Genomic DNA, 61109 nt, shown 5'->3' on the forward strand with positions numbered 1-61109 from the left:
AATGTGAAATACAGATGTGAAATGATAATGGTGAAATGAAATTAGTAGGTAATGGGAAGCGGCCGGAGTCCGGTGGGTAGCATTATAGAATTCGTGGTTGGTTGAGGTGACATGGAGGCTGGCGGCATGCGCGTAACAGGCTCACTGGTCAGCCCCTTCTTTTACTTTCTTCACTTTGGTCTCCTTGCCAAGTTCCTTGTCTTCTTTCTGCAACTCAGCAATTTGCACTTGAATGTCTTCACATGTCCACTTCTTCTTTGGACAGCCTTTTGTCATATGGCCTTTTTATCCACAATTGAAGCATTTGCCCTCCTTCTTCATCTGGTCTATGTCCATTGGCTTTCTAGACCTGGTATATATCATTCCTGTTCCTGTCTTCTGTGCTCTATAAGCAGAGGCCATTGAGGGTCCCAATGATTTTCCAGCAGTTTGCTCTGACTTATTTGGGGTTGGCAGAGTCAACTTCTTGGTGTAGTCCTGAAGGGTCATCGATTCCACTTTCTGCCTTTATCATTCTTTGTACATCTCAGTGATTTATTCCTTCCATTCATTGTATCTGACTGGTATTAGTGCTTTAATGCCAATTGCCAAAATCATTGTGATGTACAAAGAGAGGACTCCTCTCTTGAGGGCCTCCACCATTTGTCTGTCATTTGCTATATCATCTCAAATTCCAGTGAGTTTTGTGAGGCATTCTAACTCATTGAAATAGTCCATGGTGGCCTTGTCTCTCATCTTGTACTTCTTGATCTTCTGCTTGTATACCTTCTGTACTGCTGGATCGACAAATTTGTTGTTCAGCATTTGTTTGAACACCAGCCATGAAGAGTACTAGTAGTATTCCCGAGTCGATGATCAGAAGTTTGGGGAGATTAGAATCCACCAGGTTTTTATCTTTTCCTCAAGATAAGAGACAGTGAATGCTACCTTGTTCATGTCAGTGCTGAGATACCTGATATAAACCTCAAAATATTGTTCACAATTGACCAGGAATCAGTTGATGTCATCTGAGGCTCCCTTAAAGGGATGGGGTTTCCTTAGTAAGTCAGGTCAGCATTGTAAGACAGCAGTGTTTTCTGATAATGCACTCATTGGGTTAGGCCACTCTGAGAAGAGAGGTTGTCCCCATTCCTGTGGTGATCCAGGAAAAGAGTGAAGGGAGTGGTCATCAGCAACTGGACTTCCTTTTGGGGTGGCATCCCTTCAGATGATCACCCCATCTCATATAATGAATCTGAGATGAACCACCTCAGGGTCATCTCATATTGGCTCCTTCTCTGTCCCACTGGGTCCTGCCTCATCTGGGGGTGGCTGCCCTCCAAGAAGTTGGCTTCCTTTTCCAGTCTAAAGATTGTGGGGTCTTTTGTGCTATAATACCAAAGGATGCAGCTGATATTGATTTCTGGTAAGCCAAGTTGCTGTTCCTCAGATTAATAGATCTGAGGTTTTGGCTTGGCTGTAGATAAATGGTGCCATATAAATGGCCTGTTTTGGTGGGACAGGTGGAGAACTCAGTATTGGTTTTGGCTGGTTCTTAGTTTGATATAGGGGTATCAGCTTGAGGAGATCCTCTGGATGTCATTGGCCATATTCTTCCTAAGCATACATTGTCATGGCATACTATAAAATGTCCTTTTTTTCAGTCTTATCTGCATTTTTATACTTTAGTCCCAAGAGTGTGGCCCTCCAGCAGGTGTCCCTCCACAAAAAGAGTATCCCCCTGTTCATGTAGTCCTTGGTATTCCTTTCCCCTTTCTTGTTCCATTTCTTCTCTCAATGCTTCTTCATCAGTGTCTTTGTCAGCATATTCCATGAATTGTTCAAGCTGGAAGGGGCCCTCACTGTCTTTCTTATCACCCTCATCCCTGCTGTCCCCTTCCTTGAGGAGGGAACTGACAGATGGATCATAGATAAACAGGACAGCTGGCCAGAGCATCACTGGCAAGCTCATTGTTGTTTCTAGTGCTGGGCCCTGTGATACTCAGGTCAGGTCCAGAGGCTGTCTGCTGGATGGGAACATCTCAGAGCCAACTGTATCACATCTCTCTATGTGCTCTTTCTTCCTCCAGTTCTCAGCTATAGAGGCCAAAGTTTCATTGGAACTCAGAGTCAAGGAACTGGTGAGCAACTCTACTCTCCAAGAACCAGCAGAGGGCTTGATCAGAGACATGGACATTGTCAGATACCCAGAGCCCATAGGCTTTGAGAATAGAGTGAGTGTCAGAGGAGATTGTGTCAGTTCTAGCAGGATACTGGAGGGAGGGAGAGCAATTGTCAGCTCTAGTGGCTTGTCCTCTTCAAATGGCTTCTTCTCTGTTGACAACACTGGCTGGTCCTGTCTATGGATCTGTTTCTGAGTCAGGCTCCCTAAAAGGGGACCCTGAAGAGTCGGTACAGAGATCATACCAGCCAGGGGAGGCTGACCCCAGTCTTTCAGCCTTCTCCTGTCATCATCATTGTTGTCCTTGTCTGTCATACTTGGCTTCTTCAAATTCTCATTGGGCCTCTGCTTGGACATATTCTGCAAGCTCCTTCTAGACTCATCAGACCTCTGCCTGTCAGTCCTGGTTCTGCTGCTGCTGTTGTACTACTTCATTGTAGTCAAAGGGGACTTGTAAGTCCCAGTCCAGGAAGACTCATCATATAATCCTGTCCCAAGTGATTCTTCCTCTCATGCTAGCCATCCTTGCCTCTGGCTGACTGCTGACATCAAGGTGGTTGTGGAGGTCCTTTGCTGCAGCAATAGTGAGCTCTATGTTCACAAAATCCTGGTGGATGCTTCTCCCATGGGGGTTGTCAAGCTCTATCCTGCTGATGGATGGGCTTGATTCAAGAGTAATATAGAGGGAATGGTGGGAGGAGTCAGGAGTTGGTTGGGGTTTCAAAGCCATCCAAGCAGCATCAAGAGAGTTCTGAGCATGATTTCCAATCTCTGAGGCATTTGGGGAGGTGGAATGACTGGAGGCATTCAGAGGGACATCACCGGGAATCTCCTCAAGCTCCTGAATGATGTTCATGGTCCAAGGGTTTCAGAATCCTGCAAGAGCAGGGTTGCTGTTTCTGCTGGATTGTCGAGGGGGGTATCAAGGTTCTTCTTCTTTCTGAAGGCTCTCTGAAGGCAGGTTGCTAGGCCTGGCTTCTGGTATGAGTCACTCTTGTGGCTGGAAGGATGCTCAGATGAAGATGAGAATGTCATGAAAAGGCAGGTCTGGGGTTATATTTTGGAGAATGATATGGATTTGTTGAAATGCTTGATAGTGCCTGACTATCCAAGCAGTTACTGATTGTCATCTGTGGCAAAGGGTGATAATAGCTAGAAGCCCTAGTAGTGTTCTGATAATGGAAGCTATCAATTCAAAGAAGTTGTGATTGAGATCAGCAGTAGTAGCTGGAGACATTTGGTTTCTCAGCACAATTGGGCTTGAGAAAGAGAAGTGATAAGCTTCAAGCTAATTGTTAGGCTCAAGCTGCATGTGATCAACTAGCATATGATAAACTAACATGGCTTTGCATTCAAGCCTTCTGTTAGAGTCCACTTTTAATGTACCAGTGTTGACTCCCTGTGCTTCAAGGCTTTGTGTGACTAGCTTGAGGGTAGAATGAGATGGAATAAACTTTAGCTTGAAGCTGGGGATTACCAGCAAGAGCATACTCTTTAAATACTGGACAAGGTCTGCTAATAATACTATCTACTTATTGTATCTTCCTCTGTTTCTGTTAAGCCCAAGTCCCACATGACTATCAACACATGATAAACAGTTCAGAACCTTGCACTTTGGGTTAGACTGACTGAGTTCACAAAGCTAATAGCAGAAGTGGTTCAAGGTGCAAGTAGCTTGAGCTCAAGAGTAGATGGTGAAGAATAAACTTTAGTTTGAGACTGGGTATTACAAGCAAGAATTGAGCTACTTAAATACCATTCTCTTATCTGGCTATAAATAGAGGGTTCACAAAAGATATTGTCTGTCATAGAGCTGTTACCCCTGCTGTTGCCAGGCTCTCCACAAAAGCTGTTGTCTTGCTGTTGTGCTGTTATTGCTGCACTGCAATTTAGAGACAAAAGGAGCATTGTCTCTCCCTTCATAGTGCACAGCAGCACAATAGGAGAATGACTGACTGGGGTGCTGAGCTAAGCATTCCCATGGTCCTAAGCACTGGCCTAAGTGCCTTGACTAAGCAAAGATAGGGGTCATTTCTGAGAAAAAAAGAAAAGAAAATAGGAAAAATCATAACAGTTTCTGTGTTCATTGTCCTGGAGCATCATTACCATACATAAAAGGCTGGTTGTGTGTTATCAAGCAATGCTGTTGCATTGAAGGACAATGATAGACTTGGCTAGTTGTGATGACTAAGCCTTATCTCACCATCCTAAGTGCTTGTTCTGGTGCCCTGACTAAGCATAAATAGGGATCAAGTTGGGAAGAAAAAAGAAAAAAGAATGAAAAATCATAACACCTATTCTTAATTCTTGCTAAAGTTGGTAACTCCATCTTCCCAACATCTGATGCAACTATAATGTATTCAACAAATCTCTTTTGACACTCTATATCATGTCCACCTTCTCTAATCAAGAACAGCTTCTGCTATCAGAATCCATCCTAGTTGAAGATGAAGAACATTATGAAGTTGACCAAATTCTCCATCACAAGCTCTGTAAGATCTGTGCACATGGTAGGAGCTTTTGAATGATGGTTGATTATCTTATCATTTGGAAAGAATATGGACCAGAGTCCAACCAGTGGGTCAACAAGTGACACATAAATGCTGCCAACACCATCTGCAACTATGAGCTCTCTTTAGAATGATCCATCAGGATGATGATCTTAAGAGAAGAGTAATATTATGATTTTTCACTTTTATCTTATCATATCTTATCAAAGCATCTATCTAATCATAGATGCTTATAGATGAGCATGAGATAATTATGCAACTACAATAGATAGCCTGCACCATTGTCCTGCAGATAGCAATAGATGTCTCAATGGCAGACAATACCTCATTGTATTGACCCTATTGTGCTGCACTATGAGTTTATGGGCATCAAATTTCAGTTTTTCTGGCTTTAGATCCACCAGAGCATTAAGAGAGCTGAGCAGTGAGCATCATCCTGCCTTTAAAATGAGGAACCATTCTCTCACAATGGCTCAAGCAATAGAGCACTGATATAACCTGCCTGGAGATCCATTGTGTCATCAACAACCTGCAAGACAGTGACAGATGGCTTTTCACTGTCTGCCTTCTTTTGTGTCTGATGAGCAACCTTAGTACTTAGGAGTAGATGCATATCAGCTGAGGTGTGCATACAAGGGATACCTCATCTGATTAGGAATGGATCAGACATGGATAGTCTTATAAAACTATTTGATAGGGTATCAGATATAAAAGGTGTAGCTGATTTGCTTGCAGATAGTGGACCTGCTGAGTGGATTAGTGGTGCCTCACTGGTCCAGCCAGAAAGGAGGTTGTCTGGGCACTCATAGAAGCCACAGATGATAAGAGAGCAGACTCTGGAGATCTCAGTATTTAAAGGATAACCTTGTAGATAGAATGGAGACTAACTTTTATGGTACAAAGCTAAGAAATAAAATTCTGCTAGTCTCCTATAAGCTGAAGCCATAAGCATACCTAAAAGCCTTTGAGTCTGGTATTGCACAAGTGGACAGCCCAGAGCCATCTTCAGATCTCTCTCTTATCTCTTTACATCCTGCTCATGTTCTGCCCACTCACCCTCAAAGTAGATGCTAGAGCTTGTTCTACCAATGAGCTGCTGCTTCTGGTGGATTCTGCTGAGTTCACTCCAAGCAGCTGGATTTCCTTTTTGCAATTATAAAAAGAACTTGCAAGAGCAGATGCATCCTTCTTACATCAGAGAGTTTGCTAGCCTTACACTGACAACCAGAGGTGACAAGGACTATAGTGCAGAAATGTACAATTAATATGACTATATTTATCTCAGATGAAACCATATATAAGTAGTGTAGCTCTCACTGTAAATACTCAGCTTCAAGCTAAAGTTTATTCTATACTATCTTCTCTTGAGCCTAACCTGTTTCCAGCCTTAAAATACCTCACCTATATAGCACATAAGTGGACTCTAGCATGACTGTATGAGTATGATACAGCATCAGTTTATCATATATTTAGGTCACATATCACTTAGGTCTAACAATATACTAACCACAATCAAGGAAAAGATGACAATGGAGAGATAGTAGTCCTAAAGCCAGAACACTTTTGAATGATGATCATGCTGATGAAAGAGAAAGTGCACAAATATATTAAAAGTGCCACCAGGAGGATGGAATTATGGGATCAGAAGATAGCCTCATTGTGCTGCACTATAGTTTTATAAGCACAATTTTGGTTTTCCTAGCTCTAGATCCATTACAGCATCAAGAGAGCTGAGCAGTAAGCATTCCATTTTGAAACAGAAACTGTTTCTCCACTTCTGCTCAAGCAATGAAATACCTATGCAAACCATCTAGAGATCTTCTGTGTGATCAATAACCTATAAGCAGTGACAGATAGCTGTCTGCTATCTATCTCCTGTCTCTTTATGTCTAGCACACAACATTTGGTGATACATCTGCATTCAGAGGCAGATGCTTATTAGCCAGAGCATGTACATGAATGGATACTTCATCTGACCAGGGGTGGGTTGACCATTGGCCATAGATAGTCTTATAAAGCTATTTGAAAAGGCATCAGATATGGAAAGTATAGCTGATTCAATCACAGAAAGTGGACTGGTGGTACCACACTGGTATAGGTTGGATGAGGCCAAAAAGAGATGGTCTAGATACTCATAGGAGCTACAGCAGATAAGAGAACAGGCCTCTGGGGTCTCAGTATTTAAGAGACAACCTTGTAGATAGAAAGAGGACTGATTTTTATAGTATAAAGCTAAGGAATAAGATTCTGCTAGTCTCCAACAAGCAGAAGCCACAAGCGTATCTAAAAGCCTTTGAGCCTGGTATCACACAAGCAGACAGTCTGAAGCAATTCTTGAATCTCTCACTTAATTTCTCTGCATCCCACTCATGTCCTGCTCATCCACTCTTGAAAGCAGATGCCAGAGCTTATTCTATCAATGAGGTCTTGTTCTAGATAGATTCTATTGGATCCACTCTGAATAAGCTGAGTTTTCCCCTTATGATTATAAAAGAACTTGCAAGAGCAGACACATCTTTCTTGCATCAGAGAGTTTGCCAGCCTTACACCATCAGTCAATCACAGTAGAGTGATGACAAAGAAAGGTGATCTCATCTACTATGACAGAAGAATCTATATCCCTAAAGATCATACACTTTGCAGAGAAATTATCATCTGCTCACATGATCACATCACAGCCAACTATCCAGGAATTGCAAAGACTATAAAACTAGTTCTGTGAGGATACTAGTGGTCAAAAATAACAGGAGATATAGAAAAGTATGTTAAGACCTGTGAAACCTGCCAATAAACTGAGTTAAGTATATGAGTGAAGATAGCATCCCTATATCTGAACAAGACTCTCACAGAATCATGAATGCACATCTTGGTAGATATAATAACTGGCTTATCAGAGTGTCATGTCTTTGACATTATTCTGGTCATCATAGACCATTTCTTAAAAGCAATCATTCCAGTCACCTACTCTACAGAGCTCTCATCAGAAGAGCAGGCCAAAATTTTATGTGATGAGGTATATACCAAATATGATATATCTCAGGTTATTATCTCAAACTGGAGACCACAATTTGTCTTCAGATTTATGACAGACTTGTATTATCTCCTTTAGATCAAAATCAATGCTCTGACTGCCTATCATCCCCAGACTGATGGACAGATAGAATGCATCAACCAGAAGATTGAAAAATACTTATGAATGTTCATCAGTCACTGACAGGATGACTGGACAGAATGGCCCACATGTATAGCCTTCCAACATAACAATCATGTCTATTTGGCAATGGGTAAAACCCCATTCTTTGTCAACTATGAGTAACACCTGAAAATCATGACCACCAATAGATGGTCAGCACAAACTCTTGCCTTCATCTTCTTTGCTGACAAGATGTCTCAAATCCACAAAGAAACCAATCTCACTCTTGAGCAAGCAGCTGCCATGATAAAACTACAATATAATAAGTGCAGAACCATGGTGAGACTGTACAATGTCAGCAATAAGATTTGGTTTGACACCATAAATCTTCACCTCCCTCAACCAAAATAGAAGCTCACAGATAAACAGACAGGCCCATTTGCGATCACAGCAAAAGTGGGCCTTTCCACCTATAAACTCACTCTCCCAACTGGCTGAAAAATCCATCTAATGTTCAATGAAATTCTCCTCTCTCCATACATGCCTTCCACCTTCCTAAATCAGGAACAGCTGCCTCTTTCTGAGCCTGATCTTGTCAACAGCAAAGAGTCCTATAAAATTAAAGCCATCTTTAACTCTCACTTCTGCAAAGTATATGACTGATATGAGAGAGATCTCTCTATAACAACTGATTACCTTGTCAAGTGGAAAGGGTATGGCTCTGAATCCAATCAATGAATTAATAAGAAATGAATGATCAGATGAGATCATTGCAGCCTACCACAACTATCAGACAGATCATTCAATCTAAACTATAGCCATCAGAATGATAGTCTTGACAAAAGAGAAATGCTATAATTTTCTTGCTTATCTTATCTTATTATAGACATCTATCTCAATCTATCTTATCAAAGTGCCTATCATATCTATCAGATTGTGGGCCAGTAACCATGACTGTGTCAGGCAATCTATACTATTGTACTCCAACTCACAACTGGTGCCTCACCAACAGACAATACCTATTGTTTCATGCACATTCTACATGCTCTTTAGTCTCAAATCTGTTACAATTTTCTACATATTTCCTTTTTTCTCTTCTAAAAAAGCCCATATTGATGCCTAGGCATCTGCACATGACACTCATGGGATAAAGCTTAGTCAGCACAACAGACCAAGCATATCAGTTCCAATGACAATGACTGACAGCACATAATACCTTTTATGTATGGTAATGACACTCAAGGACAAAGAGCACAATGGATAGAGAGACCCACAATAAGGGTGTAGTATTATTAGCAGACCATGTACAGTATATAAAAAGTTTGCTCTAGCTGCTTAAACCTCAGCTTCGAGCTAAAGTTTATAACTACCATTCTACCTTGAGTCTATGTCTGACATTGAGTCACACTGAGCAAAATACACATTCAGTGGACTCAGCTGATCTCTTGAAGTGTAAAGAGATGGCTGTTTATCACATGGATCAGCTCACATGATGCTTGGGCCTAACAATTAGCTTGAAGCTTCGACTTCCCTTTCTCAAGACCAATTGTGCTGAGAAACCGAATGCCCTCTACCATCTCTACTGATCCAAATTTCGACCATGAGTTCTTTGAACTCCTCTCATCCATCATTGGAACATTGATTGGATTATTGGTGATCATTCAGCTGTGCCAGGGATGCCATTCAATCACTGCCTGGGCCCTCAGACATTACAATGAGTTTCTATGTATTCAAGAAATCCTATGCAACATAATCCCTGACCTCCCACTCCATGACATCCCTAAATCCTGACAAACAACCTACCAGCCCCCAGAGGCTGGGCCTAGCAGCATGCATCCAAGGAATGGTATCAAAGAAGAGGGAGAACAGCTCTACCCTCAATCTGGAAACCAGGATGCTAGCATCCCAAGACAACAAGAGATCCTTGTACCAGGACCCCCTCTCAACCATGAAGATGAAGATCTTCCAGAAGATTTCTTCTGCCAGTCCCCCTCCCCCTCTTCTGCCTCCCAAACCCATGGGATTGCCAACCATGCTAGAGACTCTCTCGATGCCCCTTGGATGGCTCAGCAAACCAACAACTGAACTCCTCAAAGCCAGCCTACTAGCCCCCATCTCTCCACTAGAGCCAGCTTGAGGGTGGAGAGGCCCCCTTCAAATGATGAAGAGCAGCAACAACGAGTATGGAAAGAAACTGTTTATCAGTATTTCTCCACCTGAGACTTCACCATCTCTTTTAACTATAATGATGCTGTTTGGCAGGAGGAGCGCAGGCAGCAGAATGAGCTGCAGCCAGTATGTAATAAGCCAGAAAGGCAGCCCACAGAGGAGCAGCAGAGACAGGAGGCCACTCAGTATGATGAGCAACATAGGGACCAGCAGTGAGCAGTAGAGAGGGGCTGACTGAACAGAGCCAACATCAAGAACTGGTATGGGTTATAGCCTGAGGTCACCAGCATTCTTGCACCCATACAAGCTGACCTCTCGCTTTCTGCCCCCATCTTCAGAGAATCCAGCACTCTGAGTAGCAGAGTCCCAGAACACTGGGCAGACAGCATATGGACCAGATGATATAAAAGCCCTCTGACTCCTCAATACCCCCCTTCCTCCTGAACCCCTAGTATCAACACTACCTTCAAGAGTGACAAGTCCGTTCTTGAGCACTATGGACTATGAGTCCCTGGAACTGCTCACATTCTCACCCACACCCTCTGAGGTTTCCTCAGAAGCTGAGTCATTGAGCAACTTATTAATGACGACTACTGAAACAATGTCTGCCTCTATTGTGAGCAAGTGGAGATGGCAAGAGCAACAGGAGGAAACCGATATGATCCCAGTATCAGAAGTCGACCTGCTCCCACCTATGAAAACACTCCAAGCCTCCCAGTCACTGGCCCGAGTACCCAGCCAAGGGAGTGAAGCAACAATACACTAAGGGGCCACAGAGAGTATTTACGACTGGCCCATCGATTCTCTCCTTGAGGAGGATGACAAGAATGAGAAAGAAGAAATGGAGAGCAATGAGCCTCTTAGAGGACCACCATATGACTCACAAGATGAGACAGATCATGAAGAAGTGGAGAGGTTGACTCGAGAAGAAAGAGCAAGAGAGTACCAGGAGTACTACCTATGTGGAATAAACTTCTTATGGCATGATGCTGCTTAGGCAGTGTTGCATATGAGACAATTATACTTGCATTCTAATACTAATAAATGAACAGAAATCCTAAAGTAGGCAGCAACAGACTATACCACTCAGCAGTATAATCAAAAGCACCTGGAATATCCAGTCAGCTGACCACCAGCCTACCAGACCACACCCCTGATAAAGCTGATGTCACAATCTCCTCCTGTCACACTGAAATGCACTGAGTACCAGGCTCCATCAGCACAAAGCAGCCTTTCAATCACTGACTACTATGCTCAGACCATGGCAATCCAGCTAAACAAATCCTGATCTCAGCTGACCATGGCATTCTGAAATCCATGGACTGGCATGGGAAGCCAACTCCTAGAGAGGCAACTGCCCTCTGATCAGGCAGAAACTAGCAGAACAGGAAAAGAACCCATATGAGACGACCCTGAGGCCACTCGGCTTGGATTTACAGTCTGAGACAGAGTCATTATTCAGATTGAAGACCAAAAAGAGAGTCCAGTAGCCAACAATCACTCTCTTCACTTATTCTCTGGACCACTGGCAGAGTGGTGACAGCTGCCATTTTCAGGATAGCTCAATCCAATGAGTGCATTACCAGAAAACACCAATGTCCTCCAGTGCTGCCCTGATCTCCTCTGAAAACCCCACCCTTTTAAAGGAGCATCCAACAATATCGACAGATTCTTAGTAGACTGTGAACAGTACTTCGAAGTCTATATCAAATACCTGAGGACTGACATGAACAAAGTCACCTTTGCCATCTCCTATCTGGAAGAGAAGGCCAAGACATGGTAGATCCTCATCTCCCCAAACTTCCAATCAACCATGAGGGAACACTATCGGTATCCCTCCTGGCCAGTGTTTAAACGAATGCTAAATAACAAGTTCATTGATCTGGCAGTACAAGAAGTATATAAGCAGAAGATCAAGGAGTTTAAAATGGGAGACAAGGTGGCTACAGACTACTTTAATGAGCTAGAAAGGCTCGCCAAGTTGGCAGAGATACAAGATGATGTAGCTAATGATGGCCAAATGGTCAAAGCCCTCAAGCGAGGTGTCTCTCCTTCATACCTCACAATGATATCCATGATGGGCATCCAAATCCTGATGCCAGTCGGATATGATGAGTGGAAGGAATGCATCATCAAGATGTACAAGGAATGACAAAGGCAGAAAGCAGAATCGTTGACACTACAAGAAAGCCCAAAGAAGTCAACCCTGCCAACCCCAAACAAGTTAGGGCAAACTGCTGGAAAATCATCAGGATCCTTGATGGCTCCAACCTATGGAAGTCAGAAAACAGGAACTGGAACCACATACACCAGGGCAGGAAAGCCCATAGACATAGACCAGATGAAGAAAGAGGGAAAATGCTTTAACTGTGGGCAGAAAGATCATATGGCCAAGGACTGCCCAAAGAAAAAGCAAACCCACAAAGATATATGGGCCCAGATCACTGAGTTACACAAGGAGGAAGAAGAATTGGGGAAAGAAACCAAAGCCGAGGAGTTAAAAGATGAGGCCAGTCAGTGAGTGATTCTACTGGACTGGCCAAACAATCAAAAGGTGTGCCTCTCATAGCTGCTAGTTGGACTCATGGTACCTTTGTAGTTACCTCTATGTCACCATTACCTATGCATTTGAATATACCCTGATCAACTACTACACATACCTTTGAATCACAAGAAGAAACTCAAATGCCTATAGGCTGAACAGGGGCAGAGGGTCCCCTTGTCTGGCTCAAACTGTTTGACACCAAATGGACCTGGAGGGCCATCAAAGATGCCAGAAGCAAGGAAGCAGCAAAAGCCATACTAAAGAATTGGGTCCACCAGGCCTGGGTGAGAGAAGTGGAAGATGAGATGATAGAAGAAATAGGAAAAGCAGAGCAAAGCCGAGCCCTTGAATGGCTTGACAAGCTACATGGACCATGAAAATACATTTGACAATCCAAAACCCCAGGTGAGACTTGGCAACCAAAGCCCAAATTGAAATGTTAACCTCTTGATCCACATACTTGGTAACCACCTTAATCAACAGTGGTTGCACCAGAAGCTCAATAAACTGAGCCTTCGTCAAGAAAAACAAGTTACCAACTAGAGCCACCATGGCTTCTATCCTGGTCTATAATACTGATAGGACAAAGAACCAAGCAGGTTTGATCACTGAGTTTATCGAAATCTGACTCACCATTGGAGATCATTCTGAATGAATTGACCTAGTGGTAACGGACCTCAGAACCAAAGAAGTGTTTCTTGGTCATAATTGGCTCATACAACATAACCCACTCATTAACTGGAAGACCAGACAAATTACCTTCACCCAGTGTCAGTGCCAGAAAATTCCGTTTGAACTACCCAATGAGGATCCAGAAGATCGATGGGACAAAGAAATGGAGGATGGAGAAACAATCCTTGCAGTAGACCTGCAAAAGGAAATCCATATTTGGGCCATCCATCATGCTAATAACCTAGCAGCAAAGGCCAATGAAGGAAAGGAGGAAAGAACATTTGAAGAGATAGTACCAGAATGGGCACAAGACTACCAGGACCTCTTTGAAAAGGAAAGTTTCAATGAACTCCCTGTCCCAAAACCCTGAGATCATGTGATCAAATTGATCCCAAATGCTAGCACCAATCTGGATTGCAAAACCTACCCTCTCAGCAATCATGAGCAATAGGAACTTGACAAGTTCCTTGATGAGAACCTGTCCAGTGGATGCATCCAACCATCAAAATCTCCCATGGCATCACCATTCTTCTTTGTAAAGAAGAAGGATGGCAAACTCTGACTGGTCCAAGACTACCAGAAACTAAATGAGATGACAATCAAGAACTGGTATCCCCTTCCCCTGATCTCAGAATTAATGGACAAACTCCAGGGTGCTAGGTATTATACTAAACTTGATGTCTGCTGGAGGTATAATAATGTCTGGATTAAAGAAGGAGATGAGTGAAAGGTGGTGTTCAGGACAAACCAAGGACTATTTGGGCCTACTGTCATGTTCTTTGGTCTCACCAACTCTCCCACGACCTTTCAATGGATGATGAACAACATATTCCAGGACCTCATTGCCACCAGGAAAGTCACCATCTACCTTGATGACATTCTAATCATGTCACAGACCAAGGAGGAGTATAGAAGGATAGTACAATAAGTACTAGCCCTCATGAGGAAGCATTGACTATTCCTCAAAGCTGAGAAGTGTGAGTTTGAAGTACTCAAAACAGAATACCTCAGGGTAATCATCAGCAAAGAGAGCATTAAAATGGACCCCATCAAAGTAGTGGGAGTAACAGAGTGGCTGGAGCCAACAAAGAAGAAGGAATTGCAGTCCTTCTTCAGATTCACAAACTTCTACTGGCGATTCATCTGAGATTACAGTAAAATCATCTGACCCATGATTCAGCTCACTGGCAATACCCCCTGGACTTGGAAGGGTCCTCAACAGTCTGCATTTAAAGACCTAAAGCGATGACTAGCAGAGGATGTTGTACTCACCATCCTGTTACAGGAAGGAAGGTTTCAGATTGAGGCAGACTCCAGCGAAGGGGCAATTGGTGTGGTACTTTCCCAGGAGCAAGAAGGCAAATGGTGACCAGTCACATTCCTCTCAAAAGCACTCACAGTCACAGAGAGGAACTATGAAATCTATGACAAGGAGTTACTCACAATAATGCTTGCATTAGAAGAGTGGCAGCATTATCTGATAGGGGCAACTGAAATTTTCAAAATCTGGATGGACCATCAAAACCTCAGGTACTTCTGACAACCACAGAAACTGAACCATCAGCAAGCCTGATAGGTCACCAAACTCAGCCAATATCAGTATATGCTTCATCATAAGGCAGGCATGGCAAACAAAAAAGCTGATCTCCTCAGTCGATGGGCAGACCATGACCAGAGAGGGACCAACAATGAAGGAGTCACTCTATTATAGCCTGAACATTTCAGAGCCATGGTAATGCCAACAGAAGAGGAGATCCATGAACAGATAAAGAGTGCAACCTGTGACAGTCACAAATGAGACAAAAGGATTGCTCCTTCCCTCAACCATAAAAGGGGGATGATGAAAGAAGGAGGAATGATCTGCTATGATAGAAGGATCTATATTTCCTGATACCAGAATCTGTGAGAGGAGATCATTGCCACCCATCACAATTATGCAATGGCCAGACACCCTGGCATTGCAAAAACTAAAGAATTGGTCTTACAGGAGTATTGGTGGCCAAAAATGGGCAATGACATTACTGCCTATGTCAAGGCCTGTGAAGTCTGCCAATGAGGCAAGGCTTCCACTCAGGCCTGAGCTGCCCTGCTATATCCAAACAAAGTCCCCTCATCCCTCTGGACCCACATTTCAGTGGACATGATCACCAGGTTGCTGGACTGCAAGGGCTATGATGCCATCATCATCATTGTAGACCAATTCTCAAAAGCAATTATCCCAATCACCTGTTCAATAGAGTTGACATCCGAAGGGTGGGCCAAGATTTTACGAGACAAAGTCTACACCAAATATGGGATGCCCCAAGTCATTATCTCAGATAGAGGCCCACAATTCATATCCAAATTTCTGGATGACTTGTATCGACTACTAAACATTAAGCGAAATGCATCAACCACCTACCACTCTCAAACTGATGGCCAAACAGAGTGAGCAAACCAAGAAGTGGAGAAATACCTCTGACTATTCATCAACTACAGACAAGATGACTGGGTTGAATGGCTTGCCCTTGCAGCATTCCAACATAACAATTGAATACACTCTGCAACCAGTAAAACACCCTTTTTCATCAACTATGGTAGACACCCACATGTCACCCATACTGTGCACTGATGAACAGTGATGCCTGCATCAATGGATTTTGCTGCCACAATAGCAAAAATCCATGATGAGACCAAGAAAGCCCTGGACAAAGTGTCTACTGCCATAAAGGCACAATATGATAGACACCACTGCCTCTCACATGAGTACCAAGCCAATGATAAGGTCTGGCTAGATATGACAAACCTTCATCTTTCTTGCCTAAAACAGAAACTCTTGGACAAATGCACCAGCCTCTTCTTGGTCATCTCCAAAGTAGGGGCCAGTGCTTATAAAATCTGATTACCTCCTATCTGGAAAATTCATGACACTTTCAATAAATCACTGTTGACCCCATACATTGCACCTGCCTTTCCAAATCAACAACAACCACCACCTCCACTGCCTGATCTCATTGATGATAAAGAACACTACAAAATTGAGCAGGTATTAAACCACAAACTTCATAAAGTCAAGACAAAAGGAGGGGGAATGACAACAACAGTTGACTACCTGGTCAGCTGGAAAGGATACAGGCCAGAATCCAACCAGTGGATCAATGAAAAGTATATGAATGCCAACACCACCATACATGACTATAAACTATCCCTAAATTAAGCTATCAAGACAATGGTCTTAACAGGAGGGTAATGTTATGATTTTCTACATATTTTCTTCTTCCTCTTCTAAAAAAGCCCATATTTGTGTCTAGGTGTCTGCACATGACACTCACAGGACAAAGCTTAGTCAGTGCAACAGACCAAGCATATCAGTTCCAATGACAATGACTGACAGCACACAATACCTTTTATGTATGGTAACGACACTCAAGGACAAAGAGCACAATGGATAGAGAGACCCACAATAAGGGCATAGTATTATTAGCAGACCATGTACAGTATATAAGAAGTTCACTCTAGCTGCTTAAACCTCAGCTTTGAGCTAAAGTTTATAACTACTATTCTACCTTGAGTCTATGTCTGACCTTGAGTCACACCAAGCAAAATACACATTCAGTGGACTCAGCTGATCCCTTGAAGTGTGAAGGAATAGCTGTTTATCACATGGATCAGCTCACATGATGCTTGGACCTAACAAAATCCACAAATGATCATAATAAGTAGGACTATATTTATTATACCTGAAAACATATATAAGTAGCATAGCTCTTGCTGTAGTAGCTCCAGCTTCAAGCTAAAGTTTATTCATACTACTCTCCTCTCTTAAGTCTAGTTGCAAATACCTTGATTCACTGAAACCAAGCATAGAAGTGGACTCTAGCATGACTGTATAAATACAATACAGCACTAGTTTATCATGAGTTTGATCCATGTAATGAGTGGATCTAGTATCACCACAGTGAAAATTTATGTGTTTTATAATACCAATGGAATTCCTTAAGCATTTTTCTGCTCTATATGGGAAAATAGCCCTTTTTAAAAAGGCTCAAATCCATTTGTATACCTATTGCTGCCATAACTCTAATAGTGTTGAGTGGAGACACTTGTTTTCCAATGTCCCATCTCTACAAAAAATATCCCTTGATAGACTAATGTTTTCTGAACTAATATTGACTGAAAACCATGTCACTCATTTTGTGGGATATGTCAATCACTCAGATGCTCTAAGAACTATCTTTAAGTTTTCTGCTCTTGTCAAGTGCTACTTGCAATATTATGGTTTGGATAATGGCTCTCTACAATCATCTATCTAGCATGATCACATCAAATATTTGGCTGTAGATACCATGTGTGTGTTGGCTGTTCTCACATTTCCCTCACTGAAACACCTAAAAAATTGATGAGTAAGTTGAACAAAATGAGTATGTCTATGCCAAAGCAATATTGGCTTGAATGGACAGATCTTTATTTCATCTGTGCAGTCTATCTATGACCTGCAGTTCATTCAGAACACAGCTCATATAATCCTATTATACTAACATTGTAGTATTAATACACATTTATAGAAATGAAGATCACCTTGACTCAGCATGATCTTTCTCTTCTTCATATAAACTATCAAATGGCAAGCTATTCTCTCTCTTCTGCTCTACCATGTATCACTATCTACTATATCACAGCCAAGGTTTTTCTTGCAAAACCTGCATCTTCAAATCCTACAAATACACTTTCAAGTCTCAAATAGACCTCAAAGAGCACTATCACAGCTCACTGAACCATCCAAACTGTTTAATATGTGGTTGAGGATTCCAAGACCAGGCTCTATGTGATACTGTCAGTTTCATCATCTCTGACTCAGAGTATTCAACTTATATCTCTCTCTTAGCACCATGATAATGCCTACTCTCATATTATATACTCTATCTGCAAGATCACACTGTATGAACATAAGCTTCCCCAGCACCTCAAGGACTCCCTTCACTATCCAATCTGTGATTTCTGTTCTGACATTCTGGGTTTTGAGAATGATGTAGCATTCACTTTAATATACTATTTACTTTATTTAATTCATGTTGTTTATCCTTTGCATAACATTGCAAAGCTATGCACACTGAATTCTATTGTGTCAAGTGCTGCTGCATATTTGACAATATCAAAGAGTATTACTTGAATTTGGTTGTACACCTAACATATGAGTGGTGTGAGGAGTCTGTGGGTTTTGCTGAGAAAAAGAAATACACTGAGGTAAAGTTTTTTTCTACTTGTTCTCACAGATGCTGATTGACAATTCCAGTGGTACTCACAAAACTATGGTGCAGCACAGTGAGTTGGGCATGAGTTGCAGTCAGTCTTGCTATTATTATTGCATTATTGCATAGTCCTATTGTGTGACCATCATGCCATTACTGGCTGAGTGCTGTGAGATGATAAGTCAGACACAGCATAGTGTTATCATACATGTATCATCCATGGTTTCATATGGCTCTGATGATGTTTCTCTATAGCTGAAGCCAAATGAGTCAGGATTTCATTAGGCTTTTCTAAGCATCAGCAGATTATAATTAGAGATTAAAATTATAACAAATTATAGATAAAAATTATAGCTTGTCAAGATAGAAAATAGGTCTAACAATGACATTTATTAGATTGGCAACAGCTATTTGCTCAGAGTTCTGTCAATACTATTCTTTGATGCAATTTTTGAATCAGATCTTTTGAATATTTCTATAAACTCAAGCACCTATAGAAAGAACTATTTTATCTTCAAATTATTTCTCTATTTTCTATCTTTTGTCATCTCTTCAACTTTTAAAATAATAGACAGCATTGTTGAATAATATATAAAGCTATGAATTCTGAGTATACAGAGCCTAAAAGCTCATCAGCAGATGAAAGATATGCATCTATTGAATAGAGATAAATATCTTAGCTGAAAAGCAAAGTAGACTTGGTGAGATAAGAGCCTTAGAAAGATAATTGCAAGTCTCAATAACTCTGCTTCTATAGCAAATTTACAAGTCATGAATATTATCTCTAGAATAATCATTACATTATGTAGTATTTATGATTATTGACTGCAATAAGAAATTTTCTTATATCAGATTAGTATAATCTACAATCAGTGTCTCTGCTAGTATTTACAAATAATATATGAGAGCTACTGGCATAAAGTCAGAATCAAAAATATTATATTTGATGCAAGTCTGTTAGATACATATGCAAAATAGTAGTGGAATCTGTAAATTCTGAGTGTATAGAGTCTAAAGACTTATCAACAGATGCTGAGACACTGTTGTTATAATGCATATCTTTTGAATGGAAATTGACTACTTAAATATAGACTATATTCAGGCTCTTCATTAAGCTTGCTGAAGCTTTTTTGTTGCATCTAAATATTGATATCTTATGAGCAAAATCTCTTCTAAGGTTTGCAAACAGTGTGCTGTTCTATGGGTGTTTCCAATAGTCTCAAACATCTGCATTGCTTGCTTAAGCTTGTTTATTGCATCTGAATATTGATATATCATGAGTAAAATCTTTTCTAATCTGTGCAAACACTGTGCTACTCCAAGAGTGTCTCCAATAGTCTCAAACATCTGCATTGCTTGCTCAAGCTTTTTTGTTGCATCTGAATATTGACATGTTATATGCAAAATATCTCCTAAGTGTTGCAAACACTGTGCTACTCCATGAGTGTCTCCAATTTTTTTGAATATTTGTATTGCATTATTATTTTTGCTTTTTGCCATTTTCCATTGATGATATCCCATCAATCTACAACACCATAATAGTAAAGCTGATGCATATAAACATTTCAGATTTAATGGCTCTATTACTCTCATTAGTTTGAGTAATAAAATATCTGAATCTGAAATTAAATACTGAAAGCAGCAAAAATCATATATAATTGTCAATTCTCTTTCAGCAATAGCATTATCCAGTATATTCTTTAACAGCCATTCAATATTTTTCAAATGTGAGACACCAAATTCTGTATTTTCTCTTGAAATAAATGTATTCAGTTGTCTATTTCTAATTTCATTTAGATAAAAAGTGCAGAACTGCTCCTTTATACATATATCTGACTGTTGAAAATAGATTTTGAGATATTCCTGAATTGGTGGCAATAATCTCAACCCTTTTTTATCATCTTCATATATAATTCTGGATTGCAATAAATTTGACACTATTAAAGTAATTTGACTAAGATCTGGTACCATTTTACTCAATAGACTAGTCTATGTAGGAATGCCATTTGGAAAATTACAGATCACACTTAATAACCTCAAAGCATCTGGCTTTGAAGAAATCAATGATGATTCAAGAGTTATCTTGATTGAAATATCAACACTTGTTAATCAATGAGGCTGAGTTCTGGGTTTTGCTAATAATAATGTCTTTTCTTTCTTCCAGCTTTCAACAAGTACTTTTGGAGAAATAGTTTTAGCTTGATGTGCTATTAACATAATAGCCAATGGCCATCCTGCTAGTTGTCCTACTAATTCACTGACTTTTTCCATATCAACATTATACCCTGAAATAGCATTGAATACATTCAATGAGACAGATTCAGCTAATGGTAACAGACCATTATGTGGAAGTTCTAGCCAATTTATATCTGTAGGAGGAACTTGTCCTCTCATAGTAATTATCAGCATAATCTGTGGCACAGAATCCAACTGTTCCAAAAGTCTCTGAACATCATATTGATCTTTACTATTCTCCCAAAGTGTTTCAAAATTATCCAAAACCAAAATTGTTGGCTTGAATATAGTATGCAGTTGTGTTACTGCATCATCAGTCAATTGCAACTTCATCAACTTTGACATAGTCTGCAGCAATGCCTCAACAGTAGGCTCAGCACTACAGACAATATCACAAGGAATGAAGTATCTATAAGCTCCATATTTAGCTTCCACAGCTACATCATTCAGCAACTTCAATGCTAAAGATGTTTTGCCCATACCTCCAAATCCCATAATGATAATAGAATCAGGAGAATCAGCAAGAAGATTGGTTATCCCTTCTTGCACTAACTCATTTCTACCCTCAAATATCAATGGAGAAGGTGGAGGAATAGCAGACACCATAATACTACTAATCAGTTGACTATTATGAGACCTATTATATCCTAAAAATATACAGAGACATACCTGATAGGCTGAACCATTTTAGGACTCAACTATGACAGTATTAGTATACATTGATATAACTGTGATAAGAATATTCACCAGATGATTATGAATAGCAGTAATCTGTTTGGTAGCTGAAAACACAGCACTCCCCTTCAGAAATATCAGTATCCTTCTCAATCGTTGCAGGATAAAAACATACAACAAGCTTATCTCGAGCTTCCTTAACATACTCTTTATGCTGGTTAATACGATCTAGAATCGCCTTGCTCTGAAATCGTTTCTTGATCTTCGCCTGGATCCCTCTCTTTCCATAGATCTTGTTCAGATCATCCTTTAAATCTTTCAGGTGACTGGTCATGGCAGAAATTAATCTCCATACTCATACCAAGATCAAACGAAATGACAAACCTGATGAATTCATCACCCATTTGCTGTAGACGTCCCAGCGGGTGCGTGGAGGCTGTTGGGTTGTCGGTCAAAGATTGACCATCCTGAAGGAGCTTGATCTCCTCAGACACATAGCTAAGTGTTTCATCGAGATACTTGATAGTATCCTTTAGATCATCATGTGCTTTCTTATTATTCTGAATAATGTGCGCCTTTTAGTATCCAATATTGGCAAAGGGCAATAGATTCACACCTGAGCCAGCTCCAGGATCGGGAGGGCAATATTCGCAATTGCTTTTGCAATCCCTGTGCGATCCAGTTCACCTGCACCCGCAAGCACCTTGAAAGTTAGACTGGCATTTGAAATCCAGTCGGTATCATCAGGAGCGAGGTTTGGAGGCGCGAGGATTGCAGGTCGAACAGGTGTCGCTGCACTTGGAGACTGAGAGACGGCCTGGGATGGAGCTTGCATTCTTGTGTTGGTGCTGTACGGTCGATGATGAGTGTACGAGTAGAAGAAACACACGTTGGAGTGATATGAATCTGATGGAGCCGTGCGAGTTTCCCCACGCTCATAGCTTTCTACCACCACCATCATTTATCTGGCACTGTATGAAGCCGCTGTAGCCGCCGGGTTCTATCTTGTTCTCCGACGTTTTGAAGAGATAAGGTCATCGATCCAGCCAAGGATTTGCCGTGGAGCTAAGAGAAGATTCCTGCCTTGTTGTAAAGAGACATACGGTGCGTATCTTGCCGTTTTGACTTCCATGTCTCGATCTAAGATGTCAGGCCCACAAGGACAGCGACGAACGTCAGTAAGAAAAACAGAGCTTTCAACCCATCGTCATCCTGGCCCCACGATCACTCATAGCAGTTCCCTGATTCACAAACATCCCCCGAATAGAGGACAGCTTCTAGCTTCTGAGGGCCATCGTTACTGATTTGCTCAGGTAACCATCGAATACATACTCGAACGGTATAGAACCCCTTCGCTCTAACGCGCCCTTTCCTACCAACATTGATTCTATCTATCGTCGGAAAGGTAAGCACAGCGCTTCATGGCCTTCGCGACATCCCCCAAGGCGCTACAAAGCTCCCCATGCAACCTACGTGCTTCGCTTTGCCCATCATGATCCACTCGTCCACCATAGCTCTGTGCCTTGTACTTGCATTCCGTGCCTCGATCCACCGCTGAACCAACAGAGGTCGTCTACTGTGATCCAATTATGATGTCCAAAGAAAGCATATCTTACCAGATTTGATCGATGACCGACAGACCTCCTTTGGCAACATCGCCGTTAACAGCTTCATCCGACTCTTTGGTACATGGACTTGCCCGTCATGTTTACGGTTCCATGTCCCTCTAGCCCCAACGCAGATCCAAATGCTGATCTCCGCTATCTCTATCTACCAGAGAATCACCGTTCGCTAATCATCGTTTCTTCGGTGTGAGAACCGCTTGCGGGGATGACAGTGAGTGTCGTTCAGGCGGGAGAGACGTGAATCATTGACCTGTCAGCAATGCTTGTACTATATTCATGACCGTGGATTAGCACCGGTACATGCTGGCGTAGTTCCACTAACGACATGAGGCTAAACTCTGGTCTTTGGGTCGTTGGCCTTGATGCTTGAGGACGGGCTCGCTGACGGCATTCCGGTCTGGCGTCGGTTCGGCGTGCTCGAATGCCACCATTGATGTCGTTGACTATGCGTTTGCTGGTTGTTGTATCCCTAGCTGGGAGAAATGATCATGAGGAAGACATAAAACAGATGTATTCTTACCTCGTACAAGCCGACGTAAAGCGAGATGAAGGAGGACTTTATGCATTCTCACGCCACGCTTCTTCTTCAACAACGTTCATGATACCGATGCCGTCCTCAGCACCAGACACGATTGCAAGGATCCATGAGTTGGATAACGACAACCTGACTGGTGTCAGCAGATGGCTGGTTTCTTTGAGTAAGTGCAGTCCAGTTTGTGTATATTCATGTTGCATCCATACATGGCTGACCCTCAGTGAGGAATGTTTACTTGGAAGAAGTTACTCCCTTTTACTATGACAAGCGATATGCAGGAGGGCGACTATTAGCTTCGAATCTTAGTGCGTCGTGGTTGTCAGCATCCTCACCTCTTTCCCATGAATAGCAATAGAATCGCTGTTCCATCCAGCAGCGCAACAACTGGACGACAGCGGGATTTCCAGCAGGTCAAGCTCAATGCGATTATCAACGTCTTTCCCGCTATAGAGGCACCTTTCTTTACCTGTCATTACACATCCAGCAGCTGGTCATCTGTTTTGATCGAGTATGCTGGCCTCTTTTCAGATATACAGTTAATTTTCGCCGCGTCAAGACCTGCCCACCACGTTGACGAAAATCTACATCCGTCACCATAAACGCGTATCTCAGTCCCCACCAACTCCGCATCAAGTCTTGCTCCTCGCTACACCAGCATCCGAGTCCATGGAGCTAGGAGGATGTCCACCATCTATCAAGTAAGGGATACACGGTGGAGCCAAGAGACGAAGAAGATGCTCTTTTTCTGCCATGAAGAGAGATACGGTGCGTATCTTGCCATTCTGACTTCTGTGTCTGGATCTGACGTGTCGTTCCATCAGGCTCAGAAGGGTAGCAACAAACGTTAAAGCATTGAACCATTGCTACCTTGGACCTCCGGCCATTATGTCCTCGAAATCCGAAATCAAGAATGCCTGAAGATTTTGTGGTGTTGTCCATGGCTGTGGGTGTTCGTATACCTGCTCAAGTAGCCATTCAGATATGTGCTCGATTGGAACAGATCTCCATTCCACCACACCATTCGAGCCCATGGAGCTACCCGAATCTCTGAGACGACTGTTCAGTGTATCCGACATGTCGCTGTCCGTGCTCGCTTCCACTTAGAATCCGTGGCCTGCATGCACACGTTCGGCTTGATGAAGACCAGGAAGGGTCGGATATGGTATCGTCAGTCTTTCCGCCTTCCCCGTGTTGGTGTCCGGCATTATCACTAGCGATACCGTTTTCCGTGGCGGTTGCGGCTCCAGCGGATTTCTTTGACGGCTGTACGGCCAAGGCGACGAGGGCCTGAACTGAGAAAGAAATGTACACATGTCGGTGCAAGGCGTTGCAACAGAAATCGCTGTACTCAGTCCCGATATCGCTCTCTTCATCCTGTGAGCATCCAAGCGCGTTTTGATCCGCTCGTCGTGGTGTATTCTGCCTCTAATCGCTGAAGTAGGTTTGAGGTTTGGAGGAAAGGCCATCGATGTCGATGAGACCTCGGTTTTCTCACACACGGCGTCAAAGACGATGGTATGCGAGTTGTGGGTCCGCCGCTGCTATGAGTATCACATATTCAGAGAGGCGAGAGGCGAACACACGCCTACATTGGTGCGTGCGTCCTTCAACTTCATCTCCGGTCCTTCGCAACCAACTTTGTCACCCTGGGCCCAGGGCAAGACCAACAAGAGGAAAAGCTTTTGCCCTCTTCATGACCTCTGCGTTCCCTCAACACGCCTCGATCTCCCAATTGATATTTGATACACATACGCACCTTCTATCTGCGTTTGCTTTGTTTCGCTCAGAGTGTCCTGATGGGCAACAAGACAGATTTCGCTTTGGCAAAGGGGTAATCGATGTGTAGCGCGATCCGGAAGTGTTCATGCGAGGAACATGGAAGAAACTAGCAGATGAGAAATGAAGTGTCGATTCGTCATCGGCGAGTACCCTTGCTCTTTCCAACTATGCTTCTCATCAGCATCCTCCAGGCGCTCAGCCGTTTGTTCTTTGACTTTGAAACCGCCTCTCGTCGAGGTAACTTCCATCCAGACATGAAGCAAAGTGGTTCACCCCTGCTGTGGAGTCCGAGATTCTCAATGCGTTGTCTCATCCATCCTGTGTTGGCCTTGGTGAGATCGGGCTGGACTACCACTACGCGCTTTCGCCGTCAGACGTCCAGCAACGGGTGTTCGCCCGTCAGCTACGGATACCTGTGGATCGCGGTATTCCTATTACAGTCCACACACGAAAAGCAGAAGAAGATAGAGAATCAGGAAGGAAATGGTGCCCAAGGACCGCCGAGTACGTCTTTTTCTCTATCTGGGTGCTGACAGTGCTTATGGTCTTAGCGAACGTGTAGGCGTGCTAGAGCCGAAGCAGTTGAGGTTGCCGTTTTCCCATTCGCCGATGATACCCTGGACTGCAACATTTGCAGCGGACGTTATGGGTGACGGGTGGGATACGGAGCGGGTATTGGATCTTGCGGGGGAGAGTGCTCGGAGGGTATATGGGGTGGAAGGTAAGGGATTATCATCAAGCATATATCTATGCCAGGAACTAATCTAAACGGGACTAGATCTGATGTGGAGGACGGGAAGAAAAATATCATTGGACGCGATATAATATATTTAGTCTTGAAGCTCATCCAAAGGCACGGCACACCAGTACACCGCATCGTCACCCAGGTAGAACCTCCTCTGCGGCTGGCTATAGGCTAGGGTGATTGCATGAAGCAGGAGAAAGGATGTGGAGAGCAAAGATTCGATGTTAGAAAAAGTGGTACTCGGGCCCGAACCTGTAGAATCTGATGACGAGGAGCTCTCAGAGAGATGGTCGCCATTGCGTGATGGGGGACTAACTGTCACATACAGAGAAAAATGTTTAGTTTCGCCATCGCAAAACCAAAAAAAATGACGATATTATAATATTACTGTTTCGCACATATACATGGGAATTGACGTACTTGTGGACTTGAGCCTTAAACTTGCATCATTGTCGCATGCCTAGAGTAAATGCTGACGCTAATATCATCAACGATACGAAGGTAAAAGGTCGGTGTTAGACGATCGAGGAAAGATGGCATGGGAACCCACGACGTCGTTTCCAAATCTGATTCCGCGGCAGTACTTTGCTTGCCACCAGGATATCATACAGAGATTCTTTACTGATGAACCACACTGAAGCATTACCCTCCCCTTGAGTTTGACCCAGAAATATTCAACGAGCTCCTCCACCGCCTCGGCGTCAACAACAGCCTCAAATTCATCGACGTCTTCTCCCGGGACATAGACCCTGACATTCCCCGGCTAGCATTAGCGCTCATTTTTGTATGCCCATACGGCCTGCCGCCACGACCAGGCGAAGAAGTATTGGAACGCATAGCAAAAGGTCCCTTTGATTCAAGGGTGTTTTGGGTGCCGCAGTCAATTCGCCATGCCTGTGGGCTGTACGCGCTATTGCATTCTGTCTGTAACGGTGACGCGAGGAAGCACGTATGTCGTATGCTGCATTCCCTCCACGTCACTCGTCCGCGCATGTAGATCCTGCCAGACACACCTCTCTCGCACCTACTCGAAAAGACATCCACCTTGACTTCAAGTCCTGAGCTGGCTCGCGTCTTGGAGGATGACAGTGACATTGAAGAGGCGCATTGCTCGATTGGAAGACGAGGGACCACGCCGATACCAGATGTTTCTGTGAATGCCGGAGGTCAGTACCTCGCTTTCGTCCCTGTGCACGAGGCATGAACATATTTTTCGTTTCATTCCTTCCTCCGAGTCATGACCGTGGTCCTTAGGAGCAAAGAACGGGAAAACGCATCGTCTACGACAAAGTGCTCACACCAGACCAGGACTCGCTCAGCGAGCCAGTCCTCGACCTTATCCGTGGGTACATCAAGGACCTAAGCGCCGATGGGAACCTCGAGTTCAGTTTGATGGCTTTGGTAGAGGACAATTCTATGCCAGAGTGTATTGGCACTGATGTACATTAAAGTACTATTACGTTTCGAATCAAGTGCGAACCCACTGACAAAATCGATATCATAAACGCTTGGGTCCTGCACATGCTGAAGGAAAAGTTGCCACCGTTGCCGCAGCAATTCTGCAACAGTAAATATATGAGAACGAAGGACATACGATTCTATGCAGTCATGCGTATTCAGTATTGTCATGGATGAAACGTGTGTGCATCACTAGGATAGTTGTACGAGCTTACCTGTAGTGCGTTCGCATGGCTTTGATGTGCGGCACGATTTTCCATCATACGGTCTTCTTCCGTCACCTCTACTTTCTCTCCGAGTGCGCGTAACTTCATCTGCAGCTTCGCCCTCAACCATGATAAGAGGATACAAGTGTGCCGACGACACAGTACATGAGCCGCAAAACTCGGAGAAACATCGCAATTGCACTACGGACCCTCTTCCTTCCTCAGCCTCTTCTTCAAATCAACCTCGGGCATACGACCCTCATCTCTCGTAACAACAGGACTTGTATTCGGCATCGCTAGCGTCTCCCCACCCATCTCATCCACAAAAGACCACGTTATATTGATCCTCCCCAAAGTCTGATCAGCGAGCGTGCTGAACACGCTCGGGGAAAAGTCAAGGCTCCACCGAATCTGGCAACCCGCACAGCGGTCTACGATGGTGATCTCTTGCGTGGTGGTTTCTTGTTGCGTGTTTGGGTCCGTGTCTACCAATGGTCAGCAGTTGCCGGGGAAATGATGTGAGTTAAGTAGGAGAAATGGGCTACTGACAGTGAGCTACGAGCTTCTTCCCGCAGATAGGGTTTCTGCTTACAAGTCAGAAACCCATGAGCATTGTGCGATACGCAAGGAACACACACATATTCGGGTTCTTAGTCATCGAACCACTGCCATCGGCATCGTACTGAGTGGATCAAGCAAATCTCTGGTGTAAAACAGGTACATACGGCCAATAGTCGAAGAGCAAGTACGATACTGCCGCTATGGGGTCCCCCTCTGTGTTGTTCTGTCCACAGGCGCCCGAACCTGGACTATACCATGTGCCTAAAAAGACATCTGGTTCATTCCGGCCAGCGAACGAGGGTGAGACTTATTCATTTACCATCTCCGATATGCATACCATCCAGCGACTCGACGGGAACAGGGGTGGTCGGGTCTGTACCGACGGCAGTACTCGTCGAAGTCCCGGTACCGTACCTTTCACTCATAGTGGTATACGTGCTGGTTAGTTCTCCAGCAGAACTTGTCAAAGCCCCAGAATCGTACGTCCCACTCGTGGTGGTGGTGGCGGTGGTATACGGCTGGCTGCTGCTGGGATCAGTACCAGTGGTAGTCATGGCATAGGCGGTAGTCATGGCATAGGCGGTAGTTTGAGTCGGACTCTGTGTAGTTTGGGACCCCGGGTCTTCTCCCAGGGGAAAGGCGCTGACTGCCACAGCGGAGAAGAGAAAAAGAGTAGCGGAAAACATCATCAAGACGTTAGGAGAAAAGGCCTGAAGGAGGGAAGAGCAGTTGAATGGTACCGCCTGCGGACCTGGGGATGAGGCTAGCTAGGGTCTGTTCAAGTCTGGGAAGCAGGTCTTATACCAAGACACTCTGATGGTTGACTTTGGTTCGGCCATGGGTTTCCCTCGAGACGCCGTGCGTAGGAAAGTGCACAGCCCAAAGGCAAAGGCGAAATCTTTGGTGTACTTGACCGCCTGAGCGTAACGGCATTCGGACCGAAGAAAAATGATATATAGTGCAAGCTGTATCTGGATGATGGTCGTAAGAAACCGGTGAAGGATAAAAAGCCCAAGAACGATGACACTCACTCTACTCCATTACCTTGATGCGAAAACCAAGGACCGTCGAAAAGCCCTGCTTTCGAAACGCATGTTCACCATAGAAAGAGATCTTACCGCTGCAAAATGCCGTTTCCGCAGAATTGCGGTCGAGGGACGAGAACATGCCAAGCTAGGGTGCGAATCGTCACAAGCGCTGGTACATGAGATGCTGGCGAGAGTCAGGTATGCATAACGAACCCAATCTCGGCCTTGTGCTTAGCAATGTTAATTTCCTGATACAAAGTCGAAAGGCAATTGTTACAGTCGCGAAGTGGGTCTCCAGGAGATCATTGATTTCGAGTCTCCCTCCGATAGGTCTCCAACGGCTTGGGTTGTTCCGTCTTGGGAATCGAGTAGACGATAATGAGGAAAGGGTTTCTGGCGCGTCCTTGCGTCCGGTGTAATGATGAAATGTACGTTGCTATTAAAAATGACCTTTCAGCAACCACAGTTCGACATCATTGATCCGCCTCTGCTTACAACATAGCTCTGAACAACGGGTACAACTCCAGAGTCCCGAAAGCAATGCGACTCCGAGTCGGATTTGACGGTCCAAATGATTGGTACCTGCGACACTGAAATCAAAATCGTCGATCTCAGACCAGGGTACCGGTTAATCTAGGTTCCGGACGAAGAATGCACAGAGGGAACGAAATCTGGCCGGCGTATCAAACTTAAGAGTAGTTTCAAACACCTCCGATTACGGAAATCAAGACTCTGCACCGGTCAAGCATGCGAACACGTCCATATGGAAGGAAGCACATCATACGGATGACGGGTATTCCGACATCGTTGTTCGAGCACGAATGGGTTACGCCCAGGGTCCGCTACTCTGAGGTCGGACACTTGGCACTTGGCACTCCAAATGTTCTCAGAGCCAATAAGCTCTAGGCGCTCGATCAATCATCATACGAGCGCGAATGGGTTGCGCCCAGGGTCCGCTACGCCGAGGGTATATCTTCCTTGAGTCTTCGCACGGGCACAATTACCTATCCGAATGACCATGCACGTCCCCCCGGAACTAACCGACCTCATCATCGACCACCTCGCACACGACCCCCCCACGCTCGCCTCCTGCTCTCTCGTCTCCAAAGCTTTCTTGCCCCGCTCACACACACACCTCTTCAGCAAGGTAACCATCGGGCACCCCTCCCGCCCCAACTCGGGGAAACAGTTCCTCCCGCTCCTCCCGTGTGCCGGTCCATTGGTCAGGTCCGTCAGGATCGAGGCAGAGTGTGGGTTCCATGATAAGGATGATGATGATGAGAGGGTGATGAACGATCTCATTGATGAGCTCTTATGGAAGACGGCACATGATAAACAGTGGGTCGCACATGACCCTGCCCTGCCCGCTATCCTCGCGTCGCTGCCGAACCTAACATCCCTAGACATACGCGCCCTCCGGTGGAGGAACCCCTCGCGCGTATGCCAGTTCGTACCGTCGTTCGAGCACACACTGGCTGCCATAGCACCCCAGATAACATCCCTCCGTCTGGATTATGTGCAATTTGACAGCCTCCCGGGGCTCTTGGGTATTTTGGCGACATTCCGGGGGTTGAGGAAGTTGGCGTTGGGTGTGATTATGGCACCGCCATGTCCGGTGGTGCTTCCGGGGAAGATGATGGTCCCGCTGGAGATCGAGGAGCTGGAGGTGAAGATGGAAGGAAGCGCAAGAGTCATTGAGCTGCTGATGGCGAGTCCGTGGGTTATGTCGTTTGGGAAGTTGAAGAGGCTGAGGGTGAAGAGGTGCTACAGGGTACAGATGGAGCTGGTCAGGGCATTGGTAGATCTTTCGAGAGACTCGCTGGAGGATTTGGAGATTGAAGATTGCGTATTGCCGGTGGATCATGGTAAGCTCTTGATATCCTTTGTTCCGAGGTCGTTTTAACCGGTATCAAAGTCCATCGATGCCAGCCGTTGGATGTGCACCATTTAAAGACATTGTCGGTAACGCTGTCATCGGATTCTTTCCCCAAGGTGATGCGGTGGTGGGTCGGAGCACTTGGAAGGGAGGAAACGTCGAAGATCCAGCATATAAAGCTGATAGCGCAGCATCGTAGTGCTGTTAACGTGTTCTCGGACACAGAATCGTGGCGCACACTGGGTAAAGTACTAGAACATGCGCGAATGGGCGCATTAACGCGCGTAGACATCGTGGTGGAAGCACGGTCGAAGAAAGATGCGAAGGAGATTGGGAACACGGTTCGGGAATCGTGCACTTCTCTGGTGGCCAGAGGTATTATTCATGTCCATGAGGGACACATATTGATGTAGCGGGGATCAAGTCGTTCAGTGTGGCAATAGAAAGATGGCTCTTGCCAGCGCAAGCGGCAGTGGTGTCTCCAACTTATGAAACGTGCACGAATCAGACGCTATTTACACCCCGAGATATGATTACGCACCGAGGAGCTTGGCAACAACGAGAGACCAAACGAATTCAAGAATTGTCGCACAGTTCTAACATCCTAGTCGTAGATGGGGCTCAGGCGAACTGTAACCCATTTCCGCCACACAGAACACACAACGCATCCTTCCACAATTTCTCTCATTTCCAAATTGACATTCACTTTCCATGCTAGCCAGGGATAGTAACAGAAACACTCCTCCTCCTCGCCATACCCATCATGATGGAGCAGGGACACGGACACGGACACGGACACGGAGCTGGATTGATTGTCGGACATCTCCATCTTCGTCAAGCCAAAACAACACCGACGTGCACATGTAGGAGAAGCGGCAGTGGTGATTGACCGAGGAAGAGATTTAAAAGACATACATATTCGTGTGAGCAACGTAAAGCGAGATGTCGAGTCCGGAAGAATGGCCCGAGATCACGTCACGCTTTTTCCTCTTCAACGACCTTCATTTGGATAGGCGACGATGGCGTCAATAGTTTCTTCGAGTACTGTATGTGCAGTCTCCTGTTTGTGATTCATGATTCATATAGACACGGTCGACTAGTTTTCACTCTTAACTACATCAGAGCGGCCATCTTTCAGCGAGGAGCTTCTACTCGAAAGAAGCCGCAGTTCTTCATTCCAACTCGCCTGATCTTGAGAGAATATATCTGATGTCCCAAGAGAATATTGCTATGTTATTGTGGATATATGAATGTTCGATGCTACGCTAGGCTACAGATGTGTGTGTGTATGTACGCCGGAATCAAAAAGAAAATGATAGACAGATGACAACGAATAGACAACAAAGATTACGTGACAACCAGGTACAGTAGAAATGGGTATCGTAAAAAATGAAGGGGGAATGTCAAGACATCGCAACGACACCTTTGAATACCGCAGACCAACTACGCTTCGGCGTCGGTCTCAAAGTAGGTGCTGCCAAGCGGGGTGGCATCCAAGGGGAAGAACTGAACATCACGGTATCTGACATTAGCCGTCGATGTTTGGAAGAAGCAGATGAAGAAGACGGTGACGACGACGGAGATGGCCTTTCGTGAGTCTGCTGCGAGCTGGAGCTTGAACTCGAGCACTCTCTCGATGGGTATGCGGCCTCGGGTATCAACGAGCTTTTCTCACAACGATTCCTTCGCGAGATGCTCTTCCCAATGATACTCTCTTCAGAATCATTCTTCGATGTCAAGTCCAAACACGTCTTCGGACTCGGGATGGGGGAATCACCGGGCAAACGACGCGGCAGAGGGAGAGGAAACAGCTGGTCTTCATCATCCTCCACCTCGATAGGAACAGGCTCGGGAGTAATCTCCTGCGACCGTCTCTGCTTCAACGTGTCCACCTCGTCGACGGTTACGTTAACGCGGAACAAAGCTTCTTCGACATCGGCAAGGTTGAATGGGGCGGTGATACCGTCAAGACTGGTGCTTCGCCGTCTCCGTGCACCGGTGGAGAATTTCGTCTCCCAGTTGTCGCCCTCACGAAGGGATTTCTCGGTTATGGGGTAGCAGTTGGGACAGCAGGCGCGCAGAGGTACGGTGATGATGTGTTTCGCCGGTGGGATGGGTAGGGAAGGGGACCGCACGAGGGTTCGCGAGTGGGGTACAGGGAAGGGGGAAGGCGAAGGCTGGGATTGGCTGGCCGCCGTCGAACGGTCCACGAGACATGGGGTAAGAGGTTCCGCTGTGTGTAATCGTCCGCGGCTTTGACGTGGCTTGAAGCTAAAATTGAGTGAGATTGAGTCAACGCTTGAGTAGGGAAGCGTACCTAGGGACGGAGACCTTGAAAATGACGTGCTCCTTCTCCTCTGGTGGGTCACTGTCAACAATGATCTCTGTAACCCTCTCCTTCTCGTCTTGGGGACTAGGGCTTGGTGATTTCCGTTTCCAAAGAGGTATAGCGTACGACTTCATCGACACAATAGGCCTCTTGGAGCGACATTCTGGTATGAGAATGCATTCGTTGTCGAAGCGTACGACGCGCCCAGGTATAGGGGCAGCCAAGAGGTTGGAAGAGCAGGATGCTACGGCGGCCATCGCTGGGAGAGAGGATATGCACGAGATATAAGAGAGAATCACTGTACGGTCATGGAAGTAAGAAGGAAAGGAAGGACAAAGCCCAAGAAAATCAAGCGTGCCTGCCCAAATCTGGCGCGACACCACTTTTACCGTTTTGGGACTCTAGCCCGTTTGGGTCGCTTCCCGACCGCTTCCCTGCATTGACGGTCGGCGTATCTCCCTCCTGTGGCAACCACAACGACCGAGATTTCCGTTTTGGATTTTAATTTTCCCAATGAATTTTCTTCCTTCCTCCCATCTATGAATCGTACGTTAATGAACTTTTGGGCTGTACAGCAACGAGGCCCGGATCAAGAAGCCTACAAGAATAGGCGGCACCGAAGCACCGAAAAAAGGGATTGGTGGCGCGACTTAGCATTTCTGATATCACCACCCAGGTAGCCGAATCCAGGGATCTATCCACGTCTGATGGACACGGATATGTCCCTACGTCGCGACGAGAAAAGTACGGAACGGTTTCAAGTTTGCCCATTTATGTGGGTCTCCGTCTGAATCGACTACATAATGTGTACGTTGCATTTACATACAGCACTTGCCTGCCATCCCTAACAATCTTCCTCCAGCAGCACGCTGGCGAGTTCAATTCCCTCCAGTTTCTAAGGATAACCGGCCGACATATATTGAACCGATAACCCGTCAGGTACCGACTAGTACTGCGCAACATTCTGAATAGCGAAGGACTGATTCAAAATCTAGCCCGTTCCATCTCAATTCAACCAGTCTTATCCGCCTGAGAGATTGTCAGATGATCAATCTCCTACGCCCAGCGTTCTCTCACCCCTCTATCGTCAAGAGGCTAACGCAGATTGATTCGCCTGCTTCCAGATATACATAGAATCCACACGGTAACCATTCATTGTCTTTCACGAAAATCCCGTCCCTGAACTGAGTATATTACTTATACAGGTCCCAACAAGGCCCCATCGTAATCGTCCAATGCGGTGCCAAGGATTCATCAAAGTCTCTCAGTCGTTATTTTTTTTTTCTCCAGCAAACCTAGATCTGCTGCTTTCGTCACCATTGTTCCCGAAGACTCTTCTCCTGCTCCTTTCCCAAAGGCCGGACATGGTAACGACCTTGCTCACGGGACTTCCCATCCTATGATCTCAACACTTCGCGGTGCTGCATAATAATACCGAGATCATTAATTAACTCGTCGAAATATCGTCACTATCAGATGATTCCGTTTGATGGCGAATTCCATCTCCCGTGTTCAATCATCCCCTAGACACAGAAATGACGAGTAGTCACCACAAACTCGTGCAACATCCATACACTTGCTATCGATCGAGGACAAGCGATCGGCACCTTACAAGCTCGTGCGGCCGTAGGAAAGTAACGACTCGGAGCCAGACGTGGTACGCGAGCTTCGTTCTGATTTCCATGCTTGGCATAGAATATACCCTTGAGGGACGACATACAACTGCAGGTGCTTCAAGCCACCGTCGCCTGACTTCAATCCCGCTCGATTTCTTCCGCAGCAGCTCAATCATTCCTGAGGCACCTCATCGGAAGCATATGTCCTGGTGTTTTGGCGTACAGACCAACAGACTACATATACCATCCTCATCCCACCAAAAAGGTATACCGCCGTCTGTCTATGAGAGACTAGCCAAAGGAACATCCCCACAGCCCCCATTCAGACACTGAACATATGCGAGCAGTTCTGGGGCCCTGATGTGAAAGTGTTCAGACCAGAGAGGTGACTGCGCACCGAGAGCGAAGGAGATCCAGGGCCATCGACACCTCTTGACGTTCGTAGATGGACCTAAGACATATCTGGGAAAGATATTTGCTTTCAGGGCAAGCAAAAAAATTCTTGAGGGAGCACACTTTTTTTGTCTGATAAAGATCTGGTTCTTTAGACCACGCTCTTCGTCATATTGACAAGCATACGGGAATTGTTTTGTCTAGACCGAAAGTCATTGGTGAAGCGAGCCCGAAGGTTCTGTTCAGGGTGAGGCGAGTAGTATGATGTGGCCCTCGATGGATCCCCAATGATGACAACTCTAGCGCGTCTGTGTACTGATACATGATACAGCCTAGATATTCACTCAGCGATGTGGGAAGTAATCATGCATCTTGCACGCTTATTTCGTTGTAGTTTTGGTACATTGTGCACGTCCTGATATTAGAAATGTGCTCCAATAAACGACCTACAGTTGCGTGTAGGGGCCACAGAACTGCTTCGACATAAACAATACTGGTTTAGTTCGCCACTTGTTCCAATCTGGTAAACCTGTCACGTTCGATCTCCCCGAATCACATCTTCATCAGAAGATCGAACACTGCCATGTCAACGAACCTCCTATGCATACCTAGGTACCGTCATAGACAGCATCTCTATTGCAATCTGATGGATTCTCGAAAACGCGACAGCGGGAATATGTACCTAGCAAGAACATGCCAATCTTTAGGCAGACACCACATGTTTCCGAGTTGCGAGGCAGACCTTTGGAAAAGCATCTCCTCCAGCCAACCCACCAACCTATGGACTAGATCAAGGACCAAGCGAAAAAATTTCCCCCTCCCTCTCACCTCTGGCTGAATTCAACATGGCGTAGCTTGTACTTCAGTACATCGTGGTCGAAGGCGGATACCCTTAGGGCCAAGCTGTCGAGTAAACTGCAGTGGCCTTTGGGGCAGTCCACGGTGATCGATTGCTGACACGCCCAATAGGCATAGTTGGCGAGGCATTTCGGTGACCATGCAGTAAACACTACGAACGAGTCGTAGGTGATGTCAATGTAATCTAGGGCTTGCAACAGTGCTGAAGGATGCCCGTAAAGCACACACGTTTAGAGACGCCAATTCTGAGGCCGAAGCACACATGAACAACCGCGGTTCCTTTCAATTCCAACGACGAGTGTTGATGGACGAATTAGTGGGTCTAGACTATGAGTTCGGTAAGAAATGGGATCTCGGTGGTGAAAGGAATGGAGATGCCTGCCTCCCTACAAAGTCTATGGCCATTAGTGGTTTAATATATGTCCTGCCGTTTTTGATTGAACTGTAATCGGGATACCGCGATCAATGACTACCCGTAGCTGATGGGCGAACACTGTTGCTGGACGTCTGGCAGCAAGAACGTGTGTAGTGGTAATCCAACCCGATCTTACCAAGGCCAACACACGACGGATGTGACAGCACAGTGAGAATCTCCGACTCCACAATAAGGGTAAACGATTTTGCTTCATGTCTGGATGAAAATTACCGCGAAGAGAGCCAAGGTGGAAGTCGCAGGACGTACGGGTGAACGCCTGGAGGTGGCCGATGAGAAACAGGACGGGAAAGGGCAATGGTACGTACCGTTAACGAATCGATACTTGATGCCCTCCCATTTCCCATCTGCCAGCTCCTTCCATGTCCCTCGCATGAACACCTCCGGCTCGCGCCACACGTCTACTATCGTCTCCATCCCCTTACCCACATACGCACCTTTGACAAAGTCAAACACCGTCTCATACTGCCCATCAGGGTACTTTGACCGGTACAAAGCAAACATAGAGAGAGGATGCGTATGCGTGTCGATTATCGTGGAATGCGAGGTCACGGCCGCTATCCAAAGACGGATTCATGGGTTTCTGGTTTCGCAGAAGCCATTAGCGATAGAAAGCATAGTCGAATGCAAGCGATTCTGTCCGGATATGTTCTTATCCCGGCGATTATCCTTGACTGCATAGAATCGTACGTCCTTCTTTCTTGTTTTCCCCGCTCTGCATTCTCATATACTTACTGTTGCAGAATTTCCGTGGCAACGGTGGCAACTTTGCCTTCAGCATGTGCAGGACCCAAGCGTTTATGATATCGACTTTATCAGTGGGCTCGCAATTGATCTGAAACATAATAGTACTATAACATACATCAGTACCAATACGCTCTGGCATAGAATTGTCCTCTACCAAAGCCATCAAAATGAACTCGAGGTTCCCATCGGCGCTTAGATCCTTGATGTACCCACGGATAAGGTCGAGGACTGGCTCGCTGAGCGAGTCCTGGTCTGGTGTGAGCACTTTATTGTAGACGATGCGTTTTCCCGTTCTTTGCTCCTAAGGACCACGGTCATGACTCGGAGGAAGGAATGAAACGAAAAATATGTTCGTACCTCGTGCACAGGGACGAAAGCGAGGTACTGACCTCCGGCATTCACAGAAACATCTGGAATCGGCGTGGTCTCTCGTCTCCCAATCGAGCAGTGCGCCTCTTCAATGTCACTGTCATCCTCCAAGACGCGAGCAAGCTCAGGACTTGAAGTCAGGGTGGATGTCTTTTTGAGTAGGCGCGATGGAGATGTGTTTGGCGGGATCTACGTGCACGGATGAGTAATGGAAAAAAATCGTCTAATGCCGACCTTTTACATTGATAGTATTAGCGTTAGCATTTGCTCTAGACATACAACAATGATGCAAGTTTAAAGTGAAGCCCAGAAGTATTTCAATTCCTATGCGATCACTACTCGTCCTTCTGCCCTTCCTTTTCCTCCGAACTCTCCGTTCAATGTGCCTGTCAATGTCCATAGATCGAATCATTGCAGTCTGTCCACCTATCACTAGAATTAATACATTTCAGTTGGTCAGGTGGTCTGTGGATCTGTTTCGATCAACCTTAGGCGGCAACTGGCGGCCTTGTTGTAACGAGAGGCAGACCTTTGGATGAGCTTCGAGTCTAAATGTATTATATCGCGCCCAATGACATTTTTTTCTTCCCGTCCTCCACGTCGGACCTTGTCTTGTTCGGATTAGTTCCTGGCATAGATGTATGCTTGATGATAATCCCTTACCTTACATTCCATATACCATCCTAGCGCCCTCCCTCGACACATTTAACACCCGCTCCTTATCCCACCCCCACCCCTCACCCATAACGTCTGCCGCAAACTCTGCCGTCCAGGGTATCATCAGCGAGTGGGAGAACGGCAACCTCGACTGCTTGGGCTCCAGTGCGCCGTACACGTTGGCCGGGACCATAAACGGCGCGCCAGTCTCTAGCAGGATCCGCTTGTTATCGGTGGCCGCCATCTGCTTGAGAAGCTCGGCAGTGTTGGAGTTTGATGCGTAGCAGACGACACCTGTCATGCCGATGTGGAGGTTCGGAAAGTGGTCGAGGAGGCGGAGGCGGAGGCCGAAAGTGGCGGTGAAGTAGTGAATATGGACCTGGATGCAGATGTTCGTATGAATGGATACAGGGAAGGTAGACGTATTCGGTGGTCCTTGGGCACGATCTCCTTCATGATCCTCTTTGTATCTTCTTCTGCTTCTCGTGTATGCACTTTAATAGGGATATCGCGATCTTACGGCCATCGGTAGCTGATGGGCAGACACACGTTGCTGGACGTCTCGCGGCAAGAGTGGCGAGAGAAGCAGTCTTCACAGCAGTCTTGATTTCTTCGATTGCTGGCCGTATCATATCCAGGGGAGGCGACGAGAGCTTATCAAGTTTCATGAAGAAGCGGTTCCACATCCTCGTCTGTTGGTCTCGTCAGAGAATATAAAAGTATATCTTGAAGGGACTAACACGTATCGTTGAGAACTTCCAGCTCATCGGCAGTGTTTCTCAGAAGTCCCTTCTTCAAGAACAGTGACCTCTTCTGAAACGACGATGACTTTGGCTGATTGAGGATTTCAACAATCGCGCTCTTATGCTCAGCAGGTAAGCGACCCAAGACCGCGTCGACCACTAAAATCACGATTAGAGATAAGCAAGGGTGCAGGTCTCAGGAAAACACACAGCTCAGATAAGAAACATGAATCTCATACATCTGGGCAAGATCAGGGAAAGTGTCAAGGAAATTATCTGCAACAGCAAGGATTTCAGCTCCTGCAGCCACCGGTCCTGATGTCAGAACAAGCGTAATGATGTCGAATGCAGCGGCTTTATGAGGTCTTGGATGACCAGCTACAGCTCTACAAGAAAACATGAGTATTAATGTTGATGCCTACAACGACAGGCATACTGAAGGCGATACACATCGGCATTATGGAAGCGTTTGATCCTTGTGATACCTCCGCGAGCCACAAGCCTTGCAAACGTAACAAGAAGACTAGATGGTAACTTCACAATATCTCCGCATCGGTTAATAAAGACTGCGTGGTCTTTATTATCCCCCGTCGATGTAATCGACATCAACAACTGAGGTTCCATATCAACCGCCCCGCGTAGCCTAAATACTGCAGTGAGATAATTTTGAACCATCCCGTTCAGCGAGGCATGTTCTGGTAGATCAGCTTTATGATCGTATAGAAAGCTTCGGACCGGTCGAGGAGGTTGCTTAAACAAGGAAGCTAGGACGGCTTGGTGATACGGAGAGTCTGGCTTTGCTGCCGGATCAAATGCAATCAATGAGAGGAATGGCAGCAGAAGAACTGCAGACACTTACTTATCATCTTCAGTGCACCCTTGAAGTATTCGTCTTCAAGTCTCGAAGGCAATAACGGACTTTGGGATAATTTCCATGCCGTAGGCCGATCGTCCGGCTCGCGCTGTAACAGCCAGGTTATAACTATAGGTACGTTCAGTGCCATACTAATAGTTGGACATGTTATGACATACGTTCACGCTAAGGTAACCTCAAAGAATACCACGAATCCGGAAAGATGACTCAGGCGGCCCCGAAAGAGATGGATGCATCGGCGTTTTGGGCTCTGAATGTTTGTTAGCAAAGAAAACGGAGTGTGCAGTACCACTTACCGGACATAGATATTGAAAGACTGGTGCGTTCGATGCAACGATGATTCAGCAAGATCAGCTGAAAGGGTCAAACGATTGATGTGACTCTTCTTAGGAGAACAAACGTGTTCATCACATGGCGCTGAAATGTCGGTAGTACGGCTGCTGTGAGAAAAGATAAGTACAGAACACCCCAGAGTAAAAGGGTATTCTAACAGGACCAAAAGGCAGTATGGACGTCAGAAAATCGCTCGGTCACATCAAGGCCATGTAGTGATGATCCAGCCCGATCTCATCAAGGTCAAAGCACGCACTCAGGATTTCGGCCCCACAGCTAGGGTGACCGGTTTTGCTTCGTGCCTGGATGGAAATTACCTCGACCAGAGGAAGTTTCAAAGTCAAAGAACAAACAGGTGAACGCCTGGAGAATGCTGATGAGAAACGTAGTTGTAAAAGAGCAAGGGAATTCACCGATGACGGATCGATACTTCATTACTTCATTTCCCATCAGGCCTTCACGTCGTGAGAAAGTCGAGAACTTTCCTTCTTGTTGGTCTTGCCCCGGGCCCAGGGTGACAGAGCTGGTTGCGGAGGACCGGAGATGAAGTTGAAGGACGCAGGTGCCAAAGTGGCTGTGTGTTTGCCTCTCACCTCTCTGAATATGTGATACTCATAGCGGCGACGGACCCACAACTCGCATACCCTCCTCTTTGATGCTGCATGTGAGAAAACCGAGGTCTCATCTCCATCGACGGCGTTTCCTCCAAACCTTAAAAATACTATGGCGATTAGAGGCAGAATACTCCACTACGAGAGGATTAAAACGCACTGGGAGGGTCACAGGGTGAAGAGAGCGATGCCGCAGCCAAGTAAAGTGATCTCCGACGCAACGTCTTGCACCAGCATACCGACACTTCTGTCTGTTCGAGCCCTCGTGCACTTCGCCGCACAGCCGTCGAAGAAATCTGCTAAAGCCTCATGAGTCTCCATCTATCCAGATGCTCATATTCTGACTCACCAGTGAGTCGACACCGAAAGTATGACATATTCGTCTCTGCTGCCTCCCTTGTTTATGGGTCGTAAGCGGAGTGCTATCGATGTTATTGGGAGGCAGGGAGAAGCCTCGATTCCAAGTGACCACGTTCGAGAAATCCACCGAGAGTGGCTTGTGAGGGAATCCCGAGAGACACCACCCAGCCGCCGCCGACGATCTATTCGGATTCATCGCTGAGCACAAACTTGCATTTGCAAACACGGTTCTTCTTTTCCTCAAGTACAGACCGTCAGGAAGACTACAACTTTCCTTGTACCTGGTCTTCGACTTCGGCGTCCCCTTTTGACGTCCTCTGGGAGCTTAAGAAGTGCAGAAGGTTGATAGGAGGGAGAAAACTGAGGATATGATCTTCTGGAAGGCTGCCAGAAGACGGCAGGTATTTGGAAATGACGTGTACGAGTAAGTTCAAGAGCTCGAATTTCTGGAAAGGCGCGGAAGAGCATATGCAAGAAAGAAGCGACTCGCTTCCCCGCCGTGCCCGCCGTGGAGAGCGATATGGTGGACGTCGCTAGAGATACTGCCAAGACACCAACACGGAGTAGGGTGGAGGTACTGACCAGGTCTTTATGAAGCCTAACGTGTGCATGCAGGCCTGGAAGGGCCCACGGGGTCTAGGTGTAGGCGATGCGTCAGACACACTGGACTGTCACCTCAGAGATCCGTGTAGCACCGTGGGCTCGGATGGTGGTGCAACGAGGGGCAAACAAGTACAGAGTCGGAGTTGGTGGAGACTGAGATACGCGTTTATGGTGACGGATGCAGATTTTCGTCAACATGGTGGGCAGGTCTTGATGCGGTGAAAAGTAACTGTATATCTGAAAAGAGGCTGGCAGACTGGACCAAAACGGATGACCAGCTGCTGAATGTGTAACGACAGGTAAAGAAAGGTGCCTCTATAGCGAGAGAGACATTGATAATCGCATTGAGCTTGACCTGCTGGAAATCCCGCTGTCGTCCAGTTGTAGCGCTGCTGGATGGAACAGCGATTCTATTGCTATTCATGAGAAAGAGGTGAGGATGCTGACAACCACGACGCACTAAGATTCGAAGCTAATAGTCGCCCTCCTGCATATCGCTCGTCATAGTAAAAGGGAGTAACTTCTTCCAAGTAAACATTCCTCGCTGAGGGTCAGCCATGTATGGGTGCAACATGAATATACACAAACTGGACTGCACTTACTCAAAGAAACCAGCCATCTGCTGACGCCAGTCAGGTTGTCGTTATCCAACTGGTCAATCCTTGCAATCGTGTCTGGTGCTGAGGGGGGCATCGGTATCATGAAGGTTGTTGAAGAAGAAGCGTGGCGTGAGAATGCACAAAGTCCTCCTTCATCTCGCTTTACGTCCGCTTGTACGAGGTAAGAATACATCTGTTTTATGCCTTCCTCATGATCATTTCTCCCAGCTAGGGATACAACAACCAGCAAACGCATAGTCAACGACATCAATGGTGGCACTCGAGCACGCCGAACCGACGCCAGACCGGAATGCCGTCAGCGAGCCCGTCCTCGAGCATCAAGGCCAACGACCCAAAGACCAGAGTTTAGCCTCATGTCGTTAGTGGAACTACGCCAGCATGTACCGGTGCTAATCCACGGTCATGAATATAGTACGAGCATTGCTGACAGGTCAATGACCCACGTCTCTCCCGCCTGAACGACACTCACTGTCATCCCCGCAAGCGGTTCTCACACCGAAGAAACGATGATTAGCGAACAGTGATTCTCTGGTAGATAGAGATAGCGGAGATCAGCATTTGCATCTGCGTTGGGGCTAGAGGGACATAGAACCGTAAACACGACGGGCAAGTCCATGTACCAAACAGTCGGATGAAGCTGTTAACGGCGATGTTGCCAAAGGAGGTCTGTCGGTCATCGATCAAATCTGGTAAGATATGCTTTCCTTGGACATCATAATTGGATCACAGTAGACGACCTCTGTTGATTCAGCGGTGGATCGAGGCACGGAATGCAAGTACAAGGCACAGAGCTATGGTGGACGAGTGGATCATGATGGGCAAAGCGAAGCACGTAGGTTGCATGGGGAGCTTTGTAGCGCCTTGGGGGATGTCGCGAAGGCCATGAAGCGCTGTGCTTACCTTTCCGACGATAGATAGAATCAATGTTGGTAGGAAAGGGCGCGTTAGAGCGAAGGGGTTCTATACCGTTCGAGTATGTATTCGATGGTTACCTGAGCAAATCAGTAACGATGGCCCTCAGAAGCTAGAAGCTGTCCTCTATTCGGGGGATGTTTGTGAATCAGGGAACTGCTATGAGTGATCGTGGGGCCAGGATGACGATGGGTTGAAAGCTCTGTTTTTCTTACTGACGTTCGTCGCTGTCCTTGTGGGCCTGACATCTTAGATCGAGACATGGAAGTCAAAACGGCAAGATACGCACCGTATGTCTCTTTACAACAAGGCAGGAATCTTCTCTTAGCTCCACGGCAAATCCTTGGCTGGATCGATGACCTTATCTCTTCACAACATCGGAGAGGCGAGAAAAGTGTGAAAAGTGTTGGTTGTGATCCCGGTAAGCTGAAGCTCCTCACTCGAGGGCATGAGGCTGGCACTGGCACTGCTTACAGATACGTGATACGCAGACGTGTTCGAGGGCTGAGGAAGGATGGCAAGAGACCGCGATACGTCGTTACTAGGGCTCACATTTGTGAACACGGGTATCATAGGAATATACCTATTCAGACAGTCTTCAGTGTGAAATCGACTAGGTAAAAGTAGGAAGCTTACATGAATTCAAGCATCACGGCACGGAAATCGCGACAAACATCTCAGTTGTACGATATGTCGCTGTCGCCCAAAAGAGCACATTGGCTGAAGGAAAGCCGCACGTTGTCTCTCGATTTACATGCCAATCCGTCTTTTCCATTCAGATAACGTCTGCCCACTGTACTCTGAGGCCGACAATGGGCGAACGCGCTCGTCATGATGGTCTGTGATGCAGGAAACCAGGAGGAGTAGCAGCGGATCATGCGACTGGGTGCGGCTGATAGGCAGAGTGGGAATGGGCTCATACATTCGTGGGTAGATCGTGGGGCGATCGGCAAGAGGAAAAGTGCTGCCATCTGTCGTTGTTACCGCCGAAGAAAGCCAGGTAGACTACTCCGCGGCCATTAGAGAAACATACATGTATTACCTGTTGCAAGGGGTGATAGGCAAAGCTATGAACGCCTCAGCAACAGCACCTTGAGGGTTCGTACAATGGAAACGAAATTGCCGCTGTCACAGTATGAGAACGCAAAGCAAGGAAAGCAAGAAAGAAGGATGCACGATACATATTCGTTCTTCACAACGAACGATCACCGATGATACAGCACGTATCCACAAATAATGGGTCGTGTCCTGCTACCCTCTTCATCGCCTCTGCTTCCAGCAAACTCCTCCAAAGGACCGGTCCACGATTTGGGCAATACAAGCGGCATCTTTGTCGGAAAAAGAACAAGATGGCACCCGGCGGCTACAGCGGCTTCATACAGTGTCAGATAAATGATGGTGGTGGTAGAAAGCTATGAGCGTGGAGAAACTCGCACGCCTCCATCAGATTCATATCAAGGTGCTTGCAGGTGCAGGTGAACTGGATCGCACAGGGATTGCAAAAGCAATTGCGAATATTGCCCTCCCGATCCTGGAGCTGGCTCAGGTGCGAATCTATCGTCCTTTGCCAATATTGCATACTAAAAGGCGCACATTGTTCAGAATAATAAGAAAGCACATGATGATCTAAAGGATACTATCAAGTATCTCGATGAAACACTTAGCTATGTGTCTGAGGAGATCAAGCTCCTTCAGGATGGTCAATCTTTGACTGACAACCAAACAGCCTCCACGCACCCGCTGGGACGTCTACAGCAAATGGGTGATGAATTCATCAGGTTTGTCATTTCGTTTGATCTTGGTATGAGTATGGAGATTAATTTCTGCCATGACCAGTCACCTCAAAGATTTAAAGGATGATCTGAACAAGATCTATGGAAAGAGAGGGATCCAGGCGAAGATCAAGAAACGATTTCAGAGCAAGGCGATTCTAGATCGTATTAACCAGCATAAAGAGTATGTTAAGGAAGCTCGAGATAAGCTTGTTGTATGCTTTTATCCTGCAACGATTGAGAAGGATACTGATATTTCTGAAGGGGAGTGCTGTATTTTCAGCTACCAAACAGATTACTGCTATTCATAATCATCTGGTGAATATTCTTATCACAGCTACATCAATGTATACTAATACTATCATAGTTGAGTCCTAAAATGGTTCAGCCTATCAGGTATGTCTCTGTATATTTTTAAGATATAATAGGTCTCATAATAGTCAACTGATTAGTAGTATTATGGTGTCTGCTATTCCTCCACCTCCTCCATTGATATTTGAGGGTAGAAATGAGTTAGTGCAAGAAGGGATAACCAATCTTCTTGCTGATTCTCCTGATTCTATTATCATTATGGGATTTGGAGGTATGGGCAAAACATCTTTAGCATTGAAGTTGCTGAATGATGTAGCTGTGCAAGCTAAATATGGAGCTCATAGATACTTCATTCCTTGTGATATTGTCTGCAGTACTGAGCCTACTGTTGAGGCATTGCTGCAGACTATGTCAAAGTTGATGAAGTTGCAATTAACCGATGATGCAGTAAAACAACTGCATACTATATCAAAGCCAACAATTTTGGTTTTGGATAATTTTGAAACACTTTGGGAGAATAGTAAAGATCAATATGATGTTCAGAGACTTTTGGAACAGTTGGATTCTGTGCCACAGATTATGCTGATAATTACTATGAGAGGACAAGTTCCTCCTACAGATATAAATTGGCTAGAACTTCCACATAATAGTCTGTTACCATTAGCTGAATCTGTCTCATTGAATGTATTCAATGCTATTTCAGGGCATAATGTTGATATGGAAAAAGTCAGTGAATTAGTAGGACAACTAGCAGGATGGCCATTGGCTATTATGTTAATGGCACATCAAGCTAAAACTATTTCTCCAAAAGTACTTGTTGACAGCTGGAAGAAAGAAAAGACATTATTATTAGCAAAACCCAGAACTCAGCCTCATCAATTAACAAGTGTTGATATTTCAATCAAGATAACTCTTGAATCATCATTGATTTCTTCAAAGCCAGATACTTTGAGGTTATTAAGTGTGATCTGTAATTTTCCAAGTGGCATTCCTACATAGACTAGTCTATTGAGTAAAATAGTACCAGATCTTGGTCAAATTACTTTAATTGTGTCAAATTTATTGCAATCTGGAATTATATATGAAGATGATAAAGAAGGATTGAGATTATTGCCATCAATTCAGGAATATCTCAAAATCTATTTTCAACAGTCAGATATATGTATAAAGAAGTAGTTCTGCACTTTTTATCTAAATGAAATTACAAATAGACAACTGAAGACACTGATTTCAAGAGAAAATACAGAATTTGGTGTCTCACATTTGAAAAATATTGAATGGCTGTTAAATAATATGCTGGATAATGCTATTGCTGAAAGAGAATTGACAATTATATATGATTTTTGCTACTTTCAGTATTTAATTTCAGATTCAGATATTTTATTACTAAAACTAGTGGAAGTAATAGAGCCATTGAATCTGAAATATTTATATGCATCAGCTTTACTGTTATAGTCTTATAGATTGATACAACATAATCAATGGATAATGGCAAAAAGCAAAAATAATGATGCAATAGAAATATTCAAAAAAATTGGAGACACTCATAGAGTAGCACAGTGTTTGCAAAGCTCAGGAGATATTTTGTGCATGACATATCAATATTCAGATGCAACAAAAAAGCTTGAGCAAGCAATGCAGGTGTTTGAGACTGTTAGAGACACTCTTGGAGTAGCACAGTGTTTGCAATGCTTAGAAGATATTTTGCAAATATCACATTAATATTCAGATGCAATAAAAAATCTTAAACATGATTAATGAAGGTTCTAAATATAGTTTATATTTAAGTAGTCAATTTCTATTAAAAAGATATACATTATAATAACACTGTATCAGCATTTGTTGATGAGTCTTTAGACTCTATACACTAATTTACAATTCTAATACTATTTTGCATATCTATCTATCTAATAGACTTACATGAAATGTAATATTTTTGATTCTACTGCTATTCCATTCTGACTTTACACCAGTAGCTCTTATATATTATTTCTAAATACTTGTCAAGACAACAATCAAATAATTACAAATGCAATACACTGCCACAGCCAGAGTCTGACACCAACTGAAGGTAAAGTAGAAGAATGAGAATGAGAAGTTTAGGAGTTTGATCAGTATATTGACCTTAGCTCAAGACTAGAGTATATCACTATAAACTACTGACTTAAATACTGTATAGAAAAATCTTTGCAATCTCAACCAAGTCATTGTCTCAGTGCCTCAAAACAAGCCTTGAGTGGACATGATTTAGAGGCTAAAATCATGATATTACCTTCTCTTTAAGGCAATCATCCTCAATTGCTGAGAAGAGCCCTGAAAACAAGATGACAGCTTCATCTTTCCTATTGATCTCTACTGAGATGTCATGCATCCAATTCAGAGAGAAATTATTGGACTATAAGTGTACCTGCCTTGATTTCATTGATGTCTTTCCATATGTAAAGCTTCTTAACTTTGAATGAGTGTTGTTTGAGTTCAAAAGGAAGCTTTTGAGTTCTGATGTAGTCTGACTTGTTGAACATTAGTGATCCAAGCCTGATATTGTTCACTGCAGTAAGTGGGTTCTATACTGCATAGTACTTTGCAATGAGCCTTTTTGCATGTGGAAGATTCTTTTCAGCATATCAGTGGTTTTCCTCATTACTATATCTCTTAAAATAAATGAGAAACCACTGTTTTCAATAATGAATTTTATCATCAAAGATTGCATCAATCTCATATTCATCTTATCATCTATAACTGTCAGTTTGAATGGTGATAGTGCTTTCTGGTTAGAGAACTCTCCTGTTTGAAATAGTTTAAAAAGAGTTTTATTGAAGACAAGATGGATTTTTCACATCTTTGGGATAGCTAATTCATATACTCTATTGCCTACTTTCTTTATGACCTTGAAGAGGCCTCCAAACTTGTCATCCAACTTCTTTATCTTCCTGTCTGTCTCCACATTCTTCATGTTCAGCATAACTATATTGCTTGGCTAGTAGTCTCTTGCCAGTGTCTTTCTCTTATCATATTGTCTCTTATAGGATATAAGACTGGTATACTCTGGTTATGCACCAGTTATATTAATACACAGTATTTACATATATTTGTCCTTATTATATAAGGTAATATAACTCCAGAGACAGTGTCTGTAACAGATAAGGCAAATTCAATTTTTATTATTGTTATTTCTATTTAATTGGGATTATCAAAAGTGTGCTCTATCTTAGGCAATTACATCTCTGTTGACTCTGTGGAAGCCTTTTTAAAGTGCTGATATAAATATATATATAAACAATTAATGATTGAAGTTGTTTATTTTTTATCCTTATTTAAGATGACAACCAGATGGAAACTATTTTACAGATGCTCAATATAGTATCAGTCTTATTTTCTAAGCTATAATAGAGAAGTAGTGGCTAAAAGAATATTATATACAAAAAACAAGTATTATAAGCATAATTATAATACTTTGTAACATTAATTAATAGAGACATGCAATACACATACAGTACAGATCCCTAATAAAAGACTGGATGGTTTTAGACAAATGCAAAAAAAAAATTTCAGCTTAAAGAGCTGATACAGATGCTGACTTTACCAATATTTATAGCTTAATAGTGAATTTCAAATATAATAACAAAGTAGCTCATCAAGCTCAATGATGAATTTCAAATATGATGACAAAGCAGCTCATCTATATATCTATCTCACCCAAGCAGAAAAATAAACAATTGAGCTGCTATGCTCAAACAGATTAAGAATATGATATGATTCAACCTTTGAAACATGATCACTCATAGGGACAATGACTTCTCTGTCTCTTATGATGAGTGGAAGAGGTGAATCCTGTAGATAGACTACAATTATTGAGTCAACACCACAGGACATGATGAAATCAAGGCCACTACACAGGCAGAAATAAAAACTGTCACTGGTGGGTTGACTCTGAAAGGATTAACTACAGATGACAAGAAGACAGAAACTGGTACTATATATGGTGGTCAGAGGCAGCCAATAGACATTGACATACTCTTAAAGAAAGTAAAGTGCTTCAACTGCAGAGAAAAAAGGCATATAGCTTGTGCCTGCATAAAATCATATAAGCCTCAGTCTCACCAATCTGTCTCAAATGCCATGTTGAGCAGAAGCCAGCCTTCTGCTTCACACAACATTTGCAAAATGAAGTTCTCTGATGATGAATGGAAGCAATTAAGCCAGATATACTAGAAGAAGATGGCCAACCACAAAGCACAGGAGGAATTAGACAGAGCCATAGCAGAAAAAAGGAAGAAAGAAGAGAAGGCTACATCCTAAGAGGATTTTGGGAAGTAGTCTCTTGACATATATGCAGGTGGGCTTCAGACATTTTCTTGAACCAGACAGACAATACTAATCTAATGCTGACATGCTCTGAATATGTCTATGCATGTAATTTTGCAAAATACAGTATTATATGCTGAGTACAAAAGTATTATTAAGCATGTGAAGGAAAATAGAGCTAGAGTTCAATAAAAGAAAGGCTAGCTACGATAGGCTTGAGTGATGATTGGTGGAATATATGACTTGGCTTCATGATGATACTAAAGAGTCACATTGCATAAGAAGTCTCAGTACTTGACACTGAATGCACTGACAATAGCACAGAGCTTATGCACCAAGAATAGAAATCACACAGAACTACAGATATGACTGTTAGACCCAAAGTACACATGATCTGAACATGTGATAAACTAGCACTGTATCAAGTTCATACAGTCACACTAGAGTTTACTTGGTATGTTTATACAGGCAAGTGCTCCAAGGCCAAAGATAAGTTAAGCTTAAGAGAAGATAGTATAAAATAAGCTTTAGCTTGAAGCTGAGTATCTACAGTGAGAGCTATATTACTTATATATTGTTTCAGCTATAGATAAATATAGTCCTACTAATTGTATGTTTCTGCAGTATAGTCCTTGTCACCTCTGGTCATTGGAGATAAAACAATGCAGTATTGTCTGTTGTCAAGATGCCTGTCACTGTCTGTAGAACAATGGCATGGATTACTTATTATGGTTGCATAATCATCCCATGCTCATCTATAAGTGCCTGTGATTAGATAGATATCTGATAAGATAAGATAAAGCAAGAAAATCATAATATTACCCCTCTTTTAAGACCATCATTCTGATGGATCATTCTAGAGAGTGTTTATAGTTCCAGATAATATCATCAGCATTTATGTAGCATTCATTTACTCACTGGTTGGATTCTGGCCCATATTCCTTCCAGCTGATAAGGTATTTGACAGTTATTTGGAAGCCTCCCTCTCAGGCATGCACTTTGCATAGATGATAACAGAGAATTTGGTCAACTTTATAGTGCTCCTTCTCCTTAATAAGGATGGATTCTGATAGTGGAGGTTGCATCTGATTAGAGAAGATTGGTGTGATATAAGAGGTTAAAAGTGATTCATTGAAGACAGGGTAGACATATCAGACATTGGATAATCAGAGATAGTAGACAGAGTTGTCAATCTTAGCAAGGATTGGAAATAGTCTGATGATGTGCTTGGTAATGGCTAAATGACTAAGAGAGGTGAGTGAAAAATGAACTCTCAAACACCAACACTTAACCACTCAATACACAGTCACCAAATACAGTTGAGGTCAGTTGTTTCAAGTATGATAGAAGCACTCTTGCAGTCTTAAGTAAAATCAAAGAAACAGTCAATAAAGACAGTTATTCAACTCTATCTTGCTTTCAAAGATGCAATACTCATGAGAGTAGTTTATAGCAATATTTAAATATAATTAGGACTTAGAACCAATGCACAATTGTGCTCCAAATCAACTTAGAATATTCTGAAACCCAATAAACTCTAAAACCCAAATACTAAGTCTATCAAGCACTTAGGCTTGACTAGCTGCACTTCTTGGCTGGCTAGCAGTTCTCAAAACCAAAGAACTTGTATTCTGATGCTGAAACCCTTATAGTTTGGAACCCAAATCAATCCAAAACCCAAAATACAGTTAATATTCTAATCCAATCCTCTCTAAGTGACCAAGCAACTTAAATAAATCACTAAGTCAAAGCAGAACTCAAAATCCATTGTTCCAGGGACTAACTACAGTGAGCTAGTAAGCCTGAATGTGGAGTGGGTCGCTTGCTTACTATTTCCCCTCCTTTTCTTCTTTTATATATCAATAACAGATATAGAATCTATAAATAAAGTGTCAAAATAATATTTCTCCTGTTTAAAGTGGAATCATGTTATTATTCCAGAATGGTGGCACTCCTGGACTCTCCTAGGCTTTCCCAGACCTGCCTGGCCACCACACAGCTTTATTTTAAGCCTACAGTGCCTGTGAGTATCTAACTCCTTTCTGTCTACTCAAAGTTTTAATCCTCTGAGTTACTCTTAGTAGCTCAATTGATCAGGCCCAGTCAGGCCTGGTCAACTGGTCCTATCCACTCTATCCCTCTCAATTCTAAGTCCCTTAGGTCACCTGATACCTAAAAAATTTGAACTTAGGCATTTCAGTCAAAACTCACAGTGCTAGCCACAGATCATTAGGTCTCTCTTCTTACTGCTTCTGGATGATGCTGTCTTCACTCAATACTCCACAACTGACTATGGTATTATACCCCTAGCTGTCTTAGAATATACTTGTCTTAGTAGCATGTAGAATTAGCCCCATTTGAGGTATCATTTCTAAGTCCAACTTGGACTTAGTATTTTCCAAGATGTGGTGCAGAACTTTTTCTAAGTTCAAACCTGACTTAGGATTTTTATCCTTATGCCATGTTATTTTACAAAGTCTCTTTTGGACTTAGTATTGGTGACTAGCATGACTATCAGCTTGGAGCCTCAGCCATAGTCCTCTACTGGCTAATGATCCTCAGTTACTAGCATATTCTAGTGTGCTATGCAGAATTTACAAATTATAGGGCTGGACATGTAGCCTGCATATCAATGGGAAGTTCAATCAATTGTGCTTTTATCACCAAGCACAACCTTCCTACTCAAGCCACAGTGGCCCCAATCCTGGTCTACAATGCAGACAGAACAAAGAACCAAGCCAGTTCAATTACCAAATTTGTTGAGCTTAGGCTCACAATTAGTGATCATTCTGAAAGGATAGACCTGGCTGTAACTGATCTAGGGACCAAGGAAGTCTTTCTTGGCCATGATTGGCTGATTTGCCATAACCTGCTGATCAATTGGAAAACTGGATGAATAACCTTTGCAAGATGTTGATATCAGAAAATTCCATTTGAACTATCTGACAAAGATCTGAAAGATCAGTGGGATGAGGAGATGGAGGATGGGGAAACTATCCTTGCCATGGACCTACAAAAGGCCATGCATGTTCATACCATACATCATGCAAATGACCTGGCTGCAAAAGCCAATGCAGAGAAGGAAGAGAAGATGTTTAAAGAAATGGTATCCAAATGAGCATGAGATTATCATGATCTATTTGAGAAGGAAAGCTTCAATGAACTACTGGCATTGAAGCTATGGGACCATGCAATTGAACTAATCCCTAATACCAATGCCAATCTGGATTGCAAAATGGTCTGCTTGGCAACAATGAACAATAAGAATGTGACAAGTTTCTAGATGAAAACTTGTCTACTAGACAAATTCAGCCATCAAAGTCTCTGATGGCCTCTCCTTTCTTCTTTGTTAAGAAGAACGATGATAAACTCTGATCAGTACAAGATTACCAAAAGCTCAATGAGATGATGATCAAGAATCATTATCTGCTTCTGCTAATCTCTGAACTTATGGACAAACTTTGTGGTGCCTGATACTATACCAAATTGGATGTCTATTGGGGTTACAACAATATGTGGATCAAAGAAGGTGATGAGTGGAAGGCTGCCTTCCATACCAATCAAAGGCTGTTTGAGCCAACAGTTATGTTCTTTGGCCTTATAAACTCCTCAGCCACCTTTCAATGGATGATGAATGACATCTTCAAGGACCTCATCACCACTGGGAAGGTCACCATTTATCTGGATGATATTCTTATCATGTCTAAAACTTGAGAGGAACATTGAAGACTAGTCCGACAGATACTAGCTCTCATAAGGAAACACAAGTTATTCCTCAAGGCAGAGAAATGCAAATTCAAGGTACTTGAGACTGAATACTTCAGAGTCATCATCAGCAAAGGGAGCATCAGAATGGACCTTGTCAAAGTAGCAGGAGTAACTGAATGGCCAGAACCAACCAAGAAGAAGAAACTACAATCATTCCTTGGATTCACAAACTTCTACCAGTGATTTATATGGGACTACAGCAAAATAGTCCATCCCATGACACAGTTAACTGGCAATATGCTGTAGACCTGAGGGTTGGCTCAGCAGTCAGCATTCAATGACCTCAAATGCTGATTAGCTGAAGGCATAATTCTCACTATTTCAACATAAGACAGGAGATTCTGTGTTGAAGCAGACTCAAGTGAAGGCACCATCAGTGCTGTCCTCTCTCAAGAACAGGACAGTTGGTGGTGCTCAGTTGCATTCCTATCTAAAGCATTAACCATCACAGAACACAACTACAAGATATACAACAAGAAACTACTTGCCATAATGCTCACTCTAGAAGAATAGTGACATTATTTAATAGGGGTGATTGAAGTTTTTGAGATCTGGACAGATCATCAAAATCTGTGATACTTCTGACAACTGCAAAAACTCAACTGCTGACAAGCTAGGTGGGTGACCAAGCTTAGCCAATATCAGTATATGTTGCACCATAAAGCTGGTGCAGCAAACAAGAAGGCTAACCTACTCAGCCAGCATGCTGATCACAACCAAGAGGGGAGCAATAATAAAGAAGTTACATTATTAAAGTCTGAACACTTTAGGATAATGATAATGCCAACAGAAGAAGAAATTCATGAGTGCATCAAGAGTGCAACTTGGGACAACAAGAAATGGGACCAGCATGTGGCTCCATCTCTGAATCATGAATAAGGAATGACAAAGGAAGGAGAGCTCATCTGCTATGACAGATAGATCTACATTCCCAGAGACAAAACCCTTCATGGTGAAATCATTGCCATGTGTCATAACCATGCAACTGCCAGACACCCAGGCATTGCCAAGACTAAGAAACTCATTCTATGGGAATACTGGTGGCCCAAGATGGGCAACAACATCATGCAATATGTCAAAGCCTGTGAAACCTGCCAGTGAGGCAAGGCTTCAACACAGCCATGAGTGGCACCACTCCACCCAAATAAAGTTCTATCATCACCATGGACCCACATCTCAGTGGACATGATTACTGGACTGCTAGACTGTAACAGCTATGATGCAATCTCTATCATAGTTGATCACTTCTCCAAAGTGATTATTCCAGTTGTGTGCTCTACTGAATTGACATCAGAAGGATGGGCAAAGATTTTATAAGATGAAGTCTACACAAAATATGGCATGCCACAAGTCATTATCTCAGACAGAGGACCACAATTCATATCCAAATTCTTGGATGACTTGTACTGTTTTCTCCATATCAAATCCAATGCATCAATAGTATATCATCCACAAACAGATAGACAGATGGAAAGAGCAAATCAAGAGATGGAGAAATATCTCTGTCTCTTTATTAACTATCAACAGGATGATTGGATTGAATAGTTAGCACTCACTGCTTTCCAACATAACAATAGAATCCACTCAGCCACTGGAAAAACCCTCTTCTTCATCAACTTTGGGTGACATCCCCATGTTGCCCAAACCAAATCTCTTTGCACTATGACACCCACCTCCACAGACTTCACCACTACCATGGTGAAAATTCATGATGAAACCAAAGCAGCACTTGAAAAGGCTGCAACTGCAATGAAGAGGCAGTACAACAAGCATCATCATGCAGTGCATGAATATTCAGTCAATGATAAAGTATGGCTGGATATGACAAATCTTTATCTCTCTCACCCTAAACAGAAATTATCTGATAAGTGCACCAAACCTTTCCCTATCCTTGCAAAAATCAGTGCTTTATCATACAAATTGCATCTCTCCACCACCTGGAAGGTCCATAACATGTTCAATGAAGCATTATTGACACCTTATATCACACCAGCTTTCTCTAATCAAGAATGACCACCACCTCCACTGCTGGACCTCATCAACAATGAGGAATATTATGAAGTCAATCAAGTCTTTGATTATAAACTTCACAAAATCAAAGCCCACAGCAGAGAAATGATCACTACCATTGACTATTTAGTCAGTTGAAAGGGTTATAGACCAGAATTGAATCAATGGGTGAATAAAAAGTATATGAATGCCAAAGATGCAATTTACAACTATGAGCAGGCATTGATCTGAGACCCTGACAGTCAATGCCTCTATGACATATATCCCTAAATTTAGCCATCAGGACAATGGTCTTAAGAAGAGGGTAATGTTATGATTTTTCTTCACTTTTATCTTTTATTCAAGGGATTGACCCCTATTTTGCTTAGTCAGGGTGTCTAGACTAGTGGTTAGGACCATGGAATGGGCTTAGTCATCACAACAATGCCTAGTCAGTCATTGTCCTTTGACATGATGGTAACTGCTTAATGATGGACAATAACCTTTTGTAGGTAGCTTGACAATACTGGACAAAACACTCTATAGTGCCAGAATGCACAATTAGGTAGTCATAACTATAGAATAGATGACAACTGGTATATAAGTAGCATAGCTCTCACTGTAGTATCTCCAGCTTTGAGCTAAAGTTTTATCTTCACTATCTTATCTTGAGCAACTTGCAACATCTTGACTACACAGAACCAAATAACATATTCAGTGAACTCTGACATTATTGCCTGAAGTGTGAGACAGTGTCAGTTTATTATGTGTTTAGGTCATGTGGAATTTGGGCTTAACAGACTTGGCTATAAGGAAACCTCACAGTAACCATCTAGAACCATGGATGATGATGCTATGATAATATATTGGCTATACCTTATTTATCAAGCCAGTAGAGGACTATGGCTGAGGCTCCAAGCTGATAGTCATGCTAGTCACCAATACTAAGTCCAAAAGAGACTTTGTAAAATAACATGGCATAAGGATAAAAATCCTAAGTCAGGTTTGAACTTAGAAAAAGTTCTGCACCACATCTTGGAAAATACTAAGTCCAAGTTGGACTTAGAAATGATACCTCAAATGGGGCTAATTCTACATGCTACTAAGACAAGTATATTCTAAGACAGCTAGGGGTATAATACCATAGTCAGTTGTGGAGTATTGAGTGAAGACAGCATCATCCAGAAGCAGTAAGAAGAGAGACCTAATGATCTGTGGCTAGCACTGTGAGTTTTGACTGAAATGCCTAAGTTCAAATTTTTTAGGTATCAGGTGACCTAAGGGACTTAGAATTGAGAGGGATAGAGTGGATAGGACCAGTTGACCAGGCCTGACTGGGCCTGATCAATTGAGCTACTAAGAGTAACTCAGAGGATTAAAACTTTGAGTAGACAGAAAGGAGTTAGATACTCACAGGCACTGTAGGCTTAAAATAAAGCTGTGTGGTGGCCAGGCAGGTCTGGGAAAGCCTAGGAGAGTCCAGGAGTGCCACCATTCTGGAATAATAACATGATTCCACTTTAAACAGGAGAAATATTATTTTGACACTTTATTTATAGATTCTATATCTGTTATTGATATATAAAAGAAGAAAAGGAGGGGAAATAGTAAGCAAGCGACCCACTCCACATTCAGGCTTACTAGCTCACTGTAGTTAGTCCCTGGAACAATGGATTTTGAGTTCTGCTTTGACTTAGTGATTTATTTAAGTTGCTTGGTCACTTAGAGAGGATTGGATTAGAATATTAACTGTATTTTGGGTTTTGGATTGATTTGGGTTCCAAACTATAAGGGTTTCAGCATCAGAATACAAGTTCTTTGGTTTTGAGAACTGCTAGCCAGCCAAGAAGTGCAGCTAGTCAAGCCTAAGTGCTTGATAGACTTAGTATTTGGGTTTTAGAGTTTATTGGGTTTCAGAATATTCTAAGTTGATTTGGAGCACAATTGTGCATTGGTTCTAAGTCCTAATTATATTTAAATATTGCTATAAACTACTCTCATGAGTATTGCATCTTTGAAAGCAAGATAGAGTTGAATAACTGTCTTTATTGACTGTTTCTTTGATTTTACTTAAGACTGCAAGAGTGCTTCTATCATACTTGAAACAACTGACCTCAACTGTATTTGGTGACTGTGTATTGAGTGGTTAAGTGTTGGTGTTTGAGAGTTCATTCCTCATTCACCTCTCTTAGTCACTTAGCTGTCACCAAGCACATCAATGCAGAAAGATGCCAAGCCTTAGAGTGGCTCAGTGAATTACAGAGACCATGAAAGTTCATTTGCTGGTCTAAAACACCTGGATGGGACCTCCTCATAAAAGCCCAAGTTGAGACACTGACAACCCATTCAACCCATACAGTGACTGCTCTAATCGACAGTGGTTGTACAGGAAGTTTGATCAACCAAACTTTTGTCAAACAAAATAAACTTCTCACTAGAACTATGGCAGCTCCAATTTCTGTCTATAATGCTGACAGAATCAAAAACCAAGCTAGCTCAATTACTGAGTTTGTCAAACTCAGACTCACAATCAGTGACTATTCTGAGAGGATCAACCTTGTGGTAACCGATCTAGAGGCCAAAGAAGTCTTCCTCAGTCATGACTGGCTGATCAGGCACAATCCACTGATCAACTGGAAGACTGAGGGAATAACCTTCACCTGATGCAAATACCACAAACTCCTGTTCAAGTTACCTGATGAAGATCCTAAGGATCATTGGGATGAAGAAATGGAGGATGGAAAAACTATCCTTGCCATCAATCTTTAAAAGGAAATACACATTCATGCTGTATATCATGCCAATAACCTTGCAGCTAAGGCCAACAAACAGAAGGCTGAAAGAACATTCAAAGAAATGATACCCAAATGGGCCCAGGACTTCAGAGATCTCTTCAAAAAAGAGAACTTTGATGAATTATCAGAGCTCAAACCCTGGGACCACACTATCAAATTGATTCCAAACACCAATGCAAATCTCAACTGTAAGACTATCCACTTGGATATAATGAACAACAGAAACTTGACAAGTTTCTCAATAAAAACTTGTCCAGTGGAAGAATTTGACCTTCAAAATCTCCTATAGCATCACCATTCTTCTTCATCAAAAGGAAGGATGATAAGCTCCATCCTGTACAGGACTACTGGAAGCTCAATGAAATAATGATTAAAAATCATTATCCATTACTCTTCATTTTGGAACTAATGGACAAACTGCAAGAGGCCCAGTACTACACCAAACTTGATGTTTGGTGGGGATATAACAATATACAAATCAAGAAAGGAGACAAGTGGAAGGCAGCCTTCCACACTAATTGAGGACTATTTGAGCTGATGATGATGTTCTTTGGACTCACCAACTCCTTGGCCACATTCCAATAGATGATGGACAACATTTTCAAGGACCTCATCTCTATTGGGAAGGTCACCATCTATCTTGATGACATTCTAATCATGTCAAAAATGAAGGAGAAACATAGGAGGTTGGTGTGACAGATACTTGCCCTGATAAGGAAACATAAACTGTTTCTTAAAGCAGAAAAGTGTGAGTTCAAGGTACTGGAGATGGAGTACCTCAGGATTATCATCAGTGAAGGGAGCATCCAGATAGACCCCATCAAAGTGACAGGAGTAATAGAATGGCCTGAGCCAAGCAAAAAGAAAGAGTTACAGTCCTTCCTCATGTTTACAAACTTCTATCAATGATTCATCCAGGACTATTGCAAGGTCATTTAACCAATGACTCAATTAATCAGCAATGCCCCCTGGATCTGGGGACTATTCCAACAAGCAGTGTTTGATGATCTGAAAAAACAACTTGTTGAAGACATAGTACTCACAATCCCCACTCAGGAGGGGAAATTCCATATGGAGACCAACTCAAGTGAGGGAGCAATAGACACCATACTATCTCAAGAACAGAATAAGAAGTGACACCCAGTGGCATTCCTCTCCAAGGCACTCTCAGTCACTGAACAGAATTATGAAATATATGACAAGGAGTTACTTGCCATAATACTCACCTTGGAGGAATGGTGGCATTACCTGATCAGAGCCGTGAAAACCTTTGAAATTTGGATGGACCACCAGAACCTATGGTATTTCTGACATCTCCAGAAATTGAACTGGTGCCAAGCATATTGGATAACCAAACTCAGCCAATACCAATACACATTGCATCACAAAGCCAATATGGCAAACAAGAAGGCCAACCTCCTTAGCTGAAGGGCTGATCATGATCAGGGAGAACATGACAATGAAGGGGTGATGATGCTAAAGCCCAAACACTTCAGGGCTATGATAATGCTGATAGAGGAGGAGATTCATGAGCAAGTCAAAAGTGCCACCTATGACAATAAAAAGTGGAACCAGTGGATAGCCCCATTGCTCAACTATGAATGAGAAATGATAAAAGAAGGCAGGCTGATTCACTACAATGGGCAAATTTACATCCTGAGGAACTACACCCTCTGGGGTGAAATCATCACCAACTGCCATGACTATATGACCACTGATCATCCAGACATCGCCAAGACCAAGGAGCTTGTCTTATGGGAGTATTGATGGCTGAAAACAGGCAATGACATCACTCAATATGTCAAAGCTTGTGAACTATGTCAAAGGGAAAAATCATTGACTCAGCCCTGCACTGCATCCCTGCATCCCAACAAGGTACCATCATCACTATGGACCCATATCTCAGTTGATATGATCATCAGGTTACTCAACTGTAATGGCTATGATACCATCCTCATTATCATTGACCAATTCTCAAAAACCATAATCCTAATTGCCTGCTCAACTGAATTATCATCAGAAGAGTGGGCTAAGATTTTATGTGATGAAGTCTACATTAAATATGAGATGCTCCAAGTTATCATTTCAGATCACAGTCTCCAGTTCATCTCAAAGTTCTTGAATGATCTGTACTAATTATTAAACATTAAATGAAACACATCTATGGTATACCATCCTCAGACAGATGGCCAGACCAAGTGGGCCAATCAAGAGGTCTGTTACGTGCATGCCGCCGGCCTCTGTGTCACCTCAACCAACCACGAATTCTATCACGCTACCCACCAGACTCTGGCCGCTTCCCATTAACTACTAATTTCATTTCACCATTATCATTTCACATCTGTATTTCACATTGTAATACCTAGACCCCGAACTCGGTAGTGAATATTCACACTGGAACCCAATGGAACCCGACTCGGAATTAGCTACCATTAGTATATAAAGCCATGTATATCACCGTAACTACTCAGTTAGAATATCAACTTGGATAAGCCATCTACACTTCGTACTCACTCCCCCCTATTTCATCCATCGGATTCCGCTCTGAAGGATACTCCTGTTCACTTCT

The 61109-nt window shown here is 43.6% G+C and overlaps 17 protein-coding genes across 17 annotated transcripts; 7 read left to right on the forward strand and 10 right to left on the reverse strand.

Moving 5' to 3' along the window:
- Positions 1-19603: 19603 nt before the first annotated feature.
- Positions 19604-19987, reverse strand: BT62DRAFT_957161 (uncharacterized protein; the record flags this gene model as incomplete). Its single annotated transcript, XM_043188401.1, has 1 exon — positions 19604-19987. A coding segment is annotated over exon 1 (336 nt), but the record flags the coding sequence as incomplete, so codon positions are not given.
- A 243-nt stretch (positions 19988-20230) lies between these two features.
- On the reverse strand, positions 20231-21163 carry BT62DRAFT_938179 (uncharacterized protein). Its single transcript, XM_043187478.1, has one exon. The coding sequence runs from the start codon at positions 21146-21148 to the stop codon at positions 20528-20530; it is 621 nt and encodes a 206-aa protein (XP_043033715.1). The 5' UTR covers positions 21149-21163; the 3' UTR covers positions 20231-20527.
- On the reverse strand, positions 20773-22234 carry BT62DRAFT_631097 (uncharacterized protein). Its single transcript, XM_043181684.1, has 7 exons — positions 21945-22234; positions 21713-21888; positions 21507-21654; positions 21401-21454; positions 21323-21351; positions 21136-21217; positions 20773-21090 (listed from the first exon to the last, which is right to left on the reverse strand). The coding sequence occupies exons 1-6, from the start codon at positions 22161-22163 to the stop codon at positions 21202-21204; spliced, it is 642 nt and encodes a 213-aa protein (XP_043033716.1). The 5' UTR covers positions 22164-22234; the 3' UTR covers positions 20773-21090; positions 21136-21201.
- A 375-nt stretch (positions 22235-22609) lies between these two features.
- Positions 22610-23039, reverse strand: BT62DRAFT_938180 (uncharacterized protein; the record flags this gene model as incomplete). The annotated part of the gene is made up of 2 exons (XM_043187479.1): positions 22610-22882; positions 22945-23039. Coding segments are annotated over 2 exons (194 nt in total), but the record flags the coding sequence as incomplete, so codon positions are not given.
- Positions 23040-23067: 28 nt separating this feature from the next.
- On the forward strand, positions 23068-24060 carry BT62DRAFT_631136 (uncharacterized protein). Its single transcript, XM_043181685.1, has 4 exons — positions 23068-23164; positions 23245-23651; positions 23710-23793; positions 23844-24060. Exons 2-4 carry the CDS (start codon positions 23375-23377, stop codon positions 23936-23938), a joined length of 456 nt encoding a protein of 151 aa, XP_043033718.1. The 5' UTR covers positions 23068-23164; positions 23245-23374; the 3' UTR covers positions 23939-24060.
- A 698-nt stretch (positions 24061-24758) lies between these two features.
- BT62DRAFT_938182 (uncharacterized protein) lies at positions 24759-25256 on the forward strand. The gene is made up of 2 exons (XM_043187480.1): positions 24759-24864; positions 24930-25256. The coding sequence occupies exon 2, from the start codon at positions 25001-25003 to the stop codon at positions 25229-25231; it is 231 nt and encodes a 76-aa protein (XP_043033719.1). The 5' UTR covers positions 24759-24864; positions 24930-25000; the 3' UTR covers positions 25232-25256.
- A 67-nt stretch (positions 25257-25323) lies between these two features.
- On the forward strand, positions 25324-25870 carry BT62DRAFT_631192 (uncharacterized protein). Its single transcript, XM_043181686.1, has 3 exons — positions 25324-25409; positions 25459-25771; positions 25819-25870. The coding sequence occupies exons 2-3, from the start codon at positions 25522-25524 to the stop codon at positions 25827-25829; spliced, it is 261 nt and encodes an 86-aa protein (XP_043033720.1). The 5' UTR covers positions 25324-25409; positions 25459-25521; the 3' UTR covers positions 25830-25870.
- A 791-nt stretch (positions 25871-26661) lies between these two features.
- Positions 26662-27216, forward strand: BT62DRAFT_910975 (cysteine proteinase; the record flags this gene model as incomplete). The annotated part of the gene is made up of 2 exons (XM_043183818.1): positions 26662-26961; positions 27010-27216. Coding segments are annotated over 2 exons (507 nt in total), but the record flags the coding sequence as incomplete, so codon positions are not given.
- Positions 27217-28130: 914 nt separating this feature from the next.
- BT62DRAFT_938186 (uncharacterized protein) lies at positions 28131-28664 on the reverse strand (the record flags this gene model as incomplete). The annotated part of the gene is made up of 4 exons (XM_043187481.1): positions 28131-28161; positions 28226-28341; positions 28402-28498; positions 28557-28664. Coding segments are annotated over 3 exons (275 nt in total), but the record flags the coding sequence as incomplete, so codon positions are not given.
- Positions 28665-29889: 1225 nt separating this feature from the next.
- BT62DRAFT_631741 (uncharacterized protein) lies at positions 29890-31438 on the forward strand. The gene is made up of 3 exons (XM_043181689.1): positions 29890-30977; positions 31027-31130; positions 31195-31438. The coding sequence occupies exons 1-2, from the start codon at positions 30278-30280 to the stop codon at positions 31065-31067; spliced, it is 741 nt and encodes a 246-aa protein (XP_043033723.1). The 5' UTR covers positions 29890-30277; the 3' UTR covers positions 31068-31130; positions 31195-31438.
- A 916-nt stretch (positions 31439-32354) lies between these two features.
- BT62DRAFT_1080973 (uncharacterized protein) lies at positions 32355-33799 on the reverse strand. The gene is made up of 2 exons (XM_043179625.1): positions 33459-33799; positions 32355-33412 (listed from the first exon to the last, which is right to left on the reverse strand). Exons 1-2 carry the CDS (start codon positions 33725-33727, stop codon positions 32545-32547), a joined length of 1137 nt encoding a protein of 378 aa, XP_043033724.1. The 5' UTR covers positions 33728-33799; the 3' UTR covers positions 32355-32544.
- A 2846-nt stretch (positions 33800-36645) lies between these two features.
- Positions 36646-37429, reverse strand: BT62DRAFT_632202 (uncharacterized protein). Its single transcript, XM_043181691.1, has 4 exons — positions 37079-37429; positions 37020-37029; positions 36728-36968; positions 36646-36664 (listed from the first exon to the last, which is right to left on the reverse strand). Exons 1-3 carry the CDS (start codon positions 37272-37274, stop codon positions 36800-36802), a joined length of 375 nt encoding a protein of 124 aa, XP_043033725.1. The 5' UTR covers positions 37275-37429; the 3' UTR covers positions 36646-36664; positions 36728-36799.
- On the reverse strand, positions 37344-42265 carry BT62DRAFT_1012875 (uncharacterized protein; the record flags this gene model as incomplete). The annotated part of the gene is made up of 19 exons (XM_043177981.1): positions 37344-37444; positions 37506-37605; positions 37672-37818; positions 37875-38075; positions 38566-39037; positions 39093-39235; positions 39300-39445; positions 39497-39672; positions 39723-40086; positions 40146-40248; positions 40319-40325; positions 40368-40410; positions 40457-40476; positions 40561-40646; positions 40955-41214; positions 41265-41400; positions 41454-41662; positions 41713-42100; positions 42140-42265. The coding sequence occupies 19 exons, from the start codon at positions 42263-42265 to the stop codon at positions 37344-37346; spliced, it is 3228 nt and encodes a 1075-aa protein (XP_043033726.1).
- A 164-nt stretch (positions 42266-42429) lies between these two features.
- On the reverse strand, positions 42430-43126 carry BT62DRAFT_632383 (uncharacterized protein). The gene has a single exon (XM_043181693.1). It carries the CDS (start codon positions 42932-42934, stop codon positions 42569-42571), a length of 366 nt encoding a protein of 121 aa, XP_043033727.1. The 5' UTR covers positions 42935-43126; the 3' UTR covers positions 42430-42568.
- Positions 43127-43281: 155 nt separating this feature from the next.
- Positions 43282-43711, forward strand: BT62DRAFT_938194 (uncharacterized protein; the record flags this gene model as incomplete). Its single annotated transcript, XM_043187482.1, has 2 exons — positions 43282-43376; positions 43439-43711. Coding segments are annotated over 2 exons (198 nt in total), but the record flags the coding sequence as incomplete, so codon positions are not given.
- A 524-nt stretch (positions 43712-44235) lies between these two features.
- BT62DRAFT_631355 (uncharacterized protein) lies at positions 44236-44753 on the reverse strand. Its single transcript, XM_043181687.1, has one exon. The coding sequence runs from the start codon at positions 44568-44570 to the stop codon at positions 44277-44279; it is 294 nt and encodes a 97-aa protein (XP_043033729.1). The 5' UTR covers positions 44571-44753; the 3' UTR covers positions 44236-44276.
- A 742-nt stretch (positions 44754-45495) lies between these two features.
- On the forward strand, positions 45496-46904 carry BT62DRAFT_632174 (uncharacterized protein). Its single transcript, XM_043181690.1, has 4 exons — positions 45496-45555; positions 45636-45689; positions 45739-45767; positions 45824-46904. The coding sequence occupies exons 3-4, from the start codon at positions 45751-45753 to the stop codon at positions 46680-46682; spliced, it is 876 nt and encodes a 291-aa protein (XP_043033730.1). The 5' UTR covers positions 45496-45555; positions 45636-45689; positions 45739-45750; the 3' UTR covers positions 46683-46904.
- Positions 46905-61109: the final 14205 nt, after the last annotated feature.

The sequence above is a fragment of the Guyanagaster necrorhizus genome (genome assembly GCF_019112545.1).
Source record: "Guyanagaster necrorhizus MCA 3950 unplaced genomic scaffold BT62scaffold_52, whole genome shotgun sequence".
Taxonomy (NCBI): Eukaryota; Fungi; Basidiomycota; class Agaricomycetes; order Agaricales; family Physalacriaceae; genus Guyanagaster; species Guyanagaster necrorhizus.

What these genes read in the sequence shown, in the direction of transcription:
- BT62DRAFT_938179 (XM_043187478.1), bottom strand. Translation starts at nt 21,148, where the DNA reads ATGGGATTTGGAGGTATGGGCAAAACATCTTTAGCATTGAAGTTGCTG.
- BT62DRAFT_631097 (XM_043181684.1), bottom strand. Translation starts at nt 22,163, where the DNA reads ATGCAAGCTCCATCCCAGGCCGTCTCTCAGTCTCCAAGTGCAGCGACA. An exon ending in ATGGGTGATGAATTCATCAG is followed by an intron (nt 21,655 to 21,712) that starts GTTTGTCATTTC and finishes TGCCATGACCAG; the next exon opens with TCACCTGAAAGATTTAAAGG. An exon ending in CTGCTATTCATAATCATCTG is followed by an intron (nt 21,352 to 21,400) that starts GTGAATATTCTT and finishes ATACTGTCATAG; the next exon opens with TTGAGTCCTAAAATGGTTCA.
- BT62DRAFT_631136 (XM_043181685.1), top strand. Translation starts at nt 23,375, where the DNA reads ATGCCACCATTGATGTCGTTGACTATGCGTTTGCTGGTTGTTGTATCC. An exon ending in CAGATGGCTGGTTTCTTTGA is followed by an intron (nt 23,652 to 23,709) that starts GTAAGTGCAGTC and finishes GCTGACCCTCAG; the next exon opens with TGAGGAATGTTTACTTGGAA. An exon ending in ACTATTAGCTTCGAATCTTA is followed by an intron (nt 23,794 to 23,843) that starts GTGCGTCGTGGT and finishes GAATAGCAATAG; the next exon opens with AATCGCTGTTCCATCCAGCA.
- BT62DRAFT_938182 (XM_043187480.1), top strand. Translation starts at nt 25,001, where the DNA reads ATGGTATGCGAGTTGTGGGTCCGCCGCTGCTATGAGTATCACATATTC.
- BT62DRAFT_631192 (XM_043181686.1), top strand. Translation starts at nt 25,522, where the DNA reads ATGAAGCAAAGTGGTTCACCCCTGCTGTGGAGTCCGAGATTCTCAATG.
- BT62DRAFT_631741 (XM_043181689.1), top strand. Translation starts at nt 30,278, where the DNA reads ATGACCATGCACGTCCCCCCGGAACTAACCGACCTCATCATCGACCAC. An exon ending in CATTGAGCTGCTGATGGCGA is followed by an intron (nt 30,978 to 31,026) that starts GTCCGTGGGTTA and finishes GAGGGTGAAGAG; the next exon opens with GTGCTACAGGGTACAGATGG.
- BT62DRAFT_1080973 (XM_043179625.1), bottom strand. Translation starts at nt 33,727, where the DNA reads ATGGCCGCCGTAGCATCCTGCTCTTCCAACCTCTTGGCTGCCCCTATA. An exon ending in TTCAAGGTCTCCGTCCCTAG is followed by an intron (nt 33,413 to 33,458) that starts GTACGCTTCCCT and finishes ACTCAATTTTAG; the next exon opens with CTTCAAGCCACGTCAAAGCC.
- BT62DRAFT_632202 (XM_043181691.1), bottom strand. Translation starts at nt 37,274, where the DNA reads ATGTTTGCTTTGTACCGGTCAAAGTACCCTGATGGGCAGTATGAGACG.
- BT62DRAFT_632383 (XM_043181693.1), bottom strand. Translation starts at nt 42,934, where the DNA reads ATGTCGTTGACTATGCGTTTGCTGGTTGTTGTATCCCTAGCTGGGAGA.
- BT62DRAFT_631355 (XM_043181687.1), bottom strand. Translation starts at nt 44,570, where the DNA reads ATGGCAGCACTTTTCCTCTTGCCGATCGCCCCACGATCTACCCACGAA.